Below are 72,089 nucleotides of genomic sequence, written 5' to 3'. Positions count from 1 at the left end.
GTGCTCTGCAAATTCAAGATGACCTCTTAATTCCAGGAAACCTGGGTGGCTACCCAGAAATAGAACATGGCTTAATTCCCTCTTCCTCTGCTCAACTGAAGCTATGCTGTTACAGTATATCTCCTGCATCCAGGTTCAGCAGAGTAAATAAGGTACCTATCTGCACCACTGCTTGGCTGACCTGAAAACTCGCTGGCCATCCAGCTCTCTCTCTCTCTTGGACCACCCTCTACCACCAGCTGGCTGAGCCAAGCCCAGTGGCTCGTAAATAGGCACAAATCCTGAAATTGAGGCATTCTGGGGGAAGGAATGGGGAGGGCAGACTTAGGCTGGAACCAAGAATCATACAGTTGGAAGAGACCACAAGGGTCATCCAGTCCAACCCCCTGCCAAGCAGGAAGCACCATCAAAGCATTCCTGACAGTTGGCTGTCAAGCCTCCGCTTAAAGACCTCCAAAGAAGGAGGCTCCACCACACTCCCTGGCAGCAAGTTGAACTGTCGAACAGCTCTTACTGTCAGGAAGTTCTTCCTAATGTTTAGGTGGAATCTTCTTTCTTGTAGCTTGAAATGCAGCTCGGTCTAGTGACCTGGCACCCAGCAAACAGGGTAGTGTAACTCAAACTCTATTTTAAAGGCTTGTTTTCCCTCTGTCAGACTTTGGCCAAGTAAGCCAGCAGTAGCCCTGCTCCTGAACAGAGTTTGGGTGTGGTACATTTTACACTGACTTAACGTACACTAGGCTTGCCTTATGCCTGTTTCTTGTGTGTAGGATTGTTCATTCAGTTTGGAAGATATTGCAGACCCTTACCCAGATGGGAAAACACGCCCTGATCTGCACTACATTTCCAGCGCAGAGACAAATGTCTATTAAATAGTTAAAATACTTGGGCAATGAATGTGCTTAACAAATGCATATTCCGTTTTCTCATCCCCATTGTAAGGTCAGTGCAAAATGCCAATGTTTGTAGAACGGGTGTGTGTATGTGTGGATGTGGATAATTCCGATATCAGTCAGCAATTGTTCCAAACAAGAAGGCCTTTCTGAAACTCAGTAATCCTATTATATGCTGGCTACATATAATTGACGCTACTGAAGTATTTACCTGCAGAAGACTGCATATAACTGTGCCTTGTTGAACCGGTTTGCAGGCCAACGTGACAGCTTCAACATTTGCCATGGCTACAGTTGAGCCCCGCTCATTAAGTACAACAGACCAATGAATGTCTGTCATTAAAGCTGACTTTCTGATCTATAGAGGTAATGCACCTTCCAACATAAAGGCAGGTGTTCTATGTACCTGGTGTTCCTGTCCTAAAATCCATGTACCTTGGGAAAGAATAATGGATAAGATTTAGGATACAATCCTAAATCAACTTTCCTAAGAGTCCCATTGAATTCAATACAACATACTTCTGAGTAGACATGGTTTTCAGTCATGAAATTGTCTCACCGAACAACACCTACTTTGCCTCCGTCTTCATCCAAAAGGAAAGCAGTGGCCAACCTGGTGATAACAGAATAAACAATGCAAGAAGGGAGCTGCAGCCCAGGGTGCCCAATCCGTCCCTCAGCCCCCCCCCCCACCTTTTACTATGTTGATCCTGCCCAAGGCAATGACTGCCACAAGGGAAGAACTACCACGGTTTGACTCCCCCCAACCCAACCTATTTCTGTAGCCAATCCAGAAGGTCTGCAGAGATCTTCCAGGGAAATGTCATTGCCGCTTTCTGACAGGCGAACTCTATCTGAACGAACCAAGTTCACATGCTCAAACCTGATCGGGGGTGAGTTATCACAAATTCCAATTCCACAGCCTTTCCTTCTGGAATCTTAGGATGTTGTGTCCAAGAGTTATCTCATTTTATTATTACAACAGCCCTGTGAAGAGAATTAAATAAAGAGAGTTAAGCAGAGATTGAGCTCAGATCTCTTTGGTCCTAATCCCAGGGCCGGCTCTAGGCCCGCTCCCGGTGGCGCGGGGCGCCAGGGCGTCAGGCCACCAAGGGCGCTGCCGTGCCCGCTGAGAGGCACGGCTGAGGCTGCCCTAGGTGCGCCCCCGCTGTTCAGTCGACCCTACGGCAGGCTGGGCGGCACAGTGCAGCTGCGCCCATGGCAGCCCACCGCGTTGGGAAACGGGGGGGGGGGCCCGCCGGAGGGATCCGGCGCACCAGGGCGCCGGGCATGCTTAAGACGGCCCTGCCTAATCCAACACTCTGTGTAGTGCTTAGAGTCCTAGAATAGGACCTGGGAGAACAGGGTTCAAATCTCTGCTTGTCCAGGAAGCTCACTGGGTGACCTTGGGCCAGTCACTTAACCTCAAGCTAATTTACCTCTTATAATTGTTGTGAATAACTATGCTCACCAGCTTGATCACACACACACACACACACACACACAAGATGCATACACAGTCGTACTTTGGATATGACATAGGAATATATCAGGCAAAACTGCATACACAAATATGCAGATTAGAAAAAGTGTGCATGAAATGTGTACAAATTCTCAGGCAGCCTTTATGATTATGATTATGATTATTTATTAATGCTTGCAGACTTCTGCAGAAATGGGGCACATAGAATTTAAGACTAGGGGAAAATGTGTTACTGAGAGAAACCAAAGTTGACAGATCCAACCACCTGATTTGCTTTCTCTCCTTCACTTTCTGTCCCCTCTACTTCTCTTTCTTAGAAAAGGTATTGTACAGAGCAGAGATAATGGTAGACTTCCTTATCTTCCTCCTGAGTAAGTGTGGTAGACCCAATTCCCACGTTTAGGAGTGTCTTGTGCATAAACCTTTGCTGCATATTCGATGATGGAGTTTGGCTAACTTTTTTTTAAAGATTTTTTTTTTGTTCAGCTCAGCAAACTGCACTCTGACAAAAAAAAGTGCTTACTCACTTCCTCTCTGCTCTGCCACAGACAGTTCTCAGAGCAGATACTACTGCTCAAAGCCTTGGGTGAGGTGAATTTAAAAAATGAACTGTGTCAGGCAGGATTTTTCACATTCTTTCCCCTTCTTCTGCATGCTTAAATTTGGAAAGAGGCAGATCTTGATAAACATAAAATACGCCACATGCTAGGAGTGACCTGGAAATATAATTTGTGAAAAATGCAAAGCATGAGCAATCTCCTTGGAACTCACAGAAGGGGGGGGGACACCTAACTTGGCTGTATACTAGAATTATTCATCACACAATGTTTGAACTGTGCTAAGCTTTCAGCAGGAAATACACAAAGTCTTGTTATCTTCAAGGGAAATAAAAGAACTTGCTAGCAATAAGCTCATCTTGCTTAAATCTTTTTTTTTCCCAGGGTAAAAATACTTTTCGTACATGATTTCTATCTGCTGCTGAAAGTGAGCAAGACAACTTGAAGAGAACCATTTGTGTGTGTGTGTGTGTGCAAGAAAAGTAAATGGAAGCACTCGAGCCCCATTTTCACTTTCAAAGCAAAGTCATCTCATGTTAAACTAGTGGTTCTCAAAGGCTATGGCATACCACACTCGTGCGGCAAGAGAGGATGGCAAGTATGACGGAAGTGTGTCACCCCCCGTCAGGGTTACACCCGGGGCGCACTGCACCCCCCGCACCCCCCTTTGTACGCTCCTGTACAAACCATTTTAGGGACTCTGCTCCAGATTTGAGTAGGGTTTACTCCTCACTTTCTTCTTCCCAGGAATTTTTTTTTTACTCAAGAAATGAAAATAAGATTGTTCTCCACTTACATTTGTATTGTAAAAAAGATGTTGTGTCTTTTTTTAACTTATTTTTTTAAAAAAACAAACAAACACATAAGGTACACTTGATTGGGTTTTTTAAATATAGTTTTATTAATTTCCTATATACTGTATATCAATTACAAAAAAGAGAAAAAGATACAAAAACAAAATCCCAGCTCACCCACTCCCCTTTCCGGGACAGATCAATCTAGTTAAGTTTGCCAAAGTCCAGTCTGTGATTTTGTTAGTTGCCATTCTTCGGAGTTATCAGTAAAGTATTTTATAGAAGGATGCCATGTTTCAACAAAATTGTCTACATCACTTGTATTATTCTATGCATGTAATCTCTTCGTTAATCTTTCTGACACATCAATAGACCATACATTGTTTCCAGTGAGAAATCCAGAGATGATCCCATTTTGTGCCACTGCTAGAAGAAAAACAATTAGTTTTTGTATAACAAAGGTCAGGTGTCCCTTCTTTAAAAAAATAGTTAACAATCCCAAACTTGGGGTACATTCCACATGTTGACCCATAATATAGCTCATTTCCGTAAACACCTTCTGCCAGAAGGGCTTTCTTCACGTCCACCACATGTGAAATGTTGAGGTACACTTGATTGTTCTACAAACACAAGATGGTCCATGCATTATCCCAGCAGCAGAAGCCCAGTGCAAGTGTCCAGCCACACTGTCAGCTGCTGGTGCAAAGGATCACCCATTGGGTGTGAGCTGGAGGAACCATGCCAGAGAAGCCATTCATTACTGATCAGGAAAGAGGGAGTGCTTCAGGGATAGGTCTTTTGGCCATTGGCAGTGTGAGCCAGCCACCTCAGGCTGCTGATTTGGAGTGTCATAAAAGTGCAGCAAAAAATATTGTTGGTTTGTTATATTCCTATAGTATAGCTGCTGCTGATGGGATTTTCTCATACCTGCCAAGTTCCTCTTTTAAAAATAAGGGACCGGACCGAAAGTAGCATACCGGAAGTAGCGCGGCGGCCATTTTGGAACTGGGCGGAGCATGCTCAGAAGTGACTTTTGATGCTGCTGTGCCCAGTTCCAAAATGGCCGCCGCACCAGAAGTCGCGATGCAGCCATTTTGGAACTGGGCAGAGCAGCATCAAAAGTCGCTTCTGAGCATGCTCCGCCCAGTTCCAAAATGGCCGCCGCACCAGAATAAATCGGGGGAAAACAAAAAAATCCGTTTTTTCGGCTGGGGACAGCCGGAAAAATGGGGGTTTCCCAGGGAAAACGGGAGACTTGGCAACTATGGATTTTCTGCCTCAGGCACCAGAATGACTCCACCTAACTTTGGGTGCTATACTATGTGCCTTGACTGGGGTGGTGGATTTCTTTGGTCAGCCAGCAAGAATGTATTGGGCTGGCCAATTGCCTAATCATCTGGTGACCTATGGAAACCCAGACACTTCCTCCTTCGCCTCCTGCAATCCATGTATAAACTCCACCCTTGTGATTAGATTATCTTTGTCGAGGCATAACTGGTTAGCAGGTCATGAAATTGCCTGGCTTCTGAGTAAGGCCTACCAAAGCCGGCCAATTGTGTTTTATACTGCACACTTGTGGAGTGAATGAAAGATGTAGTGTGGACATGGAGGGAGCTGCTTAAACTCCTCTATCCAGTGTCAAGCTATCAGCAGCAAGGAGCTTCTCCTGTTTCTTCTGCTGCTCTGGGAGGCCACCCCACATCCCAAATGCCAGACAGGGTGGTAAGCAATCCTCCCTCTGATTGCTTAGCAACAGTGATTAAGCATCTGCTTCCATGTTTTGCTTTGTTCGTTTGATTTCCGATTGTCCAACTGACCTGCTTTTTAAAAATATGAAAAGTCAGAGTCCAGGCTCCCTGTTGGCTCATACTTCCTGTCAGCTTCTTTGGTCATGGTCTTCACCACTACAGGGAGAGGTATTGTATTTCTATTTAAATTACCAACATTATTTCTAAATTCGCACGGATACATAGAAATGAGCATGTCCAAAAACTTATGCAAATCAGTGACTTCCTTTTTTGGTGGTGCTTTTTTTTTTGCAGTGCTGTTACAGGCACAGGACAAAGGCCATAAAAAGGTTGGTTTCTCTTTGTAAAACACATGATTCATTGTTGTTGTTGTTGTTGTTGTTTTAAAAAAAAACCCAGCATGTATCTCTATGACCACTGAGTTGCTAAGTACAAGCATGCTTAAGATCTGAGGTTATAATGATGGACTGTAAAACTTTTCAGGCAGTTTCCAAACTTCCACTATTCATTTTCAGAAAGGTAAGCAATGGTGTGTTGTATATTTTACGAGGCTCACTGGAAGGACAGATCTTGAAGCTGAGGCTCCAATGCTTTGGCCACCTCATGAGAAGAGAAGGCCCCCTGGAAAAGACCCTTGGGAAAGATTGAGGGCACAAGGAGAAGGGGCCGACAGAGCTCGAGATGGTTGGACAGTGTTCTCGAAGCCACCAACATGAGTCTGACCAAACTGCGGGAGGCAGTGGAAGACAGGAGTGCCTGGCGTGCTGTGGTCCATGGGGCCACGAAGAGTCGGACACAACTAAATGACTAAACAACAACAACAACAGATATTTTACAAGTACTTCATTAATCAGTGCAGAAAGCTGCTTGAGTGTCATCCAAATGCTGGTCTTTATTTGCTATATGGTGATGTAAGCATCCTTTTTTAAAACAACAACAGCACCTTGTCTTTCTAGTCGTGAGGTCAGCAGAGGGGAAATTAGCAAAATACAGACACGTGTAGCTTAAAATGTTCCAGACTTCAGGAGAGAGGTAGCTGAAATGATTGTGCAGCCATTGCATTGATTGGGCAACAGATGTGGGGCTGGAATGGACACATTCCTCTTGAGCATTTAGTGCAGCAGTGGGGTAGGGTACCTGTGGTCCTCCAGCTGTTGTTGGCCTCCAACTCCCACAAATCCCAGCAAGAATAGACAATGGTCAGGGATTATGACTCCATCATCTCCAGCAACAGGTTTCCTATCACACTTAGTGCCTCAAGCCCTGTTGTTAGCCTCTTTCTACGGTAGGTAAGCAAAGGAAATTTTTGTTCTCTGTTACAAAAGAGGGTGATTTGTGGGGGAGGAACTGGGGGAGATTTTAGCACAGACGCTACATTGTTTTTGTTTTAAATATTGAAGGTACATATTCTTAAGTACTACTGTGGGCAAGAATCCTGTAGCAGAAATGGAGTGGCCCTCATAGTCAACAAAAGAGTGGCAAAAGCTGTAATGGGATGCAATCTCAAAAATGACAGAATGATCTCGATACGAATCCAAGGCAGACCTTTTAACATCACAGTAATCCAAGTTTATGCACCAACTACCGGTGCTGAAGAAAGTGAAATTGACCAATTCTATGAAGACCTACAACAACTTCTAGAAATGACACCAAAGAAGGATGTTCTTCTCATTACAGGGGATTGGAATGCTAAAGTAGGGAATCAAGAGATAAAAGGAACAACTGGCAAGTTTGGCCTTGGAGTTCAAAATGAAGCAGGGCAAAGGCTAATAGAGTTCTGTCAAGAGAACAAGCTGGTCATCACAAACACTCTCTTCCAACAACACAAGAGACGACTCTACACATGGATATCACCAAATGGGCAGCATCGAAATCAGATTGATTATATTCTCTGCAGCCAAAGATGGAGAAGCTCTATACAGTCAGCAAAAACAAGACCTGGAGCTGACTGTAACTCAGATCATCAGCTTCTTATAGCAAAATTCCAGCTTAAACTGAAGAAAGTAGGAAAAACCACTGGGCCAGTAAGATACAATCTGAATCAAATCCCTTATGAATACACAGTGGAAGTGAGGAACAGGTTTAAGGATTTAGATTTGGTGGACAGAGTGCCTGAAGAACTATGGATGGAGGCTCGTAACATTATACAGGAGGCAGCAACGAAAACCATCCCAAGGAAAAGGAAATGCAAGAAAGCAAAATGGCTATCCAACGAGGCCTTACAAATAGCGGAGGAGAGGAGGCAAGCAAAATGCAAGGGAGATAGGGAAAGATACAGGAAACTGAATGCAGATTTCCAAAAAACAGCAAGGAGAGACAAGAGGGTCTTCTTAAATGAGCAATGCAAAGAAATAGAGGAAAACAATAGAATGGGGAAAACCAGAGATCTGTTCAAGAAAATTGGAGATATGAAAGGAACATTTCATACAAAGATTACCATAATCAAGGACAAAAGTGGTAAGGACCTAACAGAAGCAGAAGACATCAAGAAGAGGTGGCAAGAATACACAGAGGAATTATACCAGAAAGATATGGAGGTCTCATACACCCCAGGTAGTGTGGTTGCTGACCTTGAGCCAGACATCTTGGAGAGTGAAGTCAAATGGGCCTTAGAAAGCATTGCTAATAACAAGGCCAGTGGAAGTGATGACATTCCAGCTGAACTATTTAAAATTTTAAAAGATGATGCTGTTAAGGTGCTACACCCAATATGCCAGCAAGTTTGGAAAACTCAGCAATGGCCAGAGGATTGGAAAAGATCAGTCTACATCCCAATTCCAAAGAAGGGCAGTGCCAAAGAATGCTCCAACTACCGCACAATTGCGCTCATTTCACACGCTAGCAAGGTTATGCTTAAAATTCTACAAGGCAGGCTTAGGCAGTATGTGGACCGAGAACTCCCAGAAGTGCAAGCTGGATTTCGAAAGGGCAGAGGAACCAGAGACCAAATAGCAAACATGCGCTGGATTATGGAGAAAGCTAGAGAGTTCCAGAAAAACGTCTACTTCTGCTTCATTGACTATGCAAAAGCCTTTGACTGTGTCGACCACAGCAAACTATGGCAAGTTCTTAAAGAAATGGGAGTGCCTGATCACCTCATCTGTCTCCTGAGAAATCTCTATGTGGGACAAGAAGCTACAGTTAGAACTGGATATGGAACAACTGATTGGTTCAAAATTGGGAAAGGAGTACGACAAGGTTGTATATTGTCTCCCTGCTTATTTAACTTATATGCAGAATTCATCATGCGAAAGGCTGGACTAGATGAATCCCAAGCAGGAATTAAGATTGCCGGAAGAAATATCAACAACCTCAGATATGCAGATGACACAACCTTGATGGCAGAAAGCGAGGAGGAATTAAAGAACCTTTTAATGAGGGTGAAAGAGGAGAGCGCAAAATATGGTCTGAAGCTCAACATCAAAAAAACCAAGATCATGGCCACTGGTCCCATCACCTCCTGGCAAATAGAAGGGGAAGAAATGGAGGCAGTGAGAGATTTTACTTTCTTGGGCTCCTTGATCACTGCAGATGGTGACAGCAGTCACGAAATTAAAAGACGCCTGCTTCTTGGGAGAAAAGCAATGACAAACCTAGACAGCATCTTAAAAAGCAGAGACATCACTTTGCCGACAAAGGTCCGTATAGTTAAAGCTATGGTTTTCCCAGTAGTGATGTATGGAAGTGAGAGCTGGACCATAAAGAAGGCTGATCGTCGAAGAATTGATGCTTTTGAATTATGGTGCTGGAGGAGACTCTTGAGAGTCCCATGGACTGCTAGAAGATCAAACTTATCCATTCTTAAGGAAATCAGGCCTGAGTGCTCCCTGGAAGGACAGATCGTGAAGCTGAGGCTCCAATACTTTGGCCACCTCATGAGAAGAGAAGAATCCTTGGAAAAGACCCTGATGTTGGGAAAGATTGAGGGCACTAGGAGAAGGGGACGACAGAGGACAAGATGGTTGGACAGTGTTCTCGAAGCTACGAACATGAGTTTGACCAAACTGCGGGAGGCAGTGCAAGACAGGAGTGCCTGGCGTGCTATGGTCCATGGGGTCACGAAGAGTCGGACACGACTAAACGACTAAACAACAACAACATTCTTAAGTACCGGACTGGTTATGTACCTTTCCACACTGCAGAATAAAGCAAACATTGCTGGCTGTTTTGGAAGCGAGCAGTTTGTAAACAGGGACAAAGTAATATCTGAGCCATAAATGGAAATAGTTATGGCATCTCATGAGGTGATGTCCATAAATGAAGAAGACTTTTCTAGGACAGAGTGCATAAGAGTGTGGTGTTTGGAAATTGTGACGTTCTTGATGCTGTTGCAATTGCTGACGGCATCACTGGGAGAGCGTTCTTGGCTAGGTGACAATAATATGATGAAGATGGAACGGTGGCTAAGAAAGTAAGTCTCTAAAGAATATATTTACTCCACAGATTTAAACTGCTTTCACAGGAATTCCCTCTCCCCAAGGAATCTTGGAAGCTATAGCTCTGCGAGGGCAGTTGGGTGGGTGGCTACATATATTTTGGACTCCATCTCCTGTTAAAATCAGCCAGTATGGCCAATGACCAGGTCTGATGAGAACTGTAGTCTAATAGTATCAGGAGCGGCCCAAGTTCCCCACACATGGCAGACAAACAAGTATAAAAGCAATATAACTATTTCAGGAGCATATAACACCAGTCCTGAAAGACCTACATTGCCTCCCAGTATGTTTCCGAGCACAATTCAAAGTGTTGGTGCTGACCTTTAAAGCCCTAACTGGCTTTTGTCCCTGCATACCTGAATGAGCATTCCCAACCCCATCATTCAGCCCGGACACTGAGGTCCAGCTCCGAGGGCCTTCTGAGTGTTCCCTCACTGCAAGAAGGGAAGTTACAGGGGACCAGGCGGAGAGCCTTCTCAGTGGTGGCACCCTCCCTGTGGAATGCCCTCGTGTCATATGCCAAGGAGTTAAGTAACTGTACAACCTTCAGAAGACATTGGACATCTATGGGGAAGTTTTTTGGAGGAAGTTAGATGGGTAGGGTACAAACAATAATAAATAAATAAATTATTATTATTATTATTATTAATAATAATAATAATAATAATAATAATAATAATAATTGGTACAGTTGGATGAGAAGCACCGTTTGTCACCACCAGGTGGTGTTGGACTACAACTCCCACTGGGGGGCTAGAACCTCATCCAAAGGTTTCCAACCAGATCAGCCAATTTTCCTACCCCCAGTGCCTCCACCTTGTCTGGATTAAGATCCAGCTTCTTTGCCCTCATCCATCCCAAAACTGCCTCAAGGCATCTGAAGGGAGTAGCTGGGGAATGGATTAAAATGTCAGAATGGCCACATGTGAATATCAGGTGCACAGCAAGCAGAGGAGGTTCGAGGTGCTTTGCAAAAGACTCGTTTCATAATAACACCTGGATATCCTCTGGTTACAAAGAGGCACATGCATATGTGGTCACTTTCTGACCACATCGCTTTCTTTTTTTTGCATCCTGTCAGGAAGGGATTGATGATAGAGACACAGCTGCTTAAGTGCAGAAGCCACGAGGTTCAATCCCTGGGACCTCCAGGCAAGTTCTGGGAGAGACCCCTATTGGAAATCCTGGAAGAGAGGCTGCCAGTCAGTGCAGACAATGCTAAGCTAGGTGGGTCTATCATCTGACTTGGTATAAGGCAGCCTCCTTTATTCCTGTTAAATGACCATAGTGCCCTGGAGTGACAGACTATCAAGCGTGTCTCAAGCATCTCAGATGCTTTTTTTCTCCCAAGGGTTCTTCATCAGCTCTTCCAGCTCCTTCATTTATTCCATTACAATCTGTCAACACTAGATCCATTTTTTTTTTTAAAAAAAATCTATATGTGAATGTGGGAGGGAACAGAACCTGAAGCTGGTGTTTTCTTTATTGTTGCTAGAGCAGCAGGTTTTTACCTTGGAAAATACAAATTGCTATTTATACTGTATGCCAGTTTCTCTCTGTTGGCAGTGAGATTTGTATATCAGCACTGCCAATATACAAATCAAGGCATGAGTGATTCTTCCTCCTCTGCACATATTATCTGAATCCTGGGCAAAGGGAATGTGACAACCAAATTTGGGTTGTCTCTTCACAGAACAGCATGTGCTAACCAAACTTTAAGACATGTTTTAAGCTCTGTGCCAAAAATGCCAGATCATACCCCAAACTATTGTGCGATTTCCTAACCCAAAAACACTTAAGCTCATTTTATGATTCGAGCCTTATAACGTTGACAGCTTTTATGCTATTCGGTACATGCTGCTGCCGTGATATTGCTGTGTGCTGCGTTTTTAAATTGAGATTTGACTCACGGAAAATCAAACATGGCTATGTAAGTTTAGTTGTGTTTATTTTTGCTTCACAGCTCAAGGCAGGGCCGAACTGGACCCTGGCTATCCAGAAATGTTTATTGAGCTTCACAAGCCCATTTTCTATTTACAAAAATGTCTTCGGAGTGAAATGAGAGTCAGGACTGCCCTGGCTACAAGTGATAAACATATACACACAAAAGGGTATGAATAAGGGGGCGGGGAGCTGTAGCTGCTTGGCATTTTGATGCAGTAATATGTCTACTTGTAGATCTGATCAATGGAAATGGCTTGAGAAATATTAGGTGCTGGCTCTGTTGAGATGCCCACTATCAAAACCGATTCAGTAGAACAGTGCCTTTTCTGGGATGCCCCTGTCCCAATGGGATTCACCTTTGAGTGGATATGGGATAGTGTACTGTAGATAATCTGTTTCTCCCTTTATCCACCCCCCTCCAATCCTATATTTTAAAAGCAATCAGGCAGGGGTCATTCCCAAACATTCGGAATTAAAAATACAGTGATGAACGAACCTGGGCCAGTCACTGCCTCTCAGCCTAACCTACCTCACAGGGTTGTTGTGAGGATTAAATGAAGATGGGGAGAACCATGTACACCACCTTGGGCTCCTGGGAGAAAAAAAGTGAGATATAAATGCAATAGAAATATACAGCACTTTTTTCCCCAGTGGGAACTGGCCAGAACTCAGTTCCAGCACCTCTCAGGTGGGCACCATTGCCATTGTAAGAGAACAAGGGAGGTGTTCATGGTGGGTTCCAGCACCTCTTTTTCTAGAAAAATAGCACTGGAGATTATTATTATTATTATTATTATTATTATTATTATTATTTAATATAATATAATATAATATCAAACTTAATCCATTCCGGGAATCCGTTCAACTCCCGAAACCATTCAAAAACCAAGGCGCGGCTTCCGATTGGCTGCAGGAGCTTTTTGTACTCCCAAGCCGCGTCAGATGTTCAGCTTCCAAAAAAAGTCCACAAACCGGAACACTTACTTCCGGGTTTGTGGCATTTGGGAGCCAATTTGTTTGGGAGCCAAGCCGTTTGAGTACCAAGGTACCACTGTATAATATAGGCAGTCATAATGATGATATGGAACTTCCAGGTTAAGAGGGTGTTGAGGTGGCAAACAAGACGCAACACAAAGGTAGTATATTCCGGGGGTGACCAAGAGCAAAAGCAGGAGCCCCCTTTTATTGAGATTTTGTAACCAAGTAAATCATTAACAACCAGTGCAGTCTTCCTCCAATGACAGCCAGGACATCCCAGAAAAGGTGGAACTTCCCCATGTGTCACATCCTGCCAACACCCAATTTTCCCTCCATAAGGGAAGTGCCTGATCCTCACGTATCCCACAAACACCTCCCTGTCACATGTGCGCTCTTTACACATCCCCCTCCCCTCAATCTTGTGACTGCTGCTAGCCTCCCAAAACCTCCTCCCCATTCCATTGTTTTCCTCCCGACCTGGGTTCAACCTCTCTGGCTTGGACCTGCTTCCCCTGTTACAACTTGCCCAAACCAGTTCCATCCTGTTCTCCCCACCTCTGCCCAGTCCTGTGGTGACCTGCTGCCCTGCTCTGTCCCAATGACCCAACCTATAGATACGTGTGTGCTTATACCGACGTACAATGTGGCTTGCCAGCATTGCACGCGATAACAACCTTTAACATTTGACAGCTCTCCTGCCAGGCTTGATGCGGCTTGCCGACATCAACCCCAGAATCACTCCCACAAGAGGGAGTAATGTTCTGAATAGCCATTGCTGAGGAACATCAAGGGAAGGCTGTTGGGTTCATGGTATGTACAAGGTATGTGCACCTAGATGCAAGAGATTCAGTTTCAAATGGAGACAAGGACCTAGTGTCCCCGACACAGCTATTGGCACCAGGTATGGGGACAGTGGATAGATGGCAAAGGATAACAAGCATCATGTGGACCATTCTGCGCGGGCAGCAGCTGCCCTGCTGGTATCCAGTTCCCTGACTTTCATTGTAAGCAGATTGCATGTTTGAATCTGAGATCCAAACTGGCTTGGTGGTGATCTCACCCAAAGTTTTGCACCCAGCCTTGAAATGAGTCCTTTCCTGCAAACTATGCCCAGGACATGAAAATGCTTCTTTGTGGAGGCTTTTTGCATGCTATGGAGCTGCGAAGTCTGCAGCATTAGAACAGGCCCGATGTGCCTCAGCCCCACTAAAATAATGGGACTTGAGCACACCCGACTCTCTGTGAGCTGCGCTGGTGTTGTTTGGAGGAACTGCGGTGGAAGAGATATTTTAGGTTTGCAACTGCAGCCAAGTTAGCATTGCTGGTGCCATTCTTAGCCAATTTCCACATAACTCTGAAGTGTAAATGAGCCATGCAGGAGTTAAACGGTGCCAAAGACAGAGGCACTTCCTATGGCAATACAAAGCTGTCTTAGTAATCTCATGGCAACAGCTGCTTTTTTTAAAAAAAAACCAGTGACATGAAACTTCCATTCTAATATTAGATAGGATGCAGCTCCCTCGATCCACTCTAATTACTTGATATCAAGACAAAAGGGGATTAGCACTTATTAAAATTGATAGGCTGTGCTGCACAATGCTGGTGCCATTCTGTCTCACCCCCCCCCCCAATGAGCCCTGGAAGGCTGCGGTCTTGCATCTTCCTTAAAATCAGCAGCCAGGGAACAAACCTAACTGCCAGTAATAACAACATGAGAAGATTCTTGCTGGATCAGGCCAAAGGCCCATCTAGTCAGATATCTGGTGCTCACAGTGGCCAACCAGTTGCCTGTGATAAGTCGGCAAGCAGGACCCGAGCGCAGCAGTGTTTCCCCCACTCCTCTTCGTCAGCAGCTGGCATTCAGAAACTGACTGCCTCTGAATAAGGCCTAGAACAGAGGGATGGAAGTGGATTTGGCTGGCGGCCTAAGCCCTGATCTTCTCCATCCTCCTCAGGCCAAGTGGGCGGGGTCACCTACCTGCCAGTCACCTGGCATCAGGTGACCACTTCAAAGGGTGCAAGCTCCCCAGAAAGTGCTCTGTGAGCACTTCAGCCTTCATGAAGTCTTCAACCAGATACTGTGGGGCTCCAGCCACCTCGCACCCAAGACTGAGGGGAGGGGCAGCACACGGATGTCATGCACCCAGTCCATGTCACGTGTAAACATGACATTGCATTATCAGGAGGAGGCTCAGCGTGGAGCAGATTCCTCTCTCACACTCAGGAGGAGCCAGCCACTCAGGGTCGTCTTAAGCTTATCTGGCGCCCTGGCGCGAAGATCCCTCCTGCGCCCCCTCCCGCCCCATTTCCCAGCGTGGCTGTCTGGCGGGCGCCGCAGCGCAGCCCCCCCCCCCCGTGGCCCTGCGCCACCCAGCCTTGCCGTAGGGCCGGCCCTGCAGCCACTGAACTGAGCTATTCTCAGCCTGCTCTGTTTCCTCAACATTGAGGGGGGTCTGGCCCCCCGCCAGCAGATACTGAGGGGGCCAAAGACACCTTTGCCCCTAGGAGTTGCCATGCCCGGCTCCCATCATCCCTGCCCTGCCCTGACCAGTGCCCATGCTGACTCGGGCTGATGGGAGTTGGAGACCAACAACATGCAAAAGGCCAAAGGTTCCCCACTTTGGGCTCAGAGTAGCCAGCCCAGTCATTCCCAAGCTGTGTACTGGAGAAAAAAAAAGAATATGAGTTGTGAATGAGCTGCTGCTGTACCATAAGAAGTAAGCTCAGCGTTCCTCTGAGATTCTGATCACAACTCCTTCCAGTTACGTCTCTTATAAAGGCAGCAGATTTTGCCATGTCTCTGCGCTGGAAAGGATGGAATGATTCCACCACACTTGATACAAATGGCCCTGCTCTTTTATTCAGCATGCTTTAGTTTGGCTGCTGTTATTTGTTTTGTGATTTACGTGTTTACAGGGTGTTTTGACGATACTAAGCCACCTTGGGCGCAATTTGCAGGAAGGGGGCAGATGAACTTTAAAAACAAATAAAGGAAAAAATTGGACCATAATGACCTGGCCTCATTGCCTGCTGTCAGAAATCCTCTTGGGGCTTCGGCCGTAAAACACCGGGGGGGGGGCACAGATGCAAGACCTGCCCCAAACATCCCCAGAAATGCATGCATCATGTGTAGGACCAAAGAGGGTTTCCAAGCACATTCTATGGAACATGCTTAGAAATCATCTACAGACGCTACAAATGCTAAAGTATGAAGAGGAACCTGCAAACCTGGTGATGTGTGTGTGTGTGGGGGGGGGGAATGGTTTGCATTTGGGCCTCTGCCCCACTCTTCTTGCCAGTGTCTCCAACTGAAGGCAAAACCAGCATTCTGCTTCAATTGGAAGCCCCTCCAAGTTTTCAGCTGTCGCTGTAAATCTCATTGGCTCATGGCACATATTTTCTCTTATGTTGGGATCTATTTTAAGATCACCTAGTATCCATGACAGGTTCACACTTCACTTTGTTAGGGCCAAGCCAGACATTACATGGCAGATGCAGGTAAGAGTTTCCTGGCTTTTTTTTAAAAAAAAACAGAAAGCAGCCACAGGACACTCAACTTTAGTAGAAGGACAGCGGGTGGGGAAGACTGTGCCTTCATTCTTCCCGGCTCCGTTTCTATCCTGGGGACAGAAATATGAGTAAGGAGGGCAATTTTAAGTAGAGAAGTGGCTGGAATGAAAGGAGTGAAGCAGTCCCCTCACCTCAGTTGCCCTGGCGTCTAGTTGCTGAAGGATTCGAACTCAGAGTTGGAAGGGTCATCTAGTCCAACCCCCTTCAGTCCACCACATATGGTAAAACATACCTCATTACATATCCAACACTTATCTGATTCGGACTTATACACTTCTTATGTTCTCATACCCTCCAACATTTCTTCAAAATAGGGATGTCCAGTGCTATTTTTCTAGAAAAAAAAGGTGCCGGAACTCCCTTGTTCTTTTAGAATGGCAATGATGCCCACCTGAGCCTATTCCAAAGCTTTCAACATTTTTTTCTGATGAAAATAGGGACGTCCAAAGGAAAAGCGGGACCACCTGGGATCAAATCAGAGACCGGGATGGCTTCTGTAAATCGGGGGCTGTCCCTGGAAATAGGGAAACTTGAGGGTCTGCATCAGGGGTCTCTCAAACTAAGGCCCGGGGGCCGGATGCGGCCCAATCGCCTTCTAAATCTGGCCCACAAACGGTCCTGGAATCAGCATTTTTTACATGAGTAGAATGTGTCCTTTTATTTAAAATGCATCTCTGGGTTATTTGTGGAGTCTGCCTGGTGTTTGTACATGAGTAGAATGTGTCCGTTTATATAAAATGCATCTCTGGGTTATTTGTGGGGCATAGGAATTTGTTCATATTTTTCTTCAAAATATAGTCCGGCCCCCCACAAGGTCTGAGGGACAGTGGACCGGCCCCCTGCTGAAAAAGTTTGCTGACCCCTGGTCTGCATTCTTATTTGTGGTGGTGCCCAGGAGTATCTAAGGAGGAAAGTGGGCAGCCACTATCTGGTCACGCCCACAATTACAAAGGTGGCGGTAGGCAAAATCTTTTCAATTCCATGGGGATGTTGTCATCATGGAGCGCAAAGCAAAGCAAGTGTGTGGAGCCAATTGCAGGTGACCTCCCTCCCACCCCAGAAATCAGTTCTAAAGCCCAAGTAGTAATCTCTGCCATTCCGAGGTTTCCATCTCCTCCTTGTCAACATGCCCTTTAATCCTTTCATCCTCTTATATGTGACAATGAATCAGGCAATAGAGCAAACTGTAGCTCTGAATGCAGTCTTTCAAACACATAAAATAAAAAATCTAGTAAGATCAGGCTTTGGGGGTCTATTTTTGTTTTGTTTTTTAAGACTCGTTATTATAAATTGACTAGCTGGCCCTGCACGCGTTGCTGTGCGTTAGTCTGTGAAATGGAGGGTAATAGCCCCCCTTCAGATCCCCCTGAGCCTCAGAGTCCCTGAGTTGAGATACTGTGGAAAGGGCAGGTTTCATCCCTGTGTCTCCCCCCACCCTGACCCATTACGTATCCCTGCTCCCTATTCGCCCCCTCCCGCATCCCCTCCAGGCAGGCCCCTACCTCCACTTGGCAATGTTGGTTATTTGGTGGGGGCTAGGGGTCTTGGTGGGGGCTCGGGGTCTGATAATGGCCGCCTTGGTGGTTTCAGTTGCTTGGTTGATGATGTCATTTGGTTTGTGGGTGTGGCTTAGATTTCACAGGAAGGGAGGGGGTGGAGGAGGGTATTACCCCACTTGAGGGCGCTGTTTGACTAGGTGGAAAACCAGGTATATACCTGCCCAGGTGTGTGATTTGAGGAATTTTTGTCTCCAACAACGCTCCGGGAGTGGCCTGGATCGTTGTGTCAAAATTTCAGGACGATCGGTCAAGCGGTTACGGAGAAAAGTGGAAAACGCAGTTTCACAATTTTTACATTTATATATATATATATAGATAGAAAGATAGATAATATCTCATAGAAGGGAGCTTTAATATTACATGAAAGGAGGGAGCAGAACTACAAGGAGACAGGAAACCCATGAGACAGGCACACACAGAAGATGACTGAGTCTGACCACACTCTCCAAAGGAACAATGGGCTTCATTTTTTGTGTCTGAGAAGCAGGCTGAAACTATGCACGCTGTGGCTTTGCTGAATAATAATAATAATAATAATAATAATAAATCTTCCTTTTGAAAAGCAAACAATAAGCTGCTGGACGGACTCCTTGAACAAACGTTAGTGTTACTAGTGCTCTGATTTATTAACTTTATTTTTAGACCTGTGGAATGCAGTTGTCTCTTACTCTCTAGGTAGAGAGGGGAAGAGAGAGAGAAGAAAAACAAACAAATCACAAGGAGCAAAAGACAGCCCAGCGAGCTGCCCCCTTAGGGCTATTTTGCACTTTGCACCTGCCAGTGTACCCTGGATTGTGAGTCCTGCAACTGACATCCATCCCATAATATGAGCGGGTTAAACAAAAGGCTTGTTTCTTTACCAAACGATACACTGCAGCACCCTGACAATAACTTTGCACTCCTTCTCCGAAAGGTCTATATGGTCAACACACACACGGTTTCTGCGGAAAGGTTGTTCCTTAGATGAAATACCCGACTCTTACTCTGTCTTGGTCTTGGTAACTAGAAGTAGCCTGCTATACCACAAGCTTCTAGGAATCCAGGGCCTACACAGATTCTGCATTAAGACTATAAATAGCTGGATGTTTTGAAAGCGCAACCTATGGAACTGCCTCGGCTCAGTGACGCAGCATCAACTTTTGCATGCAAAAAGTTTGCAGGTTCAATCCCCGGCATTTCCAGGTAGGAAATGGTCTAACTGCATATGGCAATTTCCTATGCCTGAGCGGCCAGATAGATGCAAAAAGGCTCCTCCTGTACCTTCAATGGTTCTGTAAAACATTCAGCTCATGCAATTTGTCATGCAAAGCACACCTGCTGAAACACATTAAGCTATTAAAAGAGCAGGAAGAAGTCTGTCCTCTTTTCTACAGGACTATCCTAACACAAGTTGTTGTGGGGTCTTGCTGACTGCCTATAAAACAGCGTGACCATGCTGAAAATGCAGCAGGAACCCTCCTACACTAGTGGCCAAAATAACCAGAAAAAGGAAGCATAACTTGCTCAGGCTGATATGCAGTAGCTTTCCTTCATTTGAATGTAGCCAATGAGCATGAGTGTTCAGGGAGCCCATCAGGTGTTATGAGCCATCAAACCTCAGAAACATACTTTCCCCAAAAGGTTTCCACAGTTTTGGCCACTAGTGTATGTTATTCCATTCCTATAACTGCCGTCCCCAACCATAGCTTTGCTATCCCAAGAGCGCCATCAAAAAGAAGTGTTCTGCACCCCATCTGCCCACCCCAGGCTTTAAAATCCTATACTTTCTAGCAGGAGTTGCCAAGGTGCTGCCCACTGACACAATGGCACTTTTGAGGTCTTTCCCTGGCACCCATAGTGGAGCACTGCTGTGTCGACTAAAGGTAAAGGGACCCCTGACCATTAGGTCCAGTCGTGACCGACTCTGGGGTTGCGGCGCTCACCTCGTGTTATTGGCCAAGGGAGCCGGCGTACAGCTTCCAGGTCATGTGGCCAGCATGACTAAGTCGCTTCTGATGAACCAGAGCAGCGCACGGAAACGCCGTTTACCTTTCCGCCGCAGCGGTACCTATTTATCTACTTGCACTTTGACGTGCTTTCGAACTGCTAGGTTGGCAGGAGCTGGGACCGAGCAATGGGAGCTCACCCCGTCGCGGGGATTCGAACCACTGACCTGATCGGCAAGCCCTAGGCTCTGTGGTTTAACCCACAGCGCCACCCGCGTCCCTCCAAGCGTCCCTGTGTCGATAAATGGCCTAACTGCTGCAGAGACATCATACTGCCCACCAACTGCAGGGGCCAATGCGGCACACACACCCCTTTCTCCTTATGCATCAGAGGAGGATTCTGGGACCGGAACACACATGGCTCCAGGTAGCGAACAATGCTAATTTCCAAACTTGTACCATAAGGTTGCTGGCTCAAACACCAGAGTCCTTGTCATGTCATCACTGGAGTGGTAGGGGAGAGAAAGAGAGCGTCCACATGCAGTCTAGGTGCCCTCCCATTCTACCTCCAAACAGAGTAGCACTGTGACAAATTATGCCCTCATGGTCAGCTAGAGGGAGAAAGCACACTTGGACACAGCCCAGGCAGGCACCTGCTGCCACAGTGCTATTTGCACAACGCAGGTCCTTTCTAGGTGTTTGATGAACAGCAGCAAAACTCGGCTGAACCATCAGCAATATCGCAGTGCTGATATTTCAGATGAGGTCTGGAGTCGAGTCATGTTTCCAGCTTTTTCCTTGCCAGAACTGGAAGCCAGCTGAGGCAGGAAGCAAGCAAGCAAACACACACTAGGCCAGAGGAGGAGAGGTAGAGAGGGGGGGGGTCATTGACCCTTCTGCCCAATAACTCTTCAGATTTCAGCATGAACACGCTCTCTGCTACCCAGAATGCCTTGCATCTGTACACAAGCCCCAGACAAGTCTGAGCAGCAGGTTGCAATTCCTCTGCTTGACAAAGTCTGTTTCACTCGGCAGCCATGGAGACGACTGGCTTGGTGTTGGTGATTCAACTGCTATAGCCAACTGTCACAGCTGACTCTGTTGACTTTGCAGTTAACTGGGACTTTCCAGCCATACGGGGCTTGTTTGGTGCATTAATGCCTCATTAAAAGCTATAACTATCTTTAAATGCCCCCTCCGAAAGCAAGCACTCGGTGAAATTCAGTCAGTGGACTATTTAATTGTTCACAATAGCAGCAAATTGCCAGGAGCTAAATCACATTAATGATGATAATCATAACTTTCATTTGTTGCATTATATCCCACCTTTTTCTCCGAGGAGCTCATGATGTACACCAGGCACCCCTAATCTCGGCCCTCCAGCTGTTTTGGGACTACAATTCCCATCACCCCTGACCACTGGTCCTGTTAGCTAGCGATGATGGGAGTTGTAGTCCCAAAACAGCTGGAGGGCTAAGTTTGGGGATGCCTGATGTACACGGTCCTTCGCTTCCTCATTTAATCCACACAACAACCCTTTGAGGTAGGTTGGTCTGAGAGGCAGTGATTGTGTGACCCAGGGTCACCCTTTGAGCTTCATGGCCAAGTGGTCTCCCAGGTCACAGTCCGACACCCTAACCACCGAAAAAGAATAATATTGAAGACCTGATTGGGTTCCACAACTATATATATATTTTTTAGAAACATAAAACCCTCTAGAATTTTTTTTTGGGGGGGGAGTGCAGATTTGCAGTTTTTAAGCTTTCTGAGCTAGGACAAGCTTTTGAAAGGAGAAATGAAAGTCCAAGAGTTCTGGGAACCACTCACTATGCAGTCCTGTGCATATTTCATCAGAAGAATGTCCCATAGTATACAGTACAGATTACTTACAGGTAAGCATGCGTAGGGTTACAGCCCTATAGATTTTCTCAGAAAACAGGACACAGCCTGTATGTTCACCCACCCACCACAGAATCGAAAAGGTTTAGCTTTTGCTTTCTGTGAGAAGTTTCACTTCAAGCTTGTCCTTGCCCTTATGTCCATTCTAGGTAAACTGAAAGAAAAACAAAACTAGGGGCCAGAAATCTGCCTTTAGTTTTACTGCATTTCCCCTACATAGAGCTGCAGATGTGAGCTGATGTCATAGGAATATTTAGACATTACAAAACACATTTGGATTACTGAACAAACATATGACAGCGAATTAGAATAATTATATATTTTGTGCTGAGGAAAGAAATTTGGGGAGGCTATCCAGTTACTAATTTGAATTTCATTGTGTTCTGATTACATATTGTTTTATTCATTAAAATGAGTTATTCTCATCAATTGGGGGTGCTAGAATTTGATAGCATAATGAGGGCTTGGTCAAATGCTATTTCCAGTTGACCTGCTGAAATCCATTTTTGGGATCTACAGATATGCCCAGCCTTTCTCAACCAGTCAGTATTTTACTGGACTGAGAAATAAAATGATGCTCTGACAGGTAACCACTTTTGAGGTGGGGGAAAAAACCAACAACTCTAAGACATGCCAGGTTCCACATTCTGTGAAGAGATTCTGTCAGAGTCAACTAGTTAGGTAAGGGTGTGTGTGTGTGTGTGTGTGTGTGTGTGTGTGTGTGTGTGTGTGTAGATATAGACCATGGGTAGGCAAACTAAGGCCTGGGATCCGGCCCAATCGTATTCTAAATCTGGCCCACGGACGGTCCGGGAATCAGAGTGTTTTTACATGAGTAGAATGTGTGCTTTTATTTAAAATGCATCTCTGGGTTATTTGTGGGGCATAGGAATTCGTTCATTTCCCTCCCCCCCCCAAAATATAGTCTGGCCCGCCGTTCGCACCTTGAAAAGTACTCAAACCGAGCGGCGATAGCACGCGTACGCAAAGTGCCAATAGAGCGCTTCTGCGCATGCACACGCGGCGGAACCCAGAAGTAAACACTTCCGGGTCTGTCGAGTATGCAACTTGAAAGTATGCAACCCGCAGCGTACTTAACCTGAGGTATGACTGTAAACTATAAACAAAAGTTCCGCATCTGGTAAGGATAGAGATGTGAAGGCCCGGAAAAACAAAAAAAAATTCAAGGGGAAACCGGTTTTTTCCCGGGTTTTTCCTGAAGCCTTTTTTGTTTTCTTCCAAAAAATTGGAAAAATATTTTAAAAAAATACTGTGGAGAGGAAATATGAATAATTGTTACTTCTGGATTTTAAAAAATTGTTTTGTGGAGGGTTTTTTTGTTCCACATAAACTAGTAAACAGTTCAGGAGATTGTTGCTCCATTTGTTACAAATACAAATACCGGTAAATATTATTTTAAAAGTAAATTCTGTTTGTAATAATTGTTTGGATACACTATATTTTTAATATGCTACTTGTGATAATTTTATGCCCATTAAAATTGTCCATAGTTATATTTTATGTTTCTAAAGAAACAGAATGACTTTCAATCTGGAAAAGAAAAAAGAAGTGCTAATGTAGCATTTTTTCAATTTTCCCAAAAATTTCCGTTTTTTTTTAAAAAAACCCAAAAAACACAAAGAAACCAGGTTTTCCCCCGAGCTTCAAAATTTCCGGAAATTTTACATCTCTAAGTAAGGAGCGTTAGGCAACAATTAGAGGATGCCTGGACACAACAGTTTGGTTGCATAAAGCCATAGAGGTATTCTGGGTAGCAAAAAAATAAAATAAAATAAATTCTAGGGAGATAGACCAAAGGGATATCTGGAGGTCATCTGGTACAACCAGGCTGGGTAAGAAAAGTAAACCAAGGCCACCAAGTATCAGCAAATCTACCTGATTTTATCATATTTCTGCTGAATCTTCTTTGCTTCTAACAATCAGTGGTTTCCATTTTAGCTGCTGCCCAGAGGAATAACTAATTGCCCAGGGGCTCAATTAGTGTCAGCCCCTTCTGTCAAGAGCTTGGGTGTAACCTTGGATGCCTCCCTTTCCATGGAGGCGCAGGTTGCAACCACAGCCAAGATGGCATTTTCCCATCTCCGCCGCATTAAGCAGTTGGTCCCCTACCTTTCTCAGCCTGACCTGGCCACAGTGATCCATGTGATGGTCACCTCCAGGCTTGATTATTGTAACTCGCTCTACGCGGGGCTGCCCTTGAAACTGACCCAGAAACTCCAGCGGGTGCAGAATGCCGCGGCGAGACTCCTTATGGGGTCCCCACCGCAGGATCACATTCATCCAGTGCTTTACCAGCTGCACTGGCTCCCGGTGGAGTACAGGATCAGGTTTAAGGTGCTGGTTTTGACCTTTAAAGCCTTATGCGGCTTAGGACCCTCGTACCTGCGGGACCGCCTCTCCCGGTATGCCCCGCAGAGGACATTAAGGTCCACAAATAATAACATACTGGAGATCCCGAGTCACAAGGTGGTTAGACTGGCCTCGACCAGGACCAGGGCCTTCTCAGTACTAGCCCCGACCTAGTGGAACGCTCTCTCTCAGGAGACTAGGGCCCAGCGGGAGTTGTCATCTTTTCGTAGGGCCTGCAAGACAGAGCTGTTCTGCTTGGCCTTTGGACTGACTCAGTCTGACCCCGGTGTTACCCTCCCCTAATTTAAATGAGGTTCCACTTGTAGATTCCCATCTTAAAATTGAATTTTAACATTGTATTTAATCTGTATTTTAATTGAATTGTTTCTTTTATGCTTGTTTTGATATTTTTGTTGTTAGCCGCCCTGAGCCCGGTCTTGACTGGGAAGAGCGGGGTATAAATAAAATTATTATTATTATTATTATTATTATTATTATTATTATTATTATTATTTCCTTGTACGGTAATATAATACATTAGGGTAGCTGGGTGATACTTGTAGGCAGTCACCAGAAGCAAGCCTGGGAGGCTACAGAAATTATCCTGTTCATTTGGGTGCACAGCTACTGTACATACTTGCTGGCCCCTTATCACTTATCCTCTCCTGGGGAATCAGTGTGGTGGCATGGTTAGAGCATTGGGCGAGGCCCTGAGAGACCAGGGTTCGAATCCCCACCCGGCCAGTGGGGTGACCTTGCACCAGCCAATAACTAGCAATAGCTCAGTCGGTAGAGTACGAAACTCCTAATCTCATTGTGGGTTCAAGCCCCACAATGGGTAAAATATTCCTGCATTACAGGGGGTTGGACTCAATGACCCTTGTGGTCCCTTCCAGCTCTACAATTCTAAGATGCTATGATTCTCAGCCTAACCTATCTCTCACGGCTGTTACAAGGATGAAATGGAGAGGAGGAGTCTCTTGCATGTTGCCATCAGCTCCTTGGAGGAAGGGTTTTTCAAACGGAGACCACTATAAATGGTGAGACTTGGACAGAGAACAGTGTCCAAGACACCATCCCCTATTTTAGACTTCTCTTGTACACAAGGCTTTGCTCATTGCTACTTGAGCATGCCCGGTAGCATGACGTATACAAAGCTGACAGGCATGGGTAGAAAGTTACTGCAACAACACAGACAGATACTCCCTTCTCCTCTTCAGGTTTATCTACTCTCACCCGCACAATGTGCTTTTACCCCTCTTGGGTCAGTTCAATCTGGCTAAGAAACATTGTACACTACAAGCATATTTATATAAGTGCATCCTAAGGGCACACAGACTATCCTCTATACATAATTTCTAGACTGAGTATATAAAGAACACGGTACTTAATTAATTAAATTTTAAAAAGTTATTATTATCTGCTCACTTTCCCAATATGATCGCTGCTTTGGCAAAGAAGAGTTTGCTCATAGTGAACTCTTGGTTTTCCTTTCTGCCATTTGTTGCTCTGAGCGATTGCTGCTGCTCTGTGCCAAGTCATTGTCTGTGATATTGAAGTAGCAAATGATTTCCATAACTAAATGTACCCTATGGAGTGGCGTCACATTGTGATGCTTCAATTCCATTGACTTCATTCAGTCAGCTTTTTGGCTTCAAACTGTAAGCAGTCGAACTGTGTGCAGGGTTGTAGTATGTCTATTTCATGGCTAGTTTATTACTCTCTTGTGTGGCTATTTAGGCATGATATATCTTGGGTCTTTTCTTTTTTTTAAAGAGCTGTTGGCAATCAAATAGGGGTTTTACAGGCAACTGAAATTTTCAAGGAAGAATGTTGTTTAGAGCAGGGGATGTTTTCAGGAAGCGTTTGAAAAGGGAGAGATGCGGGGAGCATTAGGCAGACTGGGAGGAGGACATTGTTCCTGGAGGTTGTTTTCCCCATATTACTGGAATGGCAAGATATCTTTGGCATACACAGGATATAGCCTGAGTGGGAAGCAGAGAACACTGTGCTTGTTTTTGCAGAAAGAAACTTGTTCCGGAGAACTTCAGAAGGAGAGAAATTGTCGGCTTGTTGTGAATGATTTTTGGACTAGGGGGAGGTTGAGGTTTTGTTTATTTTTGATTATTGGTTAATGAATGGGTCTGATGATTGCTTTCCTAACAGTAAGGCCAGACTTTTTTTGTGGTAAGGAAGGACACAGAACCTAAACTCACACGGGAAACTTGGTTTAGTGAAAAGGTCTCAGCAGCTCACCTGAAGCTTAAGGGGGAGAGGGAGGCAACCGAACTCTTCTGAGGGAGTCCCACAACTTGGGCCTCTCGCATGAACGGACCTTGGCTCTTGCTTCTTCACCTGAAGCCCTTCTAAGGGCAATGAGCTCCACCACCTGAGGCAAGAGCGATGGAGACCAAAGAGGATATTTTTGGTTGTGGCACCACATCTGTGGAATGCCCTCTGCAGAAAATCTCTCTTGGCACCAACTCTGCTGCTCTTTAGGCACCAAAAACTTTATACAGTCAGACCTTGGTTTAAGTAGGCCTCGGTTTGAGTACTTTCAGTTTAAGTACTCCGCAGACCCGTCTGGAATGGATTAATGCACTTTCCATTACTTTCAATGGGAAAGTTCGCTTCAGGTTAAGTACAGACTTCCAGAGCCAATTGTGTACTTAAACTGAGGTACCACTATATGCCCAGACTTTCTGCATGTTTCATAACCAACTTTGGCTTTACAGGATAGCTGTGGAGGATTCTATTGGTTTTGTAGCAATTTTTTTGGGGGGGGGATCTTCATTCTATGCACATTTTTGTCCTAACTTGTGGTTTGTCTGTTCTTTTTGTTGTTGTTGTTGTTGTTGTACATTTTATACAGCCTAGAAACTCACTCACACATACAGCCCCCCCCCAAGTCAGCATTCCATACAAAACAATGTGCCTCCTCTCCACTATGGATTTCTTCCCCACCCAGCCCCACTGGAACCCCCTCCTTCTATAATGCTTTCTTTTTTAAAAGAACCAGCAGTTCAATATTTTTTTTGGCTAAGTCTTTTATCAGCAAGGAGAACACAGTCAACAACAGGGGTCAGCAAACTTTTTCAGCTGTGGGCTGGTCCACTGTCCCTCAGACCTTGGGGAGGCAGACTATATTTTTTTTTGGGGGGGGGGTGAACGAATTCCTATGCCCCACAAATAACTCAGATATGCATTTTAAATAAAAGCACACATTTTACTCATGTAAAAACACCAGGCAGGCCCCACAAATAACCCAGAGTTGCATTTCAAATAAAAGGACACATTCTACTCATGTAAAGACATGCTGTTTCTCAGACCGTCCGCGGGCCGGATTTAGAAGGCGATTGGGCCGGGTTGCCTACCCCTGGTCAACACTATCTACAGCCACTGCTTTATTCTCCCTGCCTGGCCTCTTAATTGTTTTGCCAACCAGGAAAAGCTGGATGTTGCGTTCCTACCTAATGCATTTCATGTAAAGGAAAAGCAAGAAGTTGCATAGAACTGGCACAGGGGGGCGACGAGGGGGGGGTGGAGCTCTTGTTTTTGAACTACTAGGACCAACAGATTGTTTTCCTGGTGCAGGGAAGGAGGGGGTCAGAAATGCTATTAAGAGGAAACACAATTAAAAAAATCGGATGATAAGATGTCCCTTTCTGATGTGGAGAAGACCAATCTGCCAGTGCTTTATCTTTGACAGGCCAGCCCTGCTAAGATAAATTGGAAAGCGACACAGATCGGTACAACCAGCTGCATGAAATGGAAATATGTACAAATGGTTATTTTGGTAAACAGGAAGGTTTGGAGACATCAGGTTTTTTCCTTCTCTTTTTTAATGCTGAACGTAGTCTCCACACTGGAGAGTTAAAACACCACACCCTCTGCATTTCAACACAGTGCTTCCCAAACTCCTCCCTCTCAGACCACTTGAAAATTGCCGAGGGTCTTGGTGGACCACATGATGATTTTCCTGCCTGTCGTATCAATTGTAGTGTGCCACACTAGATGTTGCATGTTTTCTTAATTCGTATTCTTATTGCTTCTTTTCTTTCTCTTATCAGAACTTGAACACTGTAGAGTTCAAATTGCAATATGGCATAATAAAAGATGCGATGAAAATACAATTGCAAATCAGTGTGAATATTTAGTGCAGACACAACGTGGACCACCTAAAAGGAAGCTCACAGTCCACAGACCTCTCCGTTCAGAAGTGCTGTTATTGTGGTGGTGCTGGTCCTCAAGCTGATTAAATTTAAAATTACATTTAAAAGGGGCCCCACTGCACTGAAAGAAGCAGTTTGGCAACATTACTGAATAGAAGTAGAAGCTCACTGTTCAAAGTTCAACCTCTTCACATTCAACCTCTGCTCTTTCCTCACACTTCAGCTCTCAAAATAAAATAAAAAAATTCCTTCCAGTAGCACCTTAGAGACCAACTAAGTTTGTCATTGTCATTTTGACTCAAGAAAACCACTATTTTATAGTTCAAATCGGGGAAAATAAATACAGTAAATGGACAAAAGTACAAAGATTCACAAAATGTTTAGGAGTATGTGTCCCCCCAAGAAAAAACCCACTGGTTATATTGTATGGAATTCGTCACCACAGGGAGGTAGTGCAGCAACAGCCATTGCCTCACACAGAGCGCTTTCGGCAAACTATTCTGGAAGGAACTAAAACATAATGAGGGCCATGTTCACACAATACATTTACAGCACTGTAATGCCACTCTGAACAGCCATGGCCTCCCTCAAAGAATTCTGGGAGCTGTAGTTAATTTTGGGGCCTCACAAGTTGTTAAGAGATCTTTATTCCTCTTCCTGAGCTATAATTCCCAGAGCAGTTTCACAGTCAATCCCTCTTCACAGGGGACTCTGGGAATTGTGGCTTTGGGAGGGGGAATGGTCACTGCAAGGGATGCTTGACCAGGTCAAAAAAATGTAGCACCTTAAGGACTAACCAATGTATTATGGCATGTGTCTTCATGGGTTAGAATTAAAACACAGATAACGGTATAATGAAGAATGACACCTTCCAAGAAATGTGGACTCCTTTTATTTAACTATGTTAATGACCAAAATCAAGGCCTTCTTATACCAACCGGTCAACATTCTCAGTGGAGGGGTTACGTTAAATAATATGTTTGAATGTGTAAGTGTATGTTTAGAGACGATGGATAAAACAAACACCATTAGATGTGCTGCTAGTGTTTAATGGTTATTGTAGTTGTTTAAAAGCCAAGAAAATAATTGTTTAAAAAACAAATTATGCCTAAAAGTATGTACAAAACTGGATGTGTGCATGCATGTGTACACATACACACAGACAAGTGCTGAAATGTTCTGCATCCATTGAACCCCCCCCCAAGAAGAAATATGCAGTTTGAAGTGAAGTAATGCAAACCTTCCACAGTTCTGTAATAAGGGCTCATCAATAATGATCAATGAAGGGCGCTTGGCCATTGTTTTTGGAATTACTCAGGGGGCAACAGACCAAGGCAGATGTTTGCGTCTGAATGGTGGCTTTGTTGCCGACACACAGCAATGAAAGGTAGAAGGCGAGGCAAGCTATCGATTTATTTGGCCATCTCCCACTGTTTCTCTGTAAGCTGTGCTGCATGCAAGAGAGCAGAACAAGGAGGGTGTTTTAAAATAAGTCACGTATCCTATAATAACAACCCTTCAATTTGCTTTGCCATCCTATTCTTCTCCTTTGGAAAAACAACAACAACACTACGCCATAAGGGACTACTTCTGGAGACTGAGCCATAAAGCAAGCTGAAAATAAAGATGAGTTTATGGATAATCACGTTCTTCCCCAACGGTCTATTGTCTTTTCAGGGTAACTCTCTGTGGAACTAGTTCTAAAGTCAATACTTCAAAGGGGCCTCAGGGCACAAACGGCATGGATTATACACTAAGGCTGCACACTGGGCAAGGTTTCAGACATTGATGTAGGCCTCAGTTATCGTTGCCAGATGGTGCTTTCTGCTGCCCCCTTCTTCCACCAGCCATAAGGCTGCCTAGGATTTAACTGTGCCACCACCGCCATTGCCCCTGGGCCACTACCATTTCAAGCATAATATGTGTTGTAAAGGGAGCCAGAGAAGGAGAGATAATATTGTTGAGGCAAGAGGAGGGGAAGCAGAGATGGAGAACCTCAGGCTCATGGGTCCTGGGTGTTTCAGGGCAATGTTGGAGGGTATAGTTCCGGGCAGCAGACAATTGCCACACGACACATATTTGCAGAACCTTCCTCTTTTCTTCATTCAGTATAAGAGAATTGTATTGAGGAAGGTCAGGAGAATAACTGGTCAGGAGAATAACTGAGGTAGGGTCCCAGCTATGGTGAAATAACTATCCACAAAACGAAAATTCTTATAACTAATAGAAACAAGGCTGCTTCTGAGTCTACCCTGTGGATCCAAAAGCTGTGCCAAAAAGTCAGTACAAAGCTGTCTAAACGGTGCTCATTAAAGATGGGGGAAGGAAACAAATTGCCCGCCTCACTGCTGTCATGAAAATATAGTCAATCGGATACATTTTAATCAGATCCTTTTCAATTCTCAGAGCTGGGGGGGGGAAAGTGTTTTGCAAAGAAATTTGAGCCAAGTTTCTCCCCCCCTTCCTTTCAAGAGACCACATTAGCACAGATCCAGCTAACTTTGCAGCTCTCCTTTGTCTTGCACTACACCCAATATAGATTGGTGGCCTATACATACCTCCCACTGGTGGGAAATCTTAAATGCGGCCTCATTTCTCAGTCTGCTGAAAACTTGGCCGCCTAACAGTGCAAATCTTTGGCAGAAATGGACTTATTGTTCTCTGCAACAGCTAACACCCTAGTTTTCAAGGGACCTAAAGCATTGAAACCGAGACTGGCTAGTGCCCCATCTCATCTCTCAGGTCATCTTGGAAATGCATCATCTGAGAAACTTCAGAAATGCCTGGTTAAGCAAATAAAAGCCCCAACAGCAGCTGCCGAGCCATCCCTGCGACCTCTGGTAGTTTGTGCTGGCAGTTGCCGACACTTCACAGGACAGTGGAAGTGCTGAGTAAAAATGGAAAGCCATGCTTAAAATTCCTACTTTGCTGTGAAGCATGACGAAGCATTATCTAGGGAAATAAGAAAACAGAAAAAAAGGGATTATCTGGCCAGCTCCATTATTAGAAAGCATCAGATCATAAGAACCAAATAAGTGAATTATGGGCAAGGGAAGCAGGAGAGTTGAAAAACAAAGAAGAAAGCAGGGAGGATCAGAGAAAGAGAACCCATCTCTCTGCTTTTGATCACATTCTGTTTTTCAGAGACTCCAAACTGAAACACATTTCTATTTCTTTTTTAAAAGGACAACAAAAAAGCGACATGTCATATTTTCTATGGTTCCTTTTCGGGAAAAGAGCACTCTGAAAGGTCTGATCCCGGGTTCCTATTGCAAAATTTAACAGTGCGTCTTATCCTATGCATGAAGTTTTTAACGCTTTTTAAAAAAGTGATAAACACAAATATATTTAATTCGGAATTCCGGTTTCTCCAGCAGCCCTGTCCATTGCACAGATCCACTTGCAAGGTAATGAGATTGCAGTCTTTCTTTCCTTGACAGCAAGGAAAGAAAGAAAGAGGGGGCATTTTGTTTATATAATGCTTAGCTCTGACTAGAGTGCCCTAGACCAAAGCCTTCTTTTGTCTTCCGCACCCATTTATTTGAATACAGTTGAGATCTCTTTTCTCCCTTATTCCATCAGTTCAGATTCTTGAAACAAGCAGCTATGTTTGCATATGCTCCAAAAATCAAATCCACCCTTGGGAAGTCAGGGATTGAACCTGGGACCTTCTGCATGCCGAGCATGTGCTCTGCCCCTGAGCTACATTGAGCCAAGCTCTGCGCCAGGCATGATGCTGAACTCCCACTCTCTGTTTCTCAGCTCTTGGGACTGCACAGGTGAAGCTTGCAGGAGTTAGCAAGTTCCTTTGTGAACTGGAAAGTGTGCCTGAGGGAAGGCTCACTAGGACTGATCCTCCTTGGAGGCAGCCCTTCCCCCAAAGCCACCTCTACAGCATCCTCTTGGAAAATAGAAGAAGTTGCTGGTTTCCTCCCATCTTTGTTCCCAGTGTAAATCTCTATTCTCCCTCTTGTTCCCGATGTAGATTTTCATTCCCCCCCCTTCTTTCCTGGGGTGTGTGTGCATAGCTGCCAAGTTTTCCCTTTTCTCGCGAGGAAGCCTATTCAGCATAAGGGAAAATCCCTTAAAAAAAGGGATAACTTGGCAGCTATGGTGTGTGTGTGTTTGTGTGCGCACAGCATTTTGTGGTTTGCTTCAGGTGCCAAACTGTCTTGGGGCCAGCCCTCTATCCAGCACTAGGTTTATGCTACTAAATTAGAAATATAATGTTTATGTAGCATGCCTCCACCTTTTCCTGAGATGAATTCTAATAGCAGGGCTAAGTCTCTTTCTCTGCCTATACAGGACAGCTTCAAGCATATCACATAGATTTATCTGTTAAAATCATAAAGGCTAACTCAAATAACCAGAATCACAAACATTTCCAGCTTCCTGAAAATCTGAAAGCAAACATCAGTCTTTCATAATTTTTGCATGTTCTTTGTTTATTTGGGGGTGGTGGTGTATTTTTTTATGCAGACTGCAATTTTGCATCAGGTAGATTAAAGATATTGTAGCTGGCCATTCTTTCTCAACACCTTGCTTGGAATGTTAAGCATTCCTGTCTGTGGACAGTTAAGAGTCACTATAGAGAGAAACTCAGCCTACCATAAAAGTTCAACGAAAGAGATAGGAGTTAGGAGTACATTCCTTGAGCAGGAAATGACCTACAGTATTGGCCAAGAATGCATTTCACATTTGCCAACTCATCTCACATTAGTCTCTTTGGTCTATATTTCTCTGGACCGTGACAACATACAGTAGCTGGAATAAGAAACCGCAGGACCCATTTCTTGGATATAATAAGAAAAATGCTAATGATATCCCCATGAAGTGTAGACATGGAAAAATAAATTGAAATGCAGTGTGTTCCCATTGTATGAGAAGACAATCATAATCCACTGTTCAGTACTAATCCACAGACCTAATTAACTGAAGTATATAATAATTTTCTGCACTGGAGGAAATGGATAAATATTTAAACAAGGGTGAATCAGATTTACAGCCATAGTTGTTCTTATCAAGCGCTGAGCTACCATGTAAGTCATGTCAAATCCTTTCCTGAATGTGGAGTCTTGGGCGGAGACAGTGTTAAGAAACATCAAGCGACTATTGTGAACAATATTTAATTAGTTTTAGCCCTGGCTTTTCAATGCTGTACTCAAGGACCCTGCATTTTAACCCCCCATTACATTTTTCAGTAAATGCCCCGCTGAAACTCTAGAAAGAATTGAGGTGCTGAGATCCCCATTCAGAAACAAGGCGGCATACTTTCATCGGGATGTTGCCAAAATCGTTCTAGGACACAGATGTTCTTCTGGGAAATGAGATGCAGGCTTCCAACCAGCCATATGCACACTTATGACACATTCCAGATTCTGAGGGTGCTTTCCAGCTGGAACACAAGCACACAATCCCAAGGGTTTCAGGGCTGCTTCAGAGTACTCAGCTACACATAAGAAAACAAGTATCCATGATATTTTGAAGCTGCATGTGTGTTGTCTTCCTGCCCTCATCATTTACATATATAAAAACATGGCGATAAGATTGCTTAGGCGTATTAAAGAACATTAATCATTCCTTATATTCTTTGGAAAGTTCTGAAGAACATGCTAGTTCTCCTTCTAGAAGTAAGAGTTCTGCTATCCCAAGGTTCACGTTTCTCTGGGATTGCCTAGCAAGGTAAGCGTTTCTTCCTACTACAGCTCATAACAGAGGGTTGTTGTTGGGCATCCATATTTGGGAGAAATTTGGAGAGTGTGCAGCTGAGTCATATAATCCTAACCGTGTACCAAGGAAGAAACTGATCTCCTCGCTTCTTTAGCTGCATTGACCCATCAAAAGCAGAGCACCCTCATACCTAAACTTCCGAATAATAAGGCAGTAGCTCATTCTGGTCGTCTTTTCTCCTTGCACACTGGGTCTTGTGTGCTTTGCTGCTCTTCAATAAGCCAGCATTTCCCTTTTCCTGTGTATGCCCTCTTATTTTCCTTTCCTTCTCTGAATCAGGTATCTCTGAAGGCACAGAGAGCGAGAAACATAGTTCCAATATACATTTTCAAGGTAAATAAGTTTCTGAATTAGGGCAAATTAAGCAGATGATGAGTAACAGGGCCAGGGCAATTAACATATGCATGAGGTGTGCAGTGAAGCAGGAAGCAAAACCAATTGCTTCCATTGTACGCAAGGCACAGGGTTAATTAGCAATTGATACATGGGTCTAGAGTTGCCCACTGCGATTATAAGTGGGTGTTTTAAAATATAATTACCACCGTTTTATGCAAGTTGGCAGTGTATTCATTGTGCAGAGCCGCTCAGGCACACCTGGCTTGTGATCCAATCCCTAGCAGCTCTGAAATAATCAACAGTGGCTGAAAATACACACAGTGTAAAACCAAATAAGCAATTCATATTTTTCCAGGAGAGGGAGGTCCCTTCCAGAAAACCTCTTAACTGAGCATTCGTCCTGACTTGCTTTGCACAAAATTTGTAGAGAGGTTATGCAGTGCCTGCTACTTGTTGGGCATTCATTCCAATTGGTTTGCCGGGAAATTATATGACATTGTTATCCCACACTTCCCAGTGCATATCACATTCCTTACCATTAAAAATTATAGGTTCGTAATGAGGGTTGCTTCTGTTCATTATGGGTAAAGGGACCCCTGACAGTTAAGTCCAGTTGCCAGCATGACTAAGTCGCTTCTGGCGAACCAGAGTAGCACACGGAAACGCCGTTTACCTTCCCGCCGGAGTGGTACCTATTTATCTACTTGCACTTTGACGTGCTTTCGAACTGCTAGGTTGGCAGGAGCTGGGACCAAGCAACGGGAGCTCACCCCGTCGCGGGGATTCGAACCGCCAACCTTCCATTCGGCAAGCCCAAGAGGCTCAGTGGTTTAGACCACAGCGCCACCCGCGTTATACTATTTAAAAATTATACTATTTAAAAATTAACCATCATCTCCCACAGAATTTCTAAAGAATATTTGTGACTAGATACTTTTCTCATCCTCTTTCTTTGGGTCTTAGATAGAAGATAGCTTCTGTAAACCCAACAGCATTTTATTTAAAACCAACTTCTCTACTCACAGCAGCAACCGATAAAAATATTAAAAACAAAACAAAAACCAATACCATTTTGAACCCCAATTCACTTAAAATTGGCTGGGACTTGTCCCACTGAAAGCAACAGGCCATTTGACTTCACAATTAACTTGTTCCACTGGTTTCACATTAGATTCCCCCCCATGTATATTGTCAGTTTTAGTTAAACATCCCATCTAGCAAGCATGCCAACCCTCTTGTAGCCTATCTAGATTCCTTTACAAATAAACGCCTTCTCCACCACCACCTCAAGGGCAAGAGAGATGTGCATTTATACACGTAGCAGTCATCCCACAGCCCTAGGGCTGGGGTTGTAAAAGACTTACTCCTTGCCGCAGCTGCTGTTTTAATCTCTCATAAAGATGGAAGGCATAGCGGCATCCCTAACAGATTATCTCAATGCCAGAATTTATGCAAAGAAACATGCTTTAAAGTTTGCTACCCTCCGGGCTGCAAAGGGTGTTAAAAGATCAGAATCAGTACTTTCAGTGGGTCAGAGGTTAACGAGAGCAGCAGCTACAAAGTTGGCTGGATGTAGCTGCAACTTTCCCTGGGTGTTATGAGGAAAATGGCAGCAGTCTGCAGCATGTATGGCTTCCAAACCAAGGCCAGGCACTTGAATTATCGAATTGTAGAGTTGGAAGGGGCCACAGGGGTCATCTAGTCCAGCCCCCTGCAATGCAGAAATCTTTCACCTAATGTGGGGCTCGAACCCACGACCCTGGGATTAAGAGTCATTCTCTGCGACTGAGCTATTTTAGTATGCCTCTGAATACCAGTTGCTGGGAATCACAGGTGGAGAGACCCTACCTGCCCAGAGACTGTCTCACCAGAGTGGTGCAGGCTCTGGTTATCTCCTGCTTGGATTACTGCAATGCGCTCTACGTGGGGCTACCTTTGACGGCAACTCGGAAACTACAACTAATCCAAAATGTGGCAGCTAGACTGGTGACTGGCAGTGGCCATTGAGACCATACAACACTGGTCCTAAAGATTCTTCACTGGCTCCCAGTATGTTTCCAAGCACAATTCAAAGTGCTGGTGCTGACCTTTAAAGCCCTAAACGGCCTTGGCCCAGTATACCCGAAGAAGCGTTTCCACCTCCATCATTCAGCCCAGACATTGAGGCCCTCCTCTGAGGGTCTTCTGACAGTTCACACACTGCAAGAAGTAAAATTACAGCAAACCAGGCAGAGGGCCTTCTCAGCAGTGGCGCCCGCCCTGTGGAACATCCTCCCATCGGATGTCAAGGAAATAAACAACAATCTGACTTTTAAAAGGCATCAGGGAAGTTTTTAATGTCTGATATCTTATTTTATATATATATATTTTGCTGGAAGCTGCCCAGAGTGGCTGGGGAAACTCAGGTAGAGAGTGAGAAGCAGATGCTGGACTAGATAGGCCTTTGATTTGATCCAGCAAGACACTTCTTTTGTTCTTAAGCAAGCCATAGAGTCAAAACTACACATCTAACTCTCCATGAAGTGTGAACTGACCCGTTTCCCAAGTTCAATCAACACAAGCTACTGATCCCTCCAAAACACACGAGAACCTGACCGAAATGCAGCAGCGACATCATTACAAATGATACACCTGAAGCAGGCATGCTGAAATCATGGTTTTTGATTACCCAAGGGTTTTGCCATGTCAAGCCAGGATTTCCCTATGAAAACAAAAGGTGGCTCCTCCCCTTTTAGAAGTAAGTTGTGCAAATTGAACGACAGCTGTAGATAGTGAAGGGTCAATGGATACGTCCTCCTTTTGCCTCACAAAATGCAGCTGCTACAAGCAAGGCTTGCTGCTCTTAAAGGAAGTGCTATGCTGAGTCTTGGCTTCCCTGGATCACAAAAACTGGTTGAGCAAAGCAGGCGAGTTTTCTTTGGAGCCAACATAGTGGTTAGGGCAGGTGCTGCCCATTTAGGGTTGCCAGACTCAATAGAGGACAGGACTTCTGTGTCTTTAATTGCCCTGCTCTCTTTTGAGCCTGGAAACCTTAAAGAGAAACCAGCAGACCCTTTGTTTAATTTCCAAGCAAAGGGTCTGCTGGTTTCTCTTTAAGGTTTCCAGACTCAAAAGAGAGCAGGGCAATTAAAGGCACAGAAGTCCTGTCCTCTATTGAGTCTGGCAACCCTATGCCCATTGCTGGAACACAACTCCCAGGATCCCTCATCACTGGCCATGCTGGTTAGGGCTGATGGGAGGGGGGTCTAGCAACTTCTGGAGGCCCCCACGTCCCTCCACACTTTGGTTAGGAGGACAAGGGAGACATAGGTTCAAATCTCCAGTTGCGCCCTGGTCTCTCAGCCAGCCTTCCTCACGGACTGTTATCTTCCTCACGGAGATAACGATGGCCACTCCTTGGAGGAATGGCAGGATACAAAACATAGTAAAACAAAATAATACAAAATAAAAAAATTCCTTCAGTAGCACCTTAAAGACCAACTAAGTTTATATTTTGGTATGAGCTTTCGTGTGCATGCACACTTCTTCAGATACACTAGAAACAGAAGTGTCAGACCCTATATATATACAGAGGGTGGTGGGGGTGGGTGGGAATGGGAGATGGGCTGATGGGCGTGGTAAACCTGTAGATGGGTGTTAATGGCTGCTGATGGCTGCAATTAGTCCTGGGCTGAGGTGCTAAAGAAAGCTTGATCATGCATAATGAGATAAGAATCCGATGTCTCTATTCATCCCAGGTGCTTCCATGGTTTTAAGCTTCCATGGTTTTTATTTTGCTTCGACTCAGACCAACACGGCTACCTACCTGTAACTAAAATAATACAAAACCGTTGTCGGGTGAAAATGCATGAAGCCTGGGGGAATGGATACAACTGGTGCTAGCCTAAAGGTGGGAAGTGTTTTTTTCAGGGGAGCAGGGACAAAGTAGAACATTGAAGGGGGACAGGGAGATTAGGAAGAATAGCACCTGTTCATTTTGTCTCATATTTCAGGCTCTACATGTTAGAAACTTGTTCTTTCTTCTATGTGAAAGTTGAGAATCGGGGGGATTATGGATCATTGTGGAGGGGTGGGTGCAGATGCCCTTGATGGGAAGTGTAGGAAACAAGTTCAGCCCAGTCTCTCTCTTTAAAGTGATCAGAATTACTCACAATGTATAATATACTCCTCTGGTGGTGTGACAGGTCTTTTTGATCTACACTTGCACTAGTGTGTATATATATATATATATATATATATATATATATATACACACACACACACACACACACCTATTTTGCATTTTTTAATATATGAAACTGGCTCAAATAATCTGAATATAAAGATGCATCAAGAAATGCACATAAATTTAATGAGTGGTATAGAAATAATTCTGCCAAAGGTTTTCTTCCTCGGGCATGCCCTTTGATTACATGTTAATTATTAGCCCCCAAATCTTATCATCTAGCTACTATATCAGTTCCTTGGTGAGGCACGCTGCCAATAACCATAAAAGCACATAGGGGGGATTTTATTGTGTGTTGTCCAATCCTAGCTCTCAAATTACAGATCCAGTGTTCCAACAGAAAGACCGAAAGGTGGGCCCCCTTCCTCTGTCTGAAACATATTTAGAAAATAAAATGCCTCTTTTCTCATATGAATTTGTTTTACCTGAACATATGTAACACTAACACATACTTCACACCACTCGTTTTTGTTCTTTAGCAGCAGGATAGGGGAAAACTGGTAGGGCTCCTGCTGGCTGTTCTTTCCAACATGGCTTTCATATACTGTGGTCTTAACAATCCAGTTTTCCTTTTATAAAGAAACCCAAAAGGGACACAAATAAGCACTTATTGTGCCAAAACAGTGATCACATAGCCAAACCCTTTCTGTGAGCTGTAAGGGAAGGATAATTTCTCATTTCCATAGCCCGAACAACGTCCCTTAAATTATCATTATGTTGGAGGAGAAGAGAGACCCTCTCTCTGCTTCGATAGTCACTTCATCTTACCTGTACATTCAAGAAATTGTGTGATTTTTACAGTCAAGCCATGGAGGGATAGGAGATTAGGGACACAGGAAGATGGGAAAAAGGCAGCAGGGAAGCCTTGCACGATTCCTACCTCTATTTTGTTTTGATCTGTGGAATCCATGAAATGCAAAATTCAAGTATAAAATCAATGGTTGTACTAATCACCATTGTAAATAGTACAGACTCAGCCTTGAGAAGCATAAAGCAAAACATATACAATAAAATTACATGATTAAAAAAAAAATTAAGGGGACAGGTTTGCACAATACAGAACATCTTAAAGAGCAATCTTGGCCATTCATGAGGACATGGGGGAAATGTAATGTGCCAAGCGCAGACAACAGATGTCATCAGTAATATTTCCTGCAGTGAAGCCAATCCATTTTTCCAGATTCAGAGGCCACAGGAATTGTTGGCAGTTCACATATTAGATTTTTGTGTGCTCCAAGGTCATCCCCATGGGGAGGGGGAATATAAAAAGTATTGAGAGAAGTGGCTACACGTTTTAGGCCACTTCCAAGCAACCTAAGGTCTATTTACATGAACACCATGTCAAGTTTCATAAACCTTTCTGGAATTATTAACAACCCAGTAATGTAAAGTTTCTCTGAAAGTCTTAAAGCACTTGAAGACTTCAGAAGCCAACCTGTTTCCAACCTTCTTCTTTAAAAGAAAAATTAACTTCAGTTTGTCAGAACTTGAGCAGCTGGGAAAGTTTACTCAGCTGAGCAAATATTTCTGCAGCCTGTTTGTGCACCTCTCGACTTCCAAGCTTCTGCAAGATGGCATTTAACTTAATTTGACCAGACCAGGATATCTTCATATTCAGGCTGATCTTACGCTACGAGTTTGGGGGGCGGTAGGCTGTAGGCCTGAGTGATGCAAGCTAGAAGTTGGATGCAAAAGTATCGTGCAGAGGAAAGGCAGAGGGAGGCTAATTTCTGCTTGGATCCAAGGCTGTGGCTATGGGAGAAGTCAAACCTTCTTGGAGTGCTAACGCTTCGAGACCCTCTATCCTAGGCTCAGGTTGTATATATGTGTAAACAAATCCCGTATCATAAAGACCCAACAGTCATTCCCTCATTCTTAAAAGAAACACAAACCTTCGGATCTTGCACAGCTTGGAGATTGGGGTGGTGTGCAACACCTACATGGCACCACAGTCAGGTGGGTGGGGAAGAAATTTTGCACCATTTGCCAAAATGGAACACAGTGTCTATAGCTTTTATAACCCACAAGAGATTTGAGTCTTTTTTACCATTCCCTTCAGAGTCTTAAAAACTGTCTCTTTTTTTTCCTGGAACGCTATTTGCAGAGACCAGGCTGCTTGCTCAAGAAGCCTTCCCTGCCAGCAAAAGAACAGGCGGTTCTGAAAACTTAATACTGTACACACCAGAGCTGAATTCCAAAAACGCAGACGTCCGTTGATATGCATCAATGAAAGAGATACCTCCTTCATATCCTAATGCAACTTTGCATGTGAGCCACCAGTGGTTCTAGAACGCATGGATTCTTCCTTCTGAGGTTTTAAATACGTTTGGCAGCCTTCAAACCAGTATTTCCCCAAAACTATGCACCACGTGGGCACAGAGCCGTAGCTAGGTCATCTTGCGCTCCTGGCAGAACTGTCCAGATTGCCCCCCCCCCCCTAGCCACGGACAAATTAGCTCTTCTTTCTGCCTCTCCTCCAACCCACCCACCCACCCATTCAATTCCTCCTGCACTTCACCTCACACATATCAAATAAAGACCCTCTATTAAAAACCTTTCATTATGAGGCAATAATCAATATTTTTATTTATAGACATATTTTTAGCCGATTTTGCAGGGAGGGCCCCCTCGCCTGTGCCCCTGGCAGGGGCCTTCCTGTGTGGGCAAGGACATTAAGTTACTGACACATTGCAATTCTACACATGTCTACTCAGAAGTAAGCCTTCCGAGTAAGTGGGGCTTACTTATTTCCTGGTAAGGCTGCAAACAGCTATCCACAAGGGGTCACCTACTCCAAGGGCAAGCAATTCTAGTGTTTTGCAAATGACCAGATCATTCAATTGCTCCTGAAAGAGACAGAATAATTACTCACAGTCAAAGGAGGATTGCCTTTCACAGAGATGCAGGAGCCACAGGTTGTGGGCTTGCCTCCTTCCAGTCAAGGAGACTCTTAGAACAGGGACTTGGTGCAGAACCATCTGTAAAGCAGACCTTTTAGATGCAAGAATGAAGTGATGAGGAACACATTACACAGGAGGAAATGGAAGTGTGCATTGGTTATCGTAAGTTTCTGAAATCCGAATGTATGATGTGCTTACCATGTCTGCCTCTGCAGCAATACACCCTTTTCTGTGCACGTCCAGTGTTTGCACAGAGTACTGTCCCTGGGTGAAGCCCAAAAGCAGGAATGACTAAATACAGACTGCAGAGATGGATGCATGCCTATATCATGTGGAAGACACAGATGTCAAACTACAAGAAGACATCTCTACAGATAAAATTACACATGGGGAAACCACAATCCAGAGAGGAGTCTCTTTGGCACATAAAAAAATTAAGGGCCCAGATGTCCTAGCTCAGGGATGGGGAACCTACAGGTGCTGGTGAACCACAACTCCCCTCACAGCCCTGATCATTTGGTTCATGAAAGGGACAGTATGACTACATAGAATCAGAGTTGGAAGCGACCCTGAGGATCATCTAGTCAATTATGAACCACTCTCAATTCCACCCTGAAAATGGTCACCTGCCTGGATTTTAACTTGTCTGAATAATTGATGTCTGTTTTTATGTTTATTGTGTTGTTTTTATGATGTTAGCTGCTCTGAGCCCAGCCTCGGCCAGGGAGGGCAGGATACAAATTAATTTATTATTATTATTATTATTATTATTATTATTATTATTATTATTATTAGTGCAACCCCCGGCAATCCAGGAATACACAGCTGTCCCATATGGGAATTGAACCTGCAACCCTGGTGTTTTCAGCACCACGCTCTAACCAACTGAGCTATCCAGGCCCTCATCTGGCAAGCTTCAGGTTCCCCACCACCCTGGTCTAAGCTCTTTACTTGGACAGCCAAAGCTGTGATGAGAAGGGAGTTTGGCAAGATTTCACATGCAAAAGCTGACAAAGGAGGCCATGGCCTGTTGTTTTGAATAAAAGCCACCCAGGGATGATGCGTTGCTTATTTTTCCGTGGTTTAATAGACGCAAAAGTGAGTCCATTTTTAACTTAAGACTACACCGGTTCCATTCTATTGCATTTCCCTTGCAGAAGTGTACATAATAGGAGTAAACAGTTTTGTGGTGTTAAAATCAAAAACAAGAGTGTGAGAGAGATCTTGTTACATACAAGCAGCAGAAGCAGCAACGTGTGTGTTTGTGTTTGTGTGTTTGTGTGCGTGTAGGGGAAGGGGGAGAGGAACAGGGAATTATCAAGAGTAGCTAACATTTCATAGGTAATAAATACATTCCGAGGTGTTGTATTTCATTTCCCCCCAAGTCCACTGAAACAGCACTCGCCAAGTTTGCTTCTCTTGTGTTAAGTAGCTTTGTGACTTTTGGTCAGACTAGCCCGCGGAGGGCCTTTTACTAAGCAGTCCAGGTGCTTGTTATAACTTTCACAGATTATGAGCTGCGGGCCAGTCCGAAAACCCATCCTGCTGCCACGAGCACGGAAACCTTAAGATTCTCCCAGGGAAGTGTGTGTCGGGATGTTTACAGACTTTGTGAAACTCTAGGACAGCTGTGGTCTTATCTTCTGTTACCTTGAAGAAAGTGAAAGAGGGAGAGGTTACTGAAAGCGGCACTGCACACTCAGACCACAATTGTCACCAGAAATGTACACACAGCCACCGGTCCAAATATAGCGCGGGGCTTCACAGTCTAAATTGGTCACAGCAAACTTGAGAGAAGGCACAGAGACTCTGCGGAGCTGCTCAGTCTAAAAGAAGAAGCTAAACAAAAAAAAAACCACACACTACAGATTTTTTTAAAGAAAAGAACAATAGCAATCTGACTAATCAAATCTGCTCACACATTTTGCTAAACCATGTTTCAGTGTTGCGGAGCTTGCAGCTCTTCAGATACTGCTGGGACTCCCAGCTCCCATCAGCGCCAGTTAGCAATGGTCAGTGATGATGGAGTCCAGCAATATCTGAAGAGCCCCAAGTTCCTCTTCCCTGGTTTAGTGAGACGCATGAACACAGACCTTCTGCTCTTTGCATGTATTACTTCAGATTTTGTTATACACCTGCAAACATGCTTGAAGATCCATCTTTCAATCCCGCCCTATGACAGACACGACTTTGGCCCTTAGCATTCCTTGTCCCATGTTGCAGTCCCTCAAAAACTCTTCCCTCCCTCTCTGTTTACACTGATAAGTTGGCACATATTTATTCCAGTCATTCATTTTTATAGGCAATCTGGTGCCACTCAATTGCTACTGGACTACAATTTCCATCAGTCCCGATGGCCAAGCGGTGCGAGGCAGAAGTGAACTGCAGACCCAACAATATCCGGAGGAGGCTACCCCCCATTTGAAGATTTGTTTTACTGAGCAACGCTGAGCATGTTTTGCAGCACACCACATCACAAATAAGGCTGCAATCACATACCTACTTACCTAGGATAAATCCCTATTGAATTCAACGGGACTTATTTTTGAGTGGACCGATATAGAATTGTGCTGCTTGTTAGGAACAGAACAAAATGCACATAACATACTTTATAATATATTAAATACTTTGGAATTTTAAAGCATAACCAGCTTGAGAAACAGAGAGGGAGAGCTGACAAGAATTTACACTGTAAAGCAAGAGAGATTTCTTATTTCTCGAGAATTTCACAAAAAGGAAGCAGTAGCAGTATGCGCATCGAAGTAAGTTACAGTACGGTAATCTTCACATGCAATATCAGCTTGTGCTGACAACTGAAAAGAAGCCTTCAAAACATTTAGGATGAAGTTACCTTAATTTTGGAATAATCCTTGCCAGACATACCTGCTGCTTTAGAAATGGAATTAAATTTGTCAAAATGTCTAAAAAAATTGAAAAAATTTCTGTCTACCCAAGCATTTGATGGCTGAGAGATACTGTTCATGGCAACCTTGAAATTGTTAGCTGTAAGAGTATGTGATTGTTTTACATGATTTTAATTGTTTTTAGATGTTCTTATTTTATTTTCAATTGTATTGTTCAATCACTGCTGTGTTTGCCACCCTGAGCTCTTTTGGGAGGAAGTGGGGGGGGGTTAGAAATTTAAAAATTAAAATATTCACAATAATGTACTCCTTTTAGAACCAGTGGCCACTGAATTTTCATTTTGCCTTTTGTTGTTGCTGAGGTTGTCCGGTGTCCAACCACAAAACATATTCTGTATCTCTTAAGAGTTGATTTTAGGGATATTTGGATCTGTTTGTACATTTTGTCTTAAATGATTTTAACCCATCCTGAGACTGTATGATGAAAGGCAGTCTAAAGAACATTCTAATTAAATATACTCGTGATTTGGTAACTTTCCCCAGCTTTTCAACATCTACAGAAGTTTAATAAAGAACTCTACATTTTTTGATGCCTTAAGTAAAGAGGTCTCTTCCTGAAACAAATGCCTCTTTCATAAATCCACAGAGATGGATCGAGTCCAAATATTACAATCAAAAGCTAAAGACCATTGTTTTTTGACAACAAAAGAACAATTTTGGGTGACCATATTCTTGGAGACAAGCCCTGAGGCTGCAAGATACATCAGATAACATGACTTCTAAAAAGAAAAAGAAATCTAGCTCCAGAGTTCATGATTAATTTCAGTTTATAATAAAAAAGCAAGAATAGAATAATTACATTACTAAACCAGGGGCTGGCAGAAGGTAGATTTGCAGCAGGTGAGCAAACTCCCAGTTATTAAAGCAACAACAAAAAGGATCCCACCTTCTAAATTAGACTGCTGAAACAATGAAAGCTTAGGTGAAAAACAGGAGTGGGTTCTCTGGGTCAAAGGACTGCAAGCTCCATTCTGGTGCTGAAAACAAGTTTCCTGGGCTGAACTCAGAGGAATCCTATTCCTTGATTCCAAGTGCTGAGCTACTCTGGTTAGTGGACCTTGGGTTTGCAGTGAAACAACCACCACCAAGAACGAAGTAGATCCAACAAGCTTGGAGTACATCAACTGCACTGTAAATCACATAAAATACTTATTCAGTTCTGGACCAAATACATAACGAAAAACTGTGGCCACACAGAACATACAAGTCATCACAAGAGACTCTTCAAGGCTTGCTGTGTTTAGCAATACAGTATGTACCTACACTTCAGAGCTGGGTTTTCTAAACTGTTTCCCAGGGAACCCTATGGTTTCTTGGAAACTTATCAGGTTCCTCAATGAGAAGACCAGCAATAGCAGAGAAGCTTCTTTGGCTGACAGCTTGCTTACTTTTACCAATCTTTTCCTGCAATGCGCTACAGCAGAGCTAGATAGCTAGATGCACTCTAGTTCACACTCTCAATGCTCTTAAGCTGGCCAGCATGCCTCCAGTTCAAACCACAAGGGCACCAAAAGGAAGACCTTGCTCACTGTTGGGCTCCTTGGATGTTTTTCAAGCAGAGGTTGGGTGGCCATCTCTCATGGATGCTTTAACTGAGATTCCTGCACTGCAGGGGGTGGGACTAGATGAGGAGAGAGCAGTGGCGCTGTGGTCTAAACCACTGAGCCTCTTGGGCTTGCCAATTGGAAGGTTGGCAGTTTGAATCCCTGCAACAGGGTGAGCTCCTGTTGCTTAGTCCCAGCTCCTGCCAACCTAGCAGTTCAAAAGCATGCCAGTGCAAGTAGATAAATAGGTACCGCTGTGGCGGGAAGGTAAACGCCATTTCTGTGCGCTCTGGTTTCCATCATGGTTGTTCTGTTGCACCAGAAGCGGTTTAGTCATGCTGGCCACGTGGCCCGGAAAGCTGTCTGTGGACAAACGGCGGCTCCCCCGGCCTGAAAGCGAGATGAGGACCGCAAACCCATAGTCGCCTTTGACTGGACTTAACTGTCCAGGGGTCCTTTACCTTTACTAGATGACCCATTGTCAAGGGACAATGACAGTCTCTCTCTTCAACAATTCCCATTAATTATATCTCTTAATGAACTTCAGCATGGGAATTTGTAACCCCCCCAGCCAGCCACCCAATAAAGCCAACATCACTGATTTATCTCCTCAAAGAAACCAGCCTTTTTGTCTTGACAACTTCAATTTCACTCATCTCAATTGTATTACATTTCTCATGATTCCAAAAGCTAGACAGGAGTAGGACTGATATATATATATATATATACACACACAGACAACCCAAACTAAGGACATTTCTGACAGTGCAATCCTATAATACCTACTTAGAAGTAGGCCCCACTGAGTTCAATTGAACTTGCCCCTGTGTAAGCTAGTATAGGGTTCTATCCTCAGAAATATGGAAACAGGACAAAAGCTCCACCAACACAGAGACCGTCGTACGTTGGTGTCATATTGGCGATGCTACAGAGCACCAAAAGGGAAGGAGGAAAAAAATTATAGGGCTATAATAATACAAAGCTTGCACTTCTCGCAAGCATTTTATTCAATTACGGCAGATCTGTGACCAAGATTGCAAAAACAAAAACCAAACTCCAAATCCGTCTACCATAAATTTTGTTTGGCCACCTGCTAAAACACTAATTGGCCTTTCTTCGTTATGCAGCCCTGCATTCTTATTAGCCCCTGACAGTTACACATTACATTTAGTGGCTGCTTAACAGCAGGGCTCCACACTACCAGAGTGCAGCTGGTCATCATAGATTATCTATTTCTAGGTCAGATAACTGCAGTTATTACCCTGACTTCCCACTAAGCATTTTCTTTCCAGTCTATCACGTGAAAACCAGTTTGAAATGACTGCATCTGATCCCCCACAACAATAGCCCTCTACAGGGGAAAAAAAGATTTTAAAAAAACCCAAATTACATTAGCACTTTTATTTCAGCACCATTACTGCCTGCAGTTTGAGAAAATCCCTTAGAATTAAGATACACGGTCAGAGGCCCAGCCTTTGCTAAGAAGAGAACCCCTTCGATTTACATGAAGCCATCTCCTCCGGAGTTTCCTCAATTTCCTTGCATTCATCCAGCTGAGCTGTTCATTCATTCATCCAACTCTCGGCCATCTTCAGTAGCCCTTGAAACCATTTTCGAGGGAATGGTTTTTGCTGAATTGACTGGTTTGGCTTAACAAAAGAGTTGACCAGAAAAGTTTTACGGATCTGAGATAACCCAAACTACAGAACAAAAGGAGGAGATGATTTTTCTGGGTATTTGGCAAGCTCTCTAATAAATGGTGACTTAACCACCACCCCGCCCGAAAAAGCTCTAACTCCAAACTTTCCAGTCACATTTCAAAAGATGGGAAAGATACTCTGGGGTGACTTGGTAGTGACCAAGACTAAGCACTTAATATACCCAAACTTTGATATCACAGTGCAAGATACCCCAAAAATGCACACACTTTTAATAGTGCTCTATGCAGCTCCTTTGATTAATTCCCACTGAAGCGGTCCATCCCTCTCACTTTTAAAAACTCTGAAAAACAAACTCTAATCACACAGGTGCTTAAATCAGCTTGTGTAATGCTCGTGTTGTCTCCCAAACACACTTACCTGTAACTGAAGCCAAAATTATGTCTCAAACTGCGTTAAGAGGTCTCTTATTTCTGGGGTCAGATGTTCCACTGCCTTGGCAGCTTCTGTTATAGCTTTCCGATACATCCCTTTCTTCTTACGATTAAATCGCAGTTTGAAATATTCAGAGAAAGGGGAGAGTTTTGAGAGAGACAAGAAAGATGTCGTTGGAGAACCAAACCATGAAACTTTTGCTTCTTGCCAGGAAGGGTCTCCATTCTCCTTCTGGCTGACATTTATGTCGAGTACACGGGCCGGCCACCAGGGGAAGCCATGGATTTTGCCCCAAACAATATCCCCGATTGAAATAGTCCTTCCATCTTCAGTGATACACTTTGCGACACTTTGTGTGTGCAGTCTAACTGTTAATGGGGGCACAATCTTTCGCTCATCTTTCGAGGATGAAGAGACGGACGCATCGTCGCCAGGTAAAAAGTCACACATGTCTGGCGATGTTACTTCCGAGCTGGAAGATTTGGATTCGTCTAGGCTGTCATTGCTACACACTGATAAGCTAGAAGAATCCGCTTTCCTCTTACGGTAATTCATAAGGAAAGCCAAGTTATCGTGTCCATCTTTACCTTGGGGAAACCTTTTGAAGTCGTCGTCTTCACAGGAGCTCCCTGAAGACATCTCGGCTAAACTTCTATCCGCAGACTCATCGGTATAAAAAGAAGAAGCCCGAGACTCTCTGCGACTGGGAAGGACATTCATCTGGTCGATAAGTTCCGCTTTGTAAATTGAAACGTTGTCCCCTTCATTGATCCGATGGGGTTTCAGCCTGATCTTGGGAGGTGGAACATCTGCACTGGAATGCACAGGCCTGGTTAACTTTAACTTTGGAATGGAAGCAAGCTGACCGCCTGCAGACTTATCCACAAAACATTTGGTTTCCCGATCCCCTTCCGAGTCTCTGGTCTCCTCTTGGTCCTCCCCTCTGCTCTGAGGACAAAACAGCTTCCCTGAGCCATGAACCCGGGAGGGGATTTTCACCACCTCCCCTTTACCTTGTGGGGTGCTGTAAGATATTTTTATAACCGGAGTCCGGTGCATCAACTCCCGGGGGAACTTCTCATCCTCCCGCTTCTCTCTTTTGCCCCTTTTCTCTCCGTAGTCGGACTCGCTGTGCCTCTTTTGCTCCTTGTCCTCGATGCTCAGCTTCCTCCTGGTTTTTGTGTTCTGTCTGGCCTTGTTCCCTTCCTCTGGGCTCAGGGTGTTCTTGCACTTCTCACAGAGCACTCGCCTAGGCCTCAGCCTAATGGTGCTCATGATGAGCCGGCCAGGGTCTCTATTGCGGGACAAGCGTCGCTTTGTCCTTTTTATAGTCCTCGGAGGGGGCTGAGGCACCCACTGATTATATGAGCACCTTAGCCACAACGGAGGGGGGAAGGGGGCTCCCTCAAAATAGGGAGGGTAAGGAAGAACGTTGCCCGACGGCGGTGGAGGCAAGAGGGGGGGAACTTGTTCCTCGCCATTGACTTTGGAAGGCTTTTCATCCAAAGGCCACTGCCCAGTCTCCAGCTGTATGGGCTGCCTGTCTTCAGACGTCCCGTTAGTGCAAGTTTTATCCAGAAGCTCATCTGTCTTTGGTAACGAAGCTGGTGGAACACAAAACAACCCAGACCTAGGGCAACATGGGTAGGAAACAAAATAAAAGGTGGGGGAGGGGGAGAGAGAAACACAAGATCAGAATCAATTTAACCATCCCTAAAAATTACAGAGAGAACAGTTTTGAAATATTTCTACACTGCAGAATTTGAAAGCGTCCTTCTTATCTTACAACTCTGAAGAGTATCACCTACTCTGAAGAGTATCACCTTTGCTCTTTGTATGGAGAGCCCAAGCAAAGCTGTGCGCTAAAGATTCCTCCCATGTGTGGCCAGTGTTAGAAACTCAGATATATAAGCTAGGGGCCAAATGGTTCCTTAAACCAAGGTTATAGTCGCCAAAGTGGACTGTCTAGTTACCATTTGGGGGTTAGGCAGCTCTAAAGTCTTATTTTTCAAATGATGGACCAACTGTGACATCTGGCAAGTTCAGATGACAAGCTTGAGCTAGGTTAAGAGCTTTGAGAACTTAAAGAAAAGTCACTTTATCCAAGGACAGTCTACATATATGCTAGCCAATTCCTACCTCTTTTTTTCTTAATGGTGACATGGACCATACATAACATTAAGAATATTCTTTACAACTTTGAACAGGGCAGTGGGGTGGGGAAAGGGAAGACAAGCTACAATAGTTAACTATAGCATTTTTCTCTGCTCCTGCTCAGGCTGCACACAAATAGCATTTTGGTTCCTGAAATTCACTTGATTGTGCAGATAAAATATAACTCATAGAATTCTACAAGATGGGGTATTAGTTTGTGAAAACAGTAAAGACCCAATTATCCCCAGGAATGCACCTCCAGATGCAAAATGCGCCTGGCTAATTTCGAACACTATGTGTTGCACACTAAAAAGTTCCAATGAAAAGCATGCACAACACGGGAAGGGTGAATTGCACATAGCCATCAAGTTCTCAAGATAGACTCTTATGCTGTGGCCCTTTCCCCCCCAAAAAACTTAGCATTGCTTGGGAACTCTCAAGGAAAAGCAGTCCTCTTCACAGAACAATCATTACGGTGCCAGGTGACAAAGCTACTTCTCCCCCCATATGAATAATTCCAACCTGTGGTAAAGCATGCTCTCACACACAAAACAATGTGGAGAAAGAAGCAAGAGTGAAGAGTGAGGATTGTTGGGGTTACATATATAGGTACAAAAAAAACCATTAAGACAAAAGCTTTTAAACTGAGGACAGCAAGGACTGTGACATCTTATTTATTGGGGCATTCATTTGATGATGGACTTCTGCACCAGACATAAAACTCATTACTCATCACAAAGTTTACGCAACCAGTTGTTCTTCTAGGTGCCCCAGAATTTCTGGGTAACTAGTTCCCAAGGAACACCTTACTGGCTCTTTTCCTGTTACTCAGCTCCCATGAGGAATCCTGAAGTTTGTAAATTATATTGCACCTGAAAGAAATGAACTAGCTGTTCTCAGGCCACGTAAGGGTGGAGCAGAAAGTTTTCTAGTGAACTCTCTGGCTCAAAAGGCGACAGACAGTCTCGAGTAAGATCTGACTTCTGAAGCCAAATCAGAGCAAAGGCATTATATAGGCCAACCTCATTGGCATTGGCACCATCACAAAGCCAAATCTGAGTGACGGCAGTGTTCTCTCCCCACTATTTCAGCATCATGGGAGCAGCAAGGGGGTCATAAGTACCATCCTAAGAGGAATGGGTGTTCTCTCTTTGCAATTTATGAAGACAATGGGGAAGAAGTAAGGGTAACAGTCATTTCAACTCATGCTCTACATTCCAGATACCCAGCCTTTTAAAATGCAATTCCTGTTTATATCATATCATTAATGAGTAAATTGAGGACGGACAAACATGGGTCCGTTTCATTAGAATGAAAAACATACCTTTGTCTATTTGATGTCGCTCACCTCCCCCCCATTTAGACTAGATTAGCCCACAGGAAATAAACCCAGACTGTTGAAAATAAGGCTTATAAAATAAACCTTTTTTTGGTATAATCTTCTTTCAAGTAAAGCCCTTAATAGCAAGCAAAAGCTTGAAGCAACCGAGACTGCTGAATATTTGTTTAGAAGCAGGCTTTTGATGAAGGTCAGAAAAATGCTTAGAAATGAAAAAATTATTTTAAAGCAGCCGGTCAGTTATCTCATCCGCTTGAGGAGAAGACGGGTTTAAAGGCATAAAGGAGGATTAGGGTAAAAGTGTTTAATGTTCAGTAGGTTGGTGGCAACTGTTGCCTGCAACTTGGATCTGAAGACCAAGCAAACTCCTCTTTCACCTCTCCTCTGTCCCCCTTCAACCCACCCAAAGCCTCTCTGAATGGTCTAGAGTTCCTCCTGAACACCACAGTGCCATGGCAGGGAACGGGGTGTGTGTGTCAAATTGCCCAGACTTGGGTGGAAGAACCTCTTGCCATCCCCAAAGCTGAAATGGCATGGATGTTAACAGCCATTACAATGATAAGTTAAAGGAGTTAAAGAAATGATATATCGAAGGTTAGGATTTTCAACAGCCTGGTGCAAACCCATATACAGTTGTACCTCGGAAATCGAACGCCTTGCGAGTCGAACGCCTTGGCCCCCAAACGCTGCAAACCCAGAAGTCAGTGTTCCGGTTTGCGAACGTTCTTTGGAACCTGAACGTCTGATTACGCGGCTTCTGATAGGCTGCAGGAGCTTCCTACAGCCAATCGGAAGCCGTGCCTTGGTTTCAGAATGTTTTGGAAGTCGAAAGGACTTCCAGAACGGATTCCATTCGACTTCTGAGGTACCACTGTAGTCTATAATATGTGCATGGCATGGATCTGAATATAACTTCTACTTTTGCCCTGAAGTTAAAAAAACAAAACAAAAAATATATAACTATTCAGCCCATTAACCACCAAATTATTAATATACAAAGGCCTACAAATGAGATTTAAACAGCCAGAATGTGTGGCATTTCCAATTGCTCTAAACCCATTGCCGGTAATTTTCTCATTTGGCAACTCATCTTGCTCTAAAAGTTCCCTCTTTGAAGGCCTTCCCGTTTCACATTAAATGTCAAAGGTTTAGGTGCAAAGGTAGGAGGCCAGGTGGGATGTTGTAAATATGGCCAAAGTACAATGTTCTTTATTTGGGGATGTGACCTAAATGTGACTTAATTTTCTTTTAGAGATGGTGAGTCACCATCTAACCTTTTACTCAGAAGCTCCTCAACCGAACACCATGTACCATCTTCCTTCATGTTCCACCTTTGTCTCAAGTGGCTTCCAAAATGGCCGTCACTCTGGTTGTAATAACTTAAAGGAATCATTTACTTACTGCAATTTCTTCAGCCACCCAATAACTAACGACCTGTGAGCCATGCACAGTGCAATAGAAGGACAAAATACAAAAACACAATTCTAAAAAGCAGCGCAGAACAAAGAGAAAACTAAAGTCATGCTTTTATAATGCAACTGCAGTTCCGTTGTATATACCAAGTTCTCAGTGCTCTGCATAGTAGAAGAGGACAGGATCCTGTCAACCACACAATCTACCTCTATTCCAGAGAGTGAACAGAGCTTAGACAGGATTGCCAGTAAATCCACAAGAATGTTCAGGAATCCCATCAGAAGCCATTAGCCTCCAAGGGCAGATCACCTTCACAGGTCCTTTGTCCTTGCAGAGGGGAGAGGCCATCATGTGCCTAAATTTCTACAGGAAATAATCTGACCGGAATCCAAAATGCTCAAGTCAGGAGGTGGCCTGTTTGAAATTAATTTCACTATGCTATGTCTGGTGGAACTGCCCAAGGGTTCAAACCTACTGGCGGCAAGTCTCTTAGAGCCAAAGCCAACAAACACAGAGAGACAAGCCCCCCAAATCCCAAACAGTGCAAAACATTGTTCAATTTAATACACAGCAATCTCAAAACAAACAGGGAGGTGAAGAGAATCAGGATCGCAATGGCTGTCCCTGCTCCTGGCTTCAATTCATTCTCCCAATTGTCTACACTAACCTGTGGTGTGTGTGTGTGTGTGTGTGTGTGTGTGTGTGTGTGTGTGTGCATGCATGTGTACACCACTTGTACAGGCATGGCTCTCTCCAAATGACCTAGAACCCTAACAAATTGCAGCTTACTGATCACAAGGAAATCTGTACATGTTGCAGATGCTTAGGGTATATACACATAATCAAATGAATTCGTGGAACAAGGTTGAGATGGCATTTCCTGATCCAATCCTTTATTGTTCTTTTAATTCACTCTGCCACGCCTCCCGAATTCCAGTTTAACTGGAAAAGCTGTAAGCTTAAATCCCAGAATTAAAGAGCATGCTGTTTTCACTTGCTTCTACTTAATTAATTAATCAGTCAATTTTTTTGGGGGGGGGGAGTTAATCCATGAAACAGGTACATGGTTGCACATAATCTTGAAGAGAAGCATTTTTATTTCTCTCTCACAAAGGAGGGACTCTAAGATTTATTCTTTTCCTTACATTTACACACCACCTTTCCTCCGGAAGCTCAGGGAAGCATACATTGTTCTCCACCCATTTTATCCCCATATCAACTCTGTGAAGTAGGTCAGTAGGAGCGGTGATGAACTAGCCAAGATCATCCAGGTGGCTAGACAACATAATAAGGATTTGAACCCGGGTCTCCCCAGACCTAGTCAGACACTCAGCATGTGTGCATCATTAAAAACAACAACAAAGCATTCCTCTTGTTTCAGAAATCTTGTTTCTACTCATTTTTGATGAATCTATGTTTCAGAGAGCTATCAAAATGTCTTGCAGCAGGACAGCAGAAAAGAGGCCAACACGACATTTGGCTGACTGAAGCCTAGCACAGGGGAGACTGAAGTAATACTGGCAGCCAGCTTTTGAAGACTCAGCTCTCTTGTGTGGGAGACTGTACCAACCACTTTGTACTCAGGCCTGCAATTTAGGGGTCAAATCCAGGCAGCAATAGCACTCCAGAGTGCCATTTCTGTGCCTGGGGAAAAGATTTGCATGCAACATGGGTCACAGGTCTCCATAAAAGCGCCACCTGGAAATTAGTCTACCAAGATACATTATATGGCCTGAAGTGCAAGGTCATTAAAAAAAAAAAACAACCCACAAAAACCCCTAATGTTGGCACTTGGGTTCTTTTTGAATCAATGATACTGGCTTCCACAAACTCCCCAGGGATGAAAGCTGCTTTTGCAAAATTTCTAGTCAACCTTGATGGGCGCAAAGAAAAGTATGCAAGCAATACAGAATCATCTTTTTGAAAGTTATCAAACCATATTTGCCATCCAAAACTGCAGTCTAGTGCCTTGGCTATTTCAGATAATTTTTTACTTCTGATTAGCAGGGTGCCATTCAATTCATAAACTCAAATGCTTACAGAGATGCAAGCAAGCAGCTCCATTCATTTCAATGGAAGGGCATGATCTGTGCATCTGTTCCTTGGCATTTATAAGCTGCTTCCATCCACTGAATGAAAAGGATTTCCAGATGGGAGCATATTAGTGCCCTTGGACAAGGAACAAGTATACCGACTTCACCCAAAAGGTTCACTGAACCTATGGAGTAATTCCACTTCATGAAGATCTTAACTTTCATTTTCCAAAATATTTTTTTTTATAAAATGATCACTTTTCGAATCTTCACTGCAGCACAAAGCACAACCTGAAACATAACTTCAGTCTCTTCTTTCCCATATGTTTAGTGTGTTTCCTGTCAAATCTTTCACTAGTCCCTTATTGAGGGGGGAAATATTTCCTTTGCAAAGCTTTCATTTGGCAAAATAAAAACTGAAGCCAGAATTGAGCAAATCAGATTTCTACAGTAGAGAATGTGTGTTTTCTTGGTTCAGAATCCCATTTATTATTCCCCCACAGTGTTGCCATCTCTGGCTACTGCATTTGAGACAGCAAGTAAATGTTCAGAGAGAGCAATTGTACTCCTTACAGCACTGGTCTACTTCTGAAAGTGTCTGTGGTATAAAAGAGAACAATACCCTCAATTGTTCCTCAGTATGCCCTGGGAGGGGGAGAGAAGAATACTTAAGCCGGAACTATTTTAATCCCAAGAGGATATTATTGCCCTGATCTTAACAGAGATTTTTGAATTAGAGTGGTGCTTTGCAGAGAGAGGCTTTCACTGCTGCCTTCAAGAAAGTTGCCATTAACACACATAGCCAAAATGATCTCTCCTTTTAGGCATCTCCTAAAAAATTATGGGCTGTAAACATGGACCTGCCCTCTCCAAAGCCATGGCTCCTTTTCCATCAACTATAAAGATGTTCAACATCTACTATTCCTTCTCTATGCTCAGAGGAGCCAGCTACTAAAATGGGCATGCTATACTGCAGCCAGGACAGGCCACACACATCCCTAAAATCTTATTTGTGTGTGACTGAGAACTGACTGACAAAACCCCAAGCACTCAAGCTTTACAAAGACGTTCGCACAATCCAAATTGGTAGTAGCATGAGCACCTGATGTCCTCCAGCTGTTTTAGGCCACAGTTATCATCAGCCCCTAGCAGCGTGGACAGAGGTCAGGGATCATGGGAGTTGTAGGTCAGCAACATGGGAAGAGCCTGGGTTATATGGGGTAAAGGGATAGGGCACTCACCTCAACACACATTTCCAGCATGGAGACAAACACACTCAATCAATCAGCGGGAGCTAGACTGGTGACTGGGAGCGGCCGCCGGGACCATATAACACCGGTCCTGAAAGACCTACATTGGTGCCCAGTATGTTTCCAAGCACAATTCAAAGTGTTGGTGCTGACATTTAAAGCTCTAAATGGCCTCGGCCCAGTATACCTAAAGGAGCGTCTCCACCCCCATCATTCTGCCCGGACACCGAGGTCCAGCTCCAAGGGCCTTCTGGTGGTTCCCTCCCTGCGAGAAGTGAGATTACAGGGAACCAGGCAGAGAGCTCAGAGTGGCTGGGGAAACCCAGCCAGATGGGTGGGGTATAAATTATAAATTGTTATTGTATTATAATCAGAACCTACCTCAAAAATGAAATTAAGAAGTAGCATGTTCACTGGCTTGATATTTCACTTCCTTAGACATATTGTTTTAATGAACCTTTGGGCAAGTAATTTTTTAAAAAAAATTAAAGGAAACTTGAGACTAAAATATCTGAAGGGCTGTCACATGGAAGATGGAGCAAGCTTGCTCTGGTGACTAAAATTACTAAAAAAAAAAGAGGAGATTCTGAATAAACATGTTTAGGGAAGTTTTTAATGTTTGATATTTTATTGCTTTTTTATTCTGTTGGGAGCCGCCCAGAGTGGCTGGGGAAACCCAGCCAGATGGGCAGGGTATAAATAATTTATTATTAATTATTATTATTATTATTATTGATGTTAGGAGCTGTTTCAATAGCAGAGTGGACTTCCTCACAAGGCAGTGGGCTCTCCCTTCACTGGAGGTTTTTAAACAGAAGTTGGGTGGGCATCTATCTGGGATTCTTTAGCTAAGATCCCTGCATTGTAAGAGGTTGATCATTGGGGTCCCTTTCCAACTCCACAATTCTATTAGAAGAACACAAATCAAGAAGGAGAACACCAGGGCATCTAGATACATTATACAAAATACTGGATGCTACGGATATTGGCGGGCAATTTTCATCAAAGCCACAACCATGCTTTATCCGTTGTGGCTTGGTATCTATGCGCAAAATGCATGCAGTTTAGTTTATGCAAAATTCATGAAGGTGTGCCCCTTCTATGCAGCCAAGACATACCTTAGTCAGCTGAGGCCCAGCATCAAAACAACATTTTCCATTAGGCCCTTGGAGCTGAACAAATACGCCCTGGTATTTAACACGCCTCCAGCTGCCTGATCCTAATGCTGAGGCAAAGCTGTGCAGGGCTGGGCATCAGAATCCCAGGACAAGCAATGCTCAGTCCTCTTCCACTGACAGTGGAATCAGTGTCTGAAATAAGTCAGAGAGCATCATCTGCGAGGTTGGCTGGGCAAGTGGGGGTGTGTTTAAGGAGCAGAATAAGGGTGGGAGAATACAGGTTAAAAATAGACATGTAAAATGAGACATTTTACATTGCGATTTTAAGTTTCCACTCAAACCGAGACTTTTTGTTGTAAAACAAACAAACAAACAAACAAACATGAAAAGCAGTTTGTCATCACGATGAGGACACTATTTTTCTAATTCTGTATCGTGTTTACCTAGAAGATAGTGATATTGGGAAACAAAGCCAATTGATTTACACACACGAGAGAGAGAGAGAAAGAGACCATATAAATAATGTAACCTCAGATGACATCATTAGATAAAGAATGAAACTTAGTTGCTTTTTATCAGGCAAACGCCACAAAATGAGATTCAACCTGGGAGACACCGATACAAAAAGATCTGTGGTGAAATTCATTTCAGTGCAAATGCTACACCAAGTTACTCCACAGCCCTCCTCAAGGCTGGAACCTACAAAATTTGCCACAATGCCACTATTACCGGTAATTTGAGGTACTTTTCCAGTTCTGTTTCAGAGTCCTTTATTTAGCACATCTTACAGAGCCTTGAATTAACATCCTCATTTTTCTCATCAGAGTATATACATGCCATATATTGAAGGGGCACAGAGTATATAGGGTTTCCAATGATGTGGTATCCTGTTGACATGAGTCAACAGTGTGATGCAGCAGCTAAAAAAGCCAATGCAATTCTGGGCTGCATCAATAGGAGTATAGCATCTAGATCAAGGGAAGTGATAGTACCACTGTATTCTGCTCTGGTCAGACCTCACCTGGAGTACTGTGTCCAGTTCTGGGCACCACAGTTCAAGAAGGATACTGACAAGCTGGAACGTGTCCAGAAGAGGGCAACCAAAATGGTCAAAGGCCTGGAAATGATGCCTTTTGAGGAACGGCTTAGGGAACTGGGCATGTTTAGCCTGGAGAAGAGAAGGTTAAGCGGTGATATGATAGCCATGTTCAAATATATAAAAGGATGTCATATAGAGGAGGGAGAAAGGTTGTTTTCTGCTGCTCCAGAGAAGCGGACACGGAGCAATGGATTCAAGCTACAAGAAAGAAGATTCCACCTAAACATTAGGAAGAACTTCCTGCCAGTAAGAGCTGTTCAGCAGTGGAATTTGCTGCCAAGGAGTGTAGTGGAGTCTCCTTCTTTGGAGGTCTTTAAGCAGAGGCTTGACAGGCATATGTCAAGAATGCTTTGATGGTGTTTCCTGCTTGGCAGGGGGTTGGACTGGGTGGCCCTTGTGGTCTCTTCCAACTCTATGATTCTATCCTATATATTTGCAGGGGAGAGTTGTCTGGTGGAAGAAGAGGCCTTAGCCTTTACATCAACTGCCGATTCTCCCTCGCAAAGGTGGTTTTAATTTGTTCAGTCCTTAAGCTGGACTATGGAACAGGCTGTAAATCCAGTTGAGGGGGCAAAAACAAGCACCACCAAACACAGATTTATCTCACCCCTTATATCTGAGAGACCACAGAGACTTTATCTTGTGAAGGAGTCAATGTCATTCTTCCAAATGTTAGCTGCCAAGGGGTGGCAGAGGGCAAAGGTAAATCCCTGCAATGCTAAATAGTTCCAGGAAAGACTCGAACAAGGGCACATCTGAACTCCTACCTGCCAGATGACTAAGCCTGCTAAATATCTAAGCTCAGACTTTCCAAAGGGCACTTCCCTCTGCTCCATGAATGACTAACAAGCATGGGCACTGCTAAGCATGACAATTCAATAACCAGCTGTTAACTACCTCTTTAAAATAGCAGGCTTTCACTTTTCTAACACCTGCTCCCTTCTTCTTGGCCTGGCCTCCATTTTGTGTTTTGTTCAGTGCGCTTAATGTCAAAATAAAGATGTTTTAGATACCAAGCTGGCTTGGAACAAGACACCCTTTAACTGGGAAAGAATCCCTCCCCCCTTATAAGGAGGCTGCTAATGGCTAGCCAGTGTCGAGGAAAATAAAGTATGTCCCATACTCAGATTCACTCTCATCATTGTAGCAAGTGCTTCAGACTGGTCCCTGGAAATTCAAAACAGCTGGGCCTTGGGCTCTGCTCGCTTACTCTCAACCATCCATTCTTAGGACTAACAGAGAGGGAGGAAACCTTGCATGCCCCTTAACATCACCTGCCAATCTTCTCCCAACACAGTTCTTCAATGATAGATCTGCTGAAACAGCACAGAAGGCTACGTATTGGAAATACCCAGTTGCCTTTCTGGGCCAATATGCTCACACCCTGGAGATAAACAAAGTGAGGAGGAGAACGTGTTGGGTTTGGGGCACATCAGTCCTTGTGCTAATATGTACACTTGCAATGCTTGCATTACAGAGATATTATGCTGGGCTTATGTTAAACAGGGGTAGATTTTGGCATTTAAGAGAAGAGCAGCTTGCCAGTGGAACCAGTTACTCAGAGGGCTGGTGAGCTCTCCCCATCACTCAAAGCCTTCAAGCAGAGGCTGAATGGACACCTGTTGGAGTGGCGGGATCCTGAATTTCTTGCACTGAACACGGGGAGATGGAGCAGGAGGCCTACAAGGCTCCCTCCAACTCTAGGATGGAGCCTTCTAGCAACTGGTAGATTCATATGCACATCTACTATACTTGTGTGACGTATAAACCTATTTACCACTTTTGCATCCTTAAATACAGCCTGGAAGGCGCAATGGGATTTACTTATCTTTGCAACAACTTCGTTGGAGCAGAGGTGAGTGAGTTAGGAAGATGTACTTTCATACTCTTGAGTACCTGCTCCCAAGAATCCCTTTCAACTGGCAGAAGTTTTCAGCCCTTTGTTCTGTCATTCCAAACCCTCAGGGCTTTTTCTCCTACAGACCCCAGTAATACTTCCTTACAAGAAAAGGCACACAGGACCAGTCTGCAAGTTTATTCACAATACTTACTTGCTGAGATGCAAAATGAAGTAAACAAACTGGATTGATGGATCGATGGATCAACAGATAGATAGATAGAGAGATACAGTCGTACCTTGGTGGTCAAACGCCTTGGTACTCATCCGTTTTGGTTCTCGAACGCTGCAAACCCAGAAGTGAGTGTTCCGGTTTGCGAACGTTCTTTGGAAGCCTTGGTTTCCAAATGTTTTGGAAGTCAAACGGACTTCCGGAACGGATTCTGTTCAACTTCCAAGGTACCACTGTAGATGGCAGGAGGGGAGAGGAAGGGAGGCAGAAGTATTTACAATCTGTGGTTTCACAGAGATGGAGAGCAACAAAAAATTCTAACTTAGTAGTTAGAAGAACCCTTTAAAATAAATAAACAATTGAGAACCAGAAGTAGGGGGATAACCCCTGTTATCATATTATTCCTGCCCAAATCAAATACTTCTCAAAACAAGGCTAAAGAAAGGGATGGGCAGCACACCTCCTTTTATCCAAAATTTAACCCCATAGGCAGAATATTTGCTGTTGCAGGTGGGTGCATTGTAAAACGGGCTCAACATGCCTCTGTGTGGACAACCAATGTTCAAGCGACTGCAAATCCATTCAACAGCTTACCAGGGGATGTGTCCCCAGCCTTTTGGTGAGCAGGACAGCAAGCAGCACACAGATCTCCTCCAGAGATTCCATTTGCTGTGCTGCTTGGAGAAGATAAGAAACGCCAGGAGTCTCTTCCTTTCTTACCTTCCTCAGCGGCACAAATGAGACACCCCCCCCAGTGTTTTCCAAATCCCTCTCTATGTGCCAAGGGAGGGATGGGGGAACCTCAGAACAATAACAAAGTGGTAAGCCAACCCCGTCATTTGTGGATACTTAGCTGCAATATAAGCAGAGTTTCATTTCTTTAAAAAAAATCACTGTAAAGCGTACAGGCATTCAGATACTGAATCTAACAACGTAGGAAAACAGCAAAAGGACATGCAGATTTGTCTGCCACAATAAATCAGGGAGTCAAATGGCTGAGCTGGAAGTCCAGCTGCTTTCTGAGGTCTATTCCCCTCCCCCTTTCGATGTCAACCTCTTGATAAGTGCAAATTAGAAACTCCAGCGTACACCAGTCATTTGAAAAGAGAAGCCGCTCTTCTCTTTCCCAACCCTCGTGATTCAGGCCATAACTTCTCTGTGCAGAGATGAGGGCTTCCTTCCCTCTCCCAGATCTGTTCTTTATAGTCATATTTGTGCATCATTCCTTGGGCTTTTAATTCTTCTAGTATCTTGTTACATCTCTTACACAGGTTTGGCTATTCTTACCGTTTCAAATCACATTGATTTCCACATGTATTTCTTTTCCTTCGTCTCCCACCCATACTTTTTGCTCTCTAGTCTAGCAAGAGACTGCAGATTTTACTTATTTTGGGTTCTTTCCCTTACTCAGCCATTCTGCAATTCTATGCACATTTACTTGGGAATAATGTCCACTGAACTCCATGGGGCTTACTTCTGAGTGGACATGGGTAGGAGGACTGCACTGTCAATATCTTACGCTCTTCTCTAGGATCCCCCTTCAAAGTAATCTTCAGGTAACAACTTCAAAGCTCTTGGTTTGACCAGGGAGTGTATGAAAAGGGCAATTATGTTAAACCGGCCAAATAAATCAACCTGCAACAGATGGCAAGGCAATTCTGGAAGCATTTTAGATAGCTGGAAAGAACTATATGAAACTGAATGTGAAGTATCTTAGTCCTATTGAAAAGAAAGTGCAGAAAGAGGTTAAACAAACCAGGAGGAGGAGGAGGAAGAGGGTGGGGGATGGGGCCAGGAACTGTGCTCCAAATGGATAGGCACCAAGCTTTTGAACTGCCTGGGAGGTTTGGAAAAGAAAACAATAGATAAGCTATTTAAGCCTTGCATTAAAAAGCAACCCAAAAGGGCTTGGTTTACATTGCCTTTACCCAGGAAGGTCTGCTAGGGGAAAACCTGTCATCCAGCCCAGGCAAGAATATTAGCAGAGACCCCTCAATCCTGCCCTGTTATTTGGGGGGAAACATTTACAGTATTTATATCAAATAAGCTCAAGCAAGCAAGCAGATGCAATGCGGAGGAGTTAAAAAGACTGAAAAGATTATAACAAAGGCACCTGGCTTGAGAAGTGTGGCAAGTCAGACAACAGTACACTGCACCAGGTATATAAACCAATCACCTGGCTTTGATTTATTGCCATAAGTATATAAAGCCCATAAAATATGGGTTGAATGTAGCAATGTAGGGAGGCAGTGGAAGACAGGAGTGCCTGGCGTGCTCTGGTCCATGGGGGTCACGAAGAGTCGGACACGACTAAGCGACTAAACAAGAACAACGAAAGGGAATGTTATTCAGTCTGAGGGCCAAATTCTGTGCAGGAGGGGCACATGCCACTGGTGTGCAGGGCCAAAGACAGAGCAGTGAACATGAATACAGTATTAGCTTTGTACATTAAGCTGGTTTCCACAAACACTTGGACATCTGTCTCTGTCCTCCATCCAGCCAAGCAAGTAGCATGATCACAGCACAAGGACACATCCCAGCTAGGCAAGAACACTCAAGGAGGGTGCAAAGCAGAGCGAGTTAAGGGGTGTGGCCCGGGGAAAGTCCCATGAACCAGAAGGAGGGCTGGAGGGCAACCGAGAACCCACAGGTCCCGGCTACAGGGGAGGCAATGCTATCAAACTATTCAGCCTTAATTCTGCACTAAGTTCAATAGCAAGCTTAAACTGAGTGGGTCACAGTAGTGTGCTTTGTGCTAAAAAAGGGAGGTGGTGTAACTTGAAATAATGCAACAGCCAGAAGAGAAAAAAAGAGTGAATCTCAGAAACCAACATTCAAGGGGCTGGAACTGCCTATATAGAGGAGGCGGCAGAATGGCAGAGAAGCAACACAATGTACAAACAAACACGAAAACTTCTCATTTGGTTGTCTGGTGGAAACTCAAGGGGCTTTGGTGAGAGAGCCCCTGCCTTCGCACAGGTCCAATGCGTTCCAACAGGGATTGCATGCAAAAAAAAAAAAAAATCCCAGTGCACTGTGGCCCATGTTAATTTGCTTCAGAGTCTCAGGTGCCAGGAAGAAATCAATACAGCTGCAGCAATGGCTGGACACATAATGCAAGCATTTATGTGGCTAGTTTGACAATATCAGAAGCATTAACTTAGCTACCTGGACAATGAGAAAGGTGGGGGGGGAGAAGAACCACAGAAGCCCACCGTTAGACTGAATATATTGTCACCCAATGAAGCAAATTTTACATTGTTTGGTCATTTACAGCATGTTTACATGCTGAAAATAATGAAAAATATTCACGGTGGGGGTGGGGCATGTTAAAATCACATGCCATTTCTATTAATGGCTGCTGGCATATCTAATTATGAGATAACGCCTGCAGGATAATTGTCAAAGGCTAATGGCTGCACACTGCCTGTGGGTGGGGGAACAGTGAAGCTGTCACCAAGATCAAGTCCTTATTACAGAAAATGAATTTGGGGCCTCCAGAAGTGGCAGGCGTTTATTTACAATTTCTCATCAGAAAATAGAATGGACCATATTTGAGGAGTGCCTTGTGATCACTGCTGTAGACACATTGATTTGCAGCAATGGCTGGACACATAATGCAAGCATTTATGTGGCTAGTTTGACAATATCAGAAGCATTAACTTAGCTACCTGGACAATGAGAAAGGTGGGGGGGGGAGAAGAGCCACAGAAGCCCACCGTTAGACTGAATATATTGTCACCCAATGAAGCAAATTTTACATTGTTTGGTCATGGAGTGCATGTTTACATGCTGAAAATAATGAAAAATATTCACGGTGGGGGTGGGGCATGTTAAAATCACATGCCATTTCTATTAATGGCTGCTAGCATATCTAATTATGAGATAACGCCTGCAGGATAATTGTCAAAGGCTAATGGCTGCACACTGCCTGTGGGTGGGGGAACAGTGAAGCTGTCACCAAGATCAAGTCCTTATTACAGAAAATGAATTTAGGGCCTCCAGAAGTGGCAGGCGTTTATTTACAATTTCTCATCAGAAAATAGAATGGACCATATTTGAGGAGTGCCTTGTGATCACTGCTGTAGACACTCTTGATTTGCAGTTTGGGGCAGTGGGTGTATTCCAAAGAAGTTTTGGCTATTTTAGGACAAAAGAATGTGTGTACAAGGGAGATAGAATCAGTGCCATTTCAGGTTATTTAGAAAGGAGTGTTTCAATAACATGGCTAAGCTCAATTTTCTATCATCGGTTGCTTTTCCAGCTTTGGTTTGGTCAAGACAAGTCTCCTTTATTAGAGGACCTTATATGTGCACTTTAACAAACCATTAGGAGCTTTATTTATTATGCACATGAAATTCTTTCATTTTGATAATCCTGCAAAGCAGGCAATTTTATACATACTACATGTGGATAATATTATTCTCTGCAAACACAAGCACCAACCTTTGTTCATTTGTAGGGATTTCACCAAACATAATAAACCGTAGATTGGGAAGTGTGTGTGTCGGGGAGGGCTTTGTATATGTACCTATGAGGTTTCCTACACACACACACACACACACTCCAATGTCGGTACTTTTGCTAAATTCAGAAAAATAAAAATGACAAACTGAGGCTGTTTCAACTCAAGATAAAGGCTTTCTGAAGTGTGCAATATTTTTGAACAAAGAAGTCTGTAATTATGGCAACATGTGACACCATGAGGTTATCATGTTGCTACACCAGCAGCCACCCATAGTCAGCACAAAGTGGGGCTTTATCAGGGGGGAAAGGGGGGTACTTTTAGCAAAGTTGCAACATTTGGAAGCAACCCCCCCCCTCCAACATAGGAAACACAGAAGTTTGCTGGTTTGAAATATGAAGGCAATGCTTCTCCTCTCCTCTACATATTGCACATTTCCCAAAAGAACATGCACCCACAGAAATTATGGCTCACTGCAGAAACCTTTTCAGAGGACCCGAAAGCCTTTTGCACCAGTCGGAAAACTGGCTTTCAGAGAGGAGAAAATATTTCTTCCACGAGGAATTTCGAACAGAAAATGAAACCAGAACCTGCTGCTCAGAAGGGGCAAGAAAAGCCAGCCTCCCCTCCCCTCCCCTCCCCTCTCTCTGCACTTTCCTCCCCTCCCCCGCTGCAACGTGCCGTGCAACTTTAACTCTTTAATCAGATTATGGCCTAATCCCTCCTCCTGCCCAGCTGCTCTGCCCTCGCCCTGCAGCAGGCCCCGGCGGGGAAGGCAAAGTTCTCCGTTGCAATCCCGCTCCCCTCCCCCGCGTTTTTTGGAAGTTTTGCGCGTGCAGTGGCGGTGGTGGGGAGGGGGCGAAGGGGGAGAAAAAGGAAGAATAAAGAAATTCGCGTGCCTACTTTTTAGTGCAATCCAGGAGGATTCCCGTGAAGCGCCTCTCCCCGCAGCTCAAGGTGACCACCAGGGTGTCGTTGACCATTTGCTCCACCAGGACGGGTAGCCAGGAGCCGACCTGCAGCTCCTTCGCGTCGGCCTCCTCCATGCTTTCGCGGAGGAACTCGGCGGCGGCGGCGGCAGCCTCGGGTTGCAACTGGAGTGCGGCTGCGGGATCCCAGGCGGCCTTGCTCGGGCCAGCTCCCCTCCCCCCCCAACCCCGCCGGCCTCTGAAGCTGCTGCTGGCGCTACTACAGTGGCCGCTGCGATGACCTCATGGCTCCAGGCTCCCCCTCAGCAGGGAGGATTAGTAGGTGCGCTGACGTCACAATGCTTCCCTCCCGGGAACGTTCCACGACGGAATCCTGAAACAATTGGCTACATTAAGGTGGTGATTATAGAACAAGGGGGTGCTTTTGTTTCCCGCCCCCTCTGCCTCCCCGCCCCACTTTAAACGGGGTCACCCCTTGAAAGGAGGGCTGCCCTCTGCCCCCACACTTGTGCTCAGAAGCACCACGCGCAAGACCGGTAACGTGGAGGGTCAAGTGACCGTCCAGAGCTAAAACAGCTCCCGTCTCTATACTGTAGCGTTTTCAAACGAGCAGGAAAAGCAGATTAACTTCCATGCATTCCCCACCCCCACCCCAAAAGATAACAGCGGCTGAAAACATGAGATTTCCTCCCCCAAGCTAGCTATTTACCTGGCGTGGGTGACACTGCAACACATGCCTCTCTGTGTCCAGTAGGTTTCCGAACAAGCTCATAGTTAAAGTGAATTATTTCTTATTTCCCTTTAGGTAACTGGGTTAAGCAAGGGCAACCTTTTTTTGGTTTGCAGAGGAGACAAAGGTTCTGACTACTTCAACACCTGGGGGCCGTATGTTCAAGCTGCCTTTAAAGTTGATAAATACATAACACCACTTTCGCCCTTTCAAAGCTGGGATGTAGCCAGGCATGCTCAGAAATGAGTCACATTGAGTTCAGTGGGGCCAAATCTTAACCATGTATACTTAGAGGTATGTCCTATTGAATTCCAAGGGGCTTATTCCCAGGAAAGGAAAGTCGAGAATACTGTACAGCCCTTACCATTTACTCCAGGTGAAGCTGTACATTTCAATGGTGCTTTGGGCAAAACGTCCTGAGACAAAGGACTTGTGTAACCAAATCCCCAAACTTTCCACCTACATGGACAGAAACATTTCCCACTAGCACAAATCAAAGTCGTCGGATTTGTTGGCTTAAAACAGATGGTAGGAAAAGCTGCAAGTTTGCATTTGGTGGGCAGGCCAGCCTCTGAGCTCCATTTTTTCCTTTTCTTTTTCCTTTTTCTATAGTTTGAGGGTGGACGGAGTGTGATGACAAGAGGTCATCTTCTCCAACTTACATGGGAAATTTCCAATGCCAGCTGCAATGCAAGATATTTCATATGAAGTATGAGCTGTTCCCAAAAGGCTGTTCTCAAAACAGGATGCATGACTTTAGCTCAACCCGCCTGTGTTTGGAAATACAGATTTATGACCAGCTTTCTTCTTTGTGACACAGATTCCACATAGCTCTCTGTCTTATTAGCAGCCCAGTCCTGTTTACATTTACTCAGAAGTAAGGTGCTGCTTGCTTTCAGCCAAGCATCCTTTACCCTATACTCACCTGTGAATAAACACAACTGAATACAGTGGGATTGACTTCTGAGTAAACATGCATAGGGTTACATTTACAATAATATTTTTCCCCAGTGGTGCAATCCTATGCATGCTTACTCAGAAGCAAGTCTCAGGGTGTTCAACAGACTTACTCCCTCTTTGGTGTTAAGGACAGCAGCTCAAAGCCAGGTTACAGTCCACACACTACTTTGTCTAGGCTCAACAGATGGTACTCTGAATGAGCAGTGTAGCTACAAAATCCTAACTTGCAAGGTTGCTACATGCAGCCAGTATTATGCATATTCACTCAAAAGTAAGCCCCACTAATAGGATTTACTCCCTAGTAGTAAGTGTGCATACAATCAAAGGCTTTTGAATTGCTAATTTAAAAGGGAGGATAGTTTAGCATTCTAATGCATCTGTGAATCTGCCTGGCAACCTGATCCACACAGGTAAGTAAGCAACACAAATTTATGTGGGCGGGGAGGGGGGATTAGACTCCCAAGTATAACATGTTCAAGACCAGGGGACTTAAGTGACCACCCGCCTCCAATCACTTCGTCAAATAAAATGCTTTCAAAAACATGCTCCGTAAGAAAACCAGGATCATGATTCGGCAGCATCCTTGCTTTGGGTCACAATCAGTGGAACAAAAATAGAATGGGCAAAAGACCAGGCCGCTCTCAGGGCCTGCTTTTGGTAAAACAACAAGGAAGTTAAAAAAGGAAGGTTGATAAGTAAACACAGCAATTTGAACAAAAAGAGTTTAAGCTACTGGGGTGTCTGTACTGTACTTGTGGGGTTGGGGGAGGGCTGGGGGGAGAGATCCAAAGCTTTCTTGGAATTGAAGGACTCTGCCTGGTGTTGTGTGGAATTGCTTTCTGAGGCCTGTACCCAAAGGGAAACAAAAGAGGGCAACTGCCTTTGAGAAGGGGTTGCAAGGTCACCAGCTCCTCCTGCTCCTGCCACTCTTGCAATGGGTCTTTTTTAGATAGAAATCTCCAATGCTGTCAAAAAAAATCTGTTTACTAGCACAACCTTTAACACGGTTTATCAGATGAATAACACACCTAGACGGCTGAAAGGCAGCCTTTCTGCCTCAACATATAGCATAGCTGCCAAGTTATCCCTTTTTAAAGGGATTTCCCCTTATGCTGAATAGGCTTCCTCGTGAGAAAAGGGAAAACTTGGCAGCTATGACATATAGTGTTCTATCCTTTGGAAAGAAGGGGGGGGGCTAAGCCCATTCAAAGGAAGTAATTAAAGGCAAGCAATGCTGCCAAGACAACAACAACAGCAACAACAAAACAGCCTTCAAAGCCTTTAAAGCAAATTTCGCTTCCTTGGCAGTGCAATCCTCTACATGCCTACTCAGAAGTAAGCCCTATTGAGCTCAATGGGACATACTCTCAGGGTTAAGTGGATTGCAACTCTTACATTAAGCATGCTTTTCCCCCTTCAAAGTACAAAGTGTTCGGCACAATTTGGAGACAGAGTAAAGAGACTGTATGGCAAACATCACCATTTTGATAAAAGAAAAATGGGTGGAATTCTTAGTCAACCCTTCTTTTTAAAAAAAAATTAAAAAATTGTATTTGAGTTGCATAATTTTGCTGTTGGCTCCAGGTATTTAAGCATATTGAAAACAAATGTGATTTAGAAATACAGTGTGGTGGTTATTTGAAATATTCGCTAGAGGCTTCTCCTCCTCCACCCCCTTCCCCAAAGCTCTGTTGTCCAGAAACTGTTTCTGAAGCAGGGCCAGGCAAATCCTGCACAAGTCAGGAGAAACCTTACCTCCGCCTTGCCACATTTCAAGCCTCGTAATTAACCTGACAGCAGATCTATTCAGGGTGCGATCCTAGAGCCACACTTACCTGAGAGCAAGTTCCATTGAACTCAAAGGCCTCAGTTGCTGAGCAGACATGTATACTAGCACTGCAGTCTCAATGGACTTCCTCTCTGCAAAATTATGCTCCTGGGCTTCTCGGCCCCCCGCTCCCCGCGCCACCCCCGCCGCTGCTTCAAATGCTCTTAGCCCAGACTGCAAGCAGGAGGATCGAGGATATTTATGGCCACGCTTTAATCATTCTCTTTTTCGGTGGGAAAACTGTTTTGCTTTATTCGAAGTTATCCCACCGTCTTCTGCAGCCTGGATCGGATTTTATTTGTTGTTGTTTTATTATTATTAAGAGCGGCTAGAAAAAAAAACGTTTAAAAGGCAAGGTGGGCGCAGGGGTTGGGGGAAGAGGCGCCCAAGCCAGTCTGAATTAAACATTTTGAAACGAGACAAATCGGAATGCCCGGAAATAACGAGGAGGAGAAAGTCTACGGCTCTCACATTACCTGAGCGATCACTGTCTCTCTTCAGCCCCTTTAACCGTGACAATGTTTGACAATTCAGCGAAGTTACTATGCGCGGCGTTTCGTTTCCACCACGCTCCCCCTAGCGGCTGCTTACTGGCATTGCTTCCTTAGAAGCTGGCCTCGGTGGCCGCTTGGTGAGAGGAGGCACCGCCCTCTCCTCGCCTGACAGGCAGCTTCTGCTGGAGAGGCTTTTCTGACCCAAGATTGTGCGCATACATGTTAAAAATTCACCTGCGCAATTCTTAGACCTCTAAATCAGGGGCCAATGCTCCTTCCAGTTTGGTTTATGTTCCCGCATTGCAGGGGGTTGGAATAGATGACCCCTGGGGTCGCTCCCAGCTCTAAAAATTCTATTATCCTATGTGCACTGGGCTATTCTTAATGTTGATCCCTCTTCTGTGACAAAAAAAGAAGCAGCTTACTACGGGGGTGCTCCGTATCCCTCTCCGTGTGCAAGCCTCCTCACAATTTGGATAACCTCTGAATGGAGCATATAAAAACACAGCTAAGCCTTAACTCTGCCTTCGCCAACCCGGTGCCCTCCAGATCTAGGGCTGATGAGTGTTGTAGTCGAAAACATCTGGAGGGCGCCGGGTTGGCGAAGGCTGCCTTAGGCAGACAGGGCAGAACGCCACCTTAAATCTAAGGCACGCCCCCCCCCCTCTTCTGCCTGCTCCTGAACACATTCCTAGCAGAGGATTTGGAAAAGCACCGCCCGCCCGTTCCAAAACCCTCCAACAAAAGAAGTAAACGGCTGGGCTACTTACTGCAGGGGTTGGGCAGACTTCAGGCCTGCGGGATCTACTTTTTTCTCTCTGTTAACACTAAAACTCTGGAGATCCACCAAAGGGAGCCAGGTGCAAAATGCTCAGGCCAGCGGACAAACGATTAGAACTAAGAGGTGCACTTGCTCAGAGCAGGACTTTCTGATCAATACCAGCAACCAAGATCACAAATCCTTTACATTAATGCAGAAACTCACTCCTGGTTTCTCTCTCCACCCCCAGCCCAGTCTTCTTCTTCTTCTTCTTCTTCTTCTTCTTCTTCTTCTTCTTCTTCTTCTTCTTCTTCTTCTTCTTCTTCTTCTTCTTCTTCTTCTTGTTTGAGGGTAGGGCAAGCTTTTTAGACAATTGCTAATCCATTTGCAAATCACCCAGAGATCTTCTGCCCACCTCTAGCTATTGAATAGCAAATGATAAATGCTTGTCACGTGGGGGGGGGGAAACCCGCTGCAGAAACTAGTGAACAGCTAAACTAGTAAATAGTGACTTAGTGATAAACTTTGAAATGCAGGGGCACATCCTGACAGCACTCGCCACGCAAGGAATGTCACTCATACACACACACACACACACACACGAGACACCAAAAGGCAACCTGTAGCATAGCTCCAATACTTTGGCCACCTCATGAGAAGAGAAGACTCCCTGGAAAAGACCTTGATGTTGGGAAAGATTGAGGGCACAAGGAGAAGGGGACGACAGAGGACGAGATGGTTGGACAGTGTTCTTGAAGCTACGAACATGAGTTTGACCAAACTGCGGGAGGCAGTGGAAGACAGGGGTGCCTGGCGTGCTCTGGTCCATGGGGTCACGAAGAGTCGGACATGACTAAACGACTAAACAACAGCAAGCGTAATACCCAGTTTATTAAGGTCAGCTATCCTATGCAGTTTCCTGGGGTGTATGCTCCATTGAACACAGTACTGCAGGGTTTTTTTTTCCCCCTGAGCTTGTAAAATATGTCGACATTCCTCTGCCATACACAAACCATCTTCTATTAGTTGTCTTGTTTCTTAGAATCAGGGAATTGTAGAGTCGGAAGGGCCCACAAGAGTCATATCATCCAAGCCCCTGCATTGCCCAATGTGGAGCTCGAACTCATGGCTCACTGACTGAGCTGGATTCTCCCCACCCCCTCCCAGTAAGATTAAACCTTGCTACTGCTGAATTTGTGTCCTCACCTTCCTTATTTTGGTTTTTATAATGCTGTTTCACAGTTTTTATTATACATTTTGATTGTTTCCATGCTATATATTTTTTAAATAACCACTGCATGTACTAGGAGACACACATGCAGCAAAGGAAAATAAATGTGCACAATCATCACAAAAACAAGGCAATCT

General features: G+C 44.3%; 1 protein-coding gene across 4 annotated transcripts; it reads right to left on the bottom strand.

The window, feature by feature from the left end:
• Positions 1-42,581: 42,581 nt before the first annotated feature.
• Positions 42,582-70,002, bottom strand: PWWP2B (PWWP domain containing 2B). 4 transcript variants are annotated; one of them, XR_009557615.1, is made up of 4 exons: positions 66,659-69,926; positions 65,924-66,322; positions 45,330-49,710; positions 42,582-43,169 (listed from the first exon to the last, which is right to left on the bottom strand). XR_009557615.1 is itself a non-coding variant. In XM_035137717.2 (4 exons), the coding sequence occupies exons 2-3, from the start codon at positions 66,064-66,066 to the stop codon at positions 48,084-48,086; spliced, it is 1,770 nt and encodes a 589-aa protein (XP_034993608.1). In that variant the 5' UTR covers positions 66,067-66,322; positions 69,944-70,002; the 3' UTR covers positions 42,582-43,169; positions 48,066-48,083. The 4 variants fall into 4 exon arrangements, 3 of the variants coding, with proteins under 3 accessions (XP_034993608.1, XP_034993609.1, XP_034993610.1); XM_035137717.2 differs by lacking the exon at positions 66,659-69,926 and adding an exon at positions 69,944-70,002 and having other exon boundaries at positions 48,066-49,710; XM_035137718.2 differs by having other exon boundaries at positions 48,066-49,710.
• Positions 70,003-72,089: the final 2,087 nt, after the last annotated feature.

Source organism: Zootoca vivipara, chromosome 5 (assembly GCF_963506605.1).
Source record: "Zootoca vivipara chromosome 5, rZooViv1.1, whole genome shotgun sequence".
Taxonomy (NCBI): domain Eukaryota; kingdom Metazoa; phylum Chordata; class Lepidosauria; order Squamata; family Lacertidae; genus Zootoca; species Zootoca vivipara.
The sequence above is the reverse complement of the archived record's forward strand: the minus strand, read 5'-3'. Positions and strand labels throughout refer to the sequence as shown.

Excerpts from the sequence above, each read along its gene's own strand:
- PWWP2B (XM_035137717.2), bottom strand. The coding sequence starts at position 66,066 with ATGGAGGAGGCCGACGCGAAGGAGCTGCAGGTCGGCTCCTGGCTACCC. Across the intron at positions 49,711-65,923 it reads CTCCTGGATTGCACTAAAAA|GTCTGGGTTGTTTTGTGTTC; the intron begins GTAGGCACGCGA and ends ATGTTGCCCTAG.